Here is a 72,089-nt window from a genome sequence, read left to right as displayed (position 1 = left end):
AATTATGCCCAGTATAAATAGCAAAAAATTATTAGAAAAACAAAAAAAAGTAATGCGTTTCACTTTTGATACTGTTGTGGTTCACTTACGCCCAATGTGAACTGCAAACTGCTATGGATTGACAAAAAAGTAATGTGGTCTACTTTTAAAGTGTTTTCGGTTCACTTATATCCAAGCTAAATCACAAAAAATAGGAAAACAACTATAAAAGTAACGCGGCGGAGTTCCGGTAGCGTTACGGATCACTTACGTCTGAGGTGAAGCGCACTCCGCTTCCTTGTTTGGAAAGAACCATGTGTGCCAAAAGAAATTGTGCAGTTCGCTTGCCCCGTCTCATGGAGTGTGCTTTTCGGCCCGAAGCAGTGCATTCTTCTGTCTAATGCGGTTCATGCGTCGATTTTGGTGTCACGAAAAACAGAGTGTCCGTATTTCAGTAAATTCAAAACTGCTTTTAAGCCGTAAAGAACTAGAGAGAGTGTTCTGCATGAAAATGTTGTGTTTCACTAATATATTTCCAATGGCATATCATCTGCATCATTTTGACAAGCAGTTTGGAAAAAATCATGAAAAAACGATGGTGTCACTCGTCGGTCATCGCACCATTTTTAAAATTCATTTAAAACTGTGAGGAATCTCAACAAATGTCCAAAAAAATGGAAGTTGCGGCTATTACATGGCTTTAGAATGCCATATCACACGCCTCGTTTCGACAAACGGTTAAAAACTCCAACGAAAATCGTACCAAAAAAATTGAAGACTTCGAGAAATAGAATTCCGTGTTTGAGTAAATTTGAAATTACTTTTAAACTACAAGGAATTAGAGGGAGTGTTCTATATGAAAATGTTGTGGCTCAGCAATATCTTTCCACGTCATATCGTTTGCATTATTCTGATGAGCGGTTTAGAAAAAAACGCGATAATGCACTTGGTGCCACTCATCGGGCGCCCATCATTTTTGAAACTGCTCTTAAACCATCAGGAATCTCAAAAAGTGTTCAACGTGGCAAAGTTGGGCCTAATCCATAGATTTCCAACACCCTATCATATGCCTTGTTCCAACAAACGGTTTAAAACCTGAATAAATAATAATGTCAAAAAAAATGCATGTAGTTTTTCTGCGATGAAAAGTCCACTCATCTTGGTATCTAAGTACCCTTTACTTCACAATGTTGTGCACTCACGTTGAGCGTGCAGTTCGAAAGTGTTGTTAGAATATTATTATGCGCACAATGTCAGAATAGACGGGCTATATATATATATATATATATATATATATATATATATATATATATATATATATATATATTCATCACTCAGGGTGTAGAATAGTTTATTCTTCGCCCGAGATAATCTTACGATCAACTTTTAAAAAAATTACATTTAAAATACAAATAGTTCAATTTATATCGAATCACTATGTAAAATTTGACAAAAGAAAAACAAAAATATAGATCACAAGACCAGAAAAAAATGAATTTAGTGTATTTTCTGCACTATTTTTGTATGTTCGTAATTTTACGTGACATAAAATGTTTTTACGTTGATAATATTTTTTATGGTCTCTTTTACATGTAAAATAAGAAAAAAATTATGGAGCGTAAAATTACGGTGCATTGATATTAAAATAGAGGAGGATGAAGAATAACTATTCCTCACCTAGGGTGACGAATAGCACGATCCTATATATAGGTGGAAGAGGGAGGAGGGGCACTCAAGGAGGGGGGGGTACAACTCCTCCTCGAGTTAGAGCAATGAGGGAAGGACTCCTCTCCCATGCCCAATTCGGCCTAGCCCTTCCATATGGAAGTGGAGCCCCATGTGGGCCCCATGGGCCCCATTAGGGGTTTTCATCTCATGACGGCACTTCGCAACTTTCTTTCAGAAATAAAATCCTGGATTTTTGGGATGTCTCCGCAACAAATTCCGAGATCCCTTAAAAGTTTTGATATTCCGGACTTTTTGATATCATGTTATACCTTTTTGGAATTTCTGGAACCCTTCCGGGACCACCCAAAACACTTTAGGAACTCTCTAAAACTCTTTTGGTACTTAATTTCCCATTTCTCATTTCCCCGGTAATCAGGACTATACCCATTAAGAGCGTGACCCTATAGGTTCAGAAATAAGTGGACATGACCTGCAGTACTACAGGTTGGTCCTAAGACACACATGTATCACATACCATTCGACCAAACTGTGTGCGATGCACAAATCGCAAAAGGTAACAAAATATACCCTTGTGCTAGAAAACGAAACGCATGCGACGTCCCATCCATCGGGCGTGATGATGGTAGACCGTGTGTGATATTGGGCACATAGTTAGATGAAAAAATATGTGTGTGATATGTTGTCATAATGCGCACGGTTCAGATGTTCGAAGCGTGTGTGTTTATTGACAAACATTGTGTAGAAACGAATCGCCTACAATGACTAGGAGCATCACACACCATGTGTGGTGTGATTACTCGTGTGTGATGGTTTGAAAGTTCCATAGATGATTCTGTAGGGAAACACATGTGTCATAACACGTGACACCACATACGATTGTGTGCTCTAACACGTACACAATGTTATTAAAGTAATCGCGTGTGATACTAATAATGATCACACATGGTTGATGGGAAAAATGCTTGCTAGTAGCTCGTACCTAGAAACCAGCCCCAGTCAACCATTAATGGCATGCACCAACCCACAGACGCCCCAGTGCAGAAATTAATGGTGTTATACATGTGTCCCGCAAACTATAGTTTTTAAAGCATAGAATTAGATATGTCACACACAGGTGCAAAATACTAAGAGCCTCTGATGAGTCACGCAACACACATGGGTGTAAAGAAATGACTATGTGTTATGCCTCATTGCACATCACCACCTAGAATCACCAATGATGGTTGGTCACTGCACAAGGGCTCCACTTATTCTTGACACACTCCAGCCAAGATGTCGTGCGCAAGAGCGAGCCACATGGGTAAAATCTCCAATCTCCTAGCTAGGTTCTAGCTATAAATAACCACAACAATGGCCGGTGGCAGCAACTCACACTGATCCCCTTACTAGTTACAACCACACATACCATCATACCCCTAATGGATGACGGCATGATGGAGTTGGGATACGGTGGAATCAAGGTTGTCGGCGCGATGACTGGCTTGGCAGTGGACTACCATGCTACCTCTTCTGATGCCATCCAGTTTGAAAGGAGGCAGGAATAGCGATATGAGCAACCAAATTAGTCAGGGTCGTCTTGAAAGCGGCTAGGGATCGCCAGTGGGCGATATTGCAGGCTCGACATAGAATGTGGTAGAGGGTGCGAGCGGCAGAGCAGGAACTGCGACGATGCAAGGACAACTACGATAGTGGCCGTTACACAAGGTGCATGCTTATGTCCTAGATGGAGGAGGATGCATCGCTGCATTGATACATCTCCAATGTATCTACTTTTCCAAATACTTTTGCTCTTGTTTTGGACTCTAATTTGCATGATTTGAATGAAACTAACCCGGATTGGCGTTGTTTTCAGCAGAACTACTTTGGTGTTATTTTTGTGCATAAATAAAAGTTCTTGAAATTGGACGAAACTTTTTGCAATTTTTTTTTGGGAATTATAATAATTTATGGAGGAAAGACCCACTAGATGGGGTCCCTATGGACCACGAGCCAACAGGGCGCGGCCACCCCCTAGGCCGCGCTCTGTTGTGTGGTGTGTCCCACAAGGCTCCCCAACCCTATTTCCAATGCTATAAATTCACATAGTCGGAGAAAAATCGGATAGAAGTTTTCATCGTGATCTATGAGACGGAGCCGCCGCCACCTCCTGTTCTTCCTCGGGAGGGCTGATCTGGAGTCCGTTTGGGGCTCCGGAGAGGGGGATTCTTCGCCGTCATCGTCACCAACCCTTCTTCATCAACTATTCCATGATTCTCACCACTGGGAGTGAGTAATTCATTTGTAGGCTTACTGGTCGGTGATGGGTGTGGACGGAATTGATCATGTAATCGAGTTAATTTCATAGGGCTTGATCCCTAGTATCCACTATGTTCTAGGAGTGATGTTGCTATGACTTTGCTATGCTTAATGATTGTCACTAGGGCTCGAGTGCCATGATTTCAGATCTGAACCTATTATGTTTTCATGAATATAAGAGTGATTTGGATGCTACATTGCAATTTTTATGCACCTATTACGTGTCTTGATCCGCATACCCCAAGGTGACAATAATTGGGATTCTTTCTGGTGATTGCCATAGTTTGAGGAGTTCATCTATTTACCATGTGTTAATGCTTTGTTCCGGTTCTCTATTAAAAGGAAGCCTCAATATCCCTTAGTTTCCAATAGGACCCCGCTGCCACAGGAGGGTAGGACAAAATATGTCATGCAAGTTCTTATTACAAGCACATATGACTATATACGGAATACATGCCTACATTATATTGAAGAATTGGAGCTAGTTCTGTGTCGCTCTAGTGTGTAACTGTTACATGATTGATGTCATCCATATCTTTCCACTGTTGCACCAAGGCCTACGCTTTACATATATTGAATCTTACTAAAGTTACTATTGTTGTTGTCACTATCACTATTGTTACAGAGTTGCTCATATCACTGTTACTGCTACTACTATTATTTGCCATGCGGTTGAATTGACAACTCAACTATAATGCCTCTATATATTCTTTGGTTCCCTTTGTGTCAGATCAATAAATTAGGGTGAAATACTACTCGTGAAGACTGTCGTGATCCCCTATACTTGTGGGTTATCAAGACATTTTCCTGGCGCCATTGCTGAGAAGCATAGCTATATTTATTATCTTAACTTGAAGATATTGAATTGATACTATGAAGAATCTGAAAGATACTCGAACTAAGGTCGTCCCCTCTCGTACGAGAGGAGGTAAGGAACTGTCATCTAGCTCTGCTTTTGATTCACCTACTATTTTGAATCGACTTATTACACCACCGCATGTTGCTCGTTGTTATATATAGCTTGAACATGATGGTGCTACTTCTGAAATTAATGATGATACTACTACTATATTTGATGAAACTGAAACTGTGCCACTGAATGAATTACTTAATGCCCATATTGCTAGAGCTATAGAACTTTAAAATGTTGAAACTGATGAAGATTTTGAATCACCTACTACACCTTGCTCTCCCAATAAATATGAATTGCCTTATGTACCTAAAGGTTATGTTATGGAAGGGGAAGTAGCTAGGGACTTCTTGCTTGTGGAAATAGAGATGACTTGAAGAAGCTACAATCCAAACTAAAAGAAAAATCTATGATGGGGAAAATAAGATGTGATTGTAGCGACCCGACTCAAGACGAGTCAAGCCTCTGTGTATCTGTGCCATCCCTGGATCAGTATGCTGGCACACACAGTACATCAATGTATATATCAAAGTGCAATCACATGTAAATAGCGTAAGATTGATATATACCTTAATTATCTCAGCGGAAGCAGTCAAGGGAGTGGAGTCCCAATAAACACCAACGGCAAGTTGAGTGTAGACCGTAACCCTGAATCGTACTCTTACTCGTCGAAGAAAAATATCTGCAACATAAGACGTTGCAGCCGTGTAGGTCAGCATATTGAATATGCTAGCAAGTCACATAAGAGAGGGGTGAAAAGTAATCATCTATACTATATGCATATATGGCAGGTGGGGTTGTAAGTTTTTAGCGAAAAGCAAGTTTTCTCCTACATCAAGAGAGGGCTAAAAGCAAAAGGTTACTACTTTGTTGGTTGTTAACGAGATGGTTCCGCCAACCAGTTCTCGTACCCGAGTTGTCAATAATTACCCTCATCAAATATATATAATGGTGTTGAGAAATCCAGATAACTTCAGTTCCTTTGGCTCAAGTTGTCCATGACCGTGGACACGGCTAATCGATTAGGTTTGAGTACTCTGCAGAGTTTTGCACACGTTCCCCACAAGATTTGATCGCCTCCGAGTCTGTCCTCGCACTTCAGGGTGTTTGAAGACCGGATTATCAAAACATGGTCTTTCAACAGGTCCCTCTGAATCCCTGTCGGTGCCCATCCATTCCTACCGTTCGCCTACATCTGCTAGCACCGCCTGTCCAGAGTCGCCGCGTTGTCCAACCAAGCCAGAGCCCATAATGACTTGTGGCTGTGCAGGTAAGCCTTGGGTCTTGAAAATATCCGTCCGTCTCTTTGGGCCTGGGTGAAGCTTTCCGCAGGATGACATGGCCTCTCCAGCATCCCGGGCATCCACTGGGTTTTCCAGGGAGCCGATCAACCGTCCTTCACCCAGTGTTGCATTGCGTCCGAGGTCTTGAAAATCTTGTCTTAACCGGTCTTGATTATTATTTCAACCTCGCATCACTCGTGGTATACACTCAACCGATGACCCGTCTACTCAAGCATAGCATTAAGAAATTGTCGTCCCGGGGCCAAGTATCGGGGTTGTTGTGTTCCTACCACATGATACTACAACTTATACTAAAGTTTCCAAGTACCTAGGCAGCATGCAATTGGGCATAGGATGGTAGAACTACAATGCATAAAACATGGGTGATAGTATGATCAAAGTGACTTGCCTATGATGTTGACGAAGAAGAATTTCTCGAGAAAATAACTTGATAGACTACTCGTCACTCTCTGATGAAATCTATATAACAAACATATCATTCACATAAGCACTCATACTAGCAATCATTCTAGCAATCAAACAAAAGAGAGAGCGAATAGGAATCCGGAGAAACTTCAAATAAGACTAGGGAATCTTCTACTACGTCAAACACTAAATAGTTTCTGTCTAGCAAAAAATAATAACAAGGAACTAAGATAAAATAAAGTGTTTTTCACAAAACCTTTTAAAAGTATTCCCAAACGGAATTTGAAACAATGGTGAAAGCAATTGCACGTTACTACGGAACTAGCATTGATTTCATGAAAACAAATAAAAATAAAATAACAACTTGTTGCAAAACTACTGTTAACTAACATAAACAAAACAATGGAAATCTTTCTGAAATAATAAAGAAAGTATTTTAAAACAAAAGTAGAAAAAGAATTAGTCGAAATCCTAAAAGCGGTGAAACAGAAATTGTTTCACATGAAATAATGAGTTAAAATACTCAAACAACTCTGAAATTTTTACCACTGATACATAAGATCACTAGTGATCAGTACCGAAAGGAATCAAATTAAAAGCTATTTTTTAAACTCCTGGAATAGGCAAAACAAGGTTTAGACTAAATCTGCTCTAACTTATATTTAAAAATTTCAAATATAGACAAATTATATGTTTTTAAAAACTACAGGAAATTTGTGAGCTACTGGAAAAATAATCAATGTCATTGGACTTAGGGATAAAAAGTTGTGGCCAAAACAAAATTGAAAGTTTTTGTTTTTGTAATATAGACAGAAAATTACAAAACTACTAGTGCTAAAAGAGGGTATACGTGGCAAGTTTCTATTGGCTGTGGTGGTGTTTGTTTCAAAGCTACGGGCAAACGGCCGAAGGTTAGCAAAGTCGCCGGTTAAAACTTAAGTGACAAAATAACCCACTGGTTTTTCTTATTAGACCGAAGGGGTATCTAGTGATTTAATCCAGACCCTCTATCCACGATCTAACGTCAAAAAAAAGAGAAGACATGAAATACAGAGAGAGGAGGGAGCTACCTTGCTGGGCAGGGCTACTCCGGCAGGAAGGGCTGGCCGGCGAGGGAGGAGGGTAGCTCCGGGGGCGGTGGGGCTTCGGGGGAGGTGGCGGCGGGGTCCTCCTTCAAGAGGGAGGCGGCGGTGGAGCGAAGGGCTCGGGGGGGCTCCTCCAGGGCGAGGCCGGAGTGGTGCCGTACTTGCACCGGCGGCGGCTCGTGGCGGCGGCGGCTCGGGCGGCGGCGGCGGCGACTAGGGTTGGGAACGGGGTGGCCGAGGGGGTTGGGGTTTATATAGGCCATGGGGCGGGGTGGAAAAGGAAGGGAGAGGGGTCGAATCGGGGAAGGTATCCCGTGTACTGGGGAGGCTCGGTCTCGGCTTGGTTTTTTTTTGGCAGGAGGAAGAAGAAGGGTGCCGGGGTTGGAGAAGGCTTCGGTCGCGGTGGGCCCTTGGGCAGTGAGAGGAGGGAGGGAGAGTTAAGGAAAGAGAGGGAGCTGTAGGGAAAGAAATCGCTGGTGGGGAGGGCTCGGTCTAAGTTTCTTGCGCAGAGAAGAAGGAAGGAGAGGGGAGGGAGGTAGGAGAAACCGACGGGGAGAGAGGGGCTCGGGTGGGGGCCACGGGTAAGTGAGAGGAGGAGATGAGGGAAAGGGGCGGTCGGCCTGAATCAAGGGATTTCGATCCCTGAGGCTGGGAGGGAATCGGCCCAGTTAAATAAAACGCTCGGGGGCGATGGTTAAAGAAAAACAAAAGGTTTCCTAATTCTAAGTTTTTCCGAGACAGAAAATCAAAACCGAAAAAAAGGAAGGTAATCAAAATATTTATGTATGGTATGATATACCAAAAAAATCAGAAAAAGAATCTCTACCCGAATAACATTTTTTTAAAGCCAAAATAAAAACTTTTAAAAATGTTTTTTTCTTCAGAAATTCACTAAATTGCTTTATTTCTCTTTGCAAATATTTTTGCCAATAAACCTTGGGTTTTCTTGGCTCAAACATTTCAAAAATTTGCCCGCACTTTGGAGTTTTCTCCGCAAGAGAGTTTTCTCCGGGCTTTTCTCGCGCGAATGGAAATGCAAAAGAATTCAAATGCAAATATCTCCTTCAAATTATTTATAGTTGAAGAAGTCATGTCATCTTTTCTCTTTGCTTTTAAAAAAAATTGAATTTGAATTCACCAGAGAAGGGGAAAGTCATTTTATTCCCTCTCATTCAAAAGTTTCGAAAAGTTTCAAATTTCACACAAGTTTCAGTCACTCAGCAACAAACAAACAATCAATCTAATAATTATATTAACATTCCAAAATTTATAATTTTGGGATGTTACAGTGATCCTAAATTTGCTACTTCTCCTATATTTGTTACTGATAAGGATTATGAATTCTCTATAGACCCTGAGTTGATTCCTATAATCTTTAGCTAGCCCCCACTAGCTATTTCTCTCAACATGCAAGCATGCCACATCATGCCAAAACATGCATGAGAAAAGTCCAACCTCGTTATCATAGGTATCTCAACATGCAAGCATGACACTTCATCAATAAATATGCATGGAAAAAAGACTCATATCAACATGCAAACATACACATGAATTTTCATTCTATTACCTATTCATATTTCATAATAAAAATACAAATATATAGTAATCGAACATAGTAAATTATATATTTTTTCATATTTATCTTTTTATATTATTATTACAAATATTCATGTTTCATACAACGAATCACATTGAAATATGGTACAAACATTTTTCGCAACAATGTGCGGGGTATCAACTAGTAGAATCTCATCCTTTCCATGGTTATGAAACTGAAATAGTTGTTGGACATCTTACTAAATTGAATGATATTGTTGCTTTGTTTACTAATGGGGAAAGATACGTTACTATTACATCCTTAAGATTTTCCTTTCTCGCTAAAAGGCGAGGCTAAAGAATGGTTCCTTTCTCTTGCTCATGGTTGTGTGCGTAGTCCCCAGGATATGCTTTATTACTTCTGTGGAAAATATTTTCCTGCTCATAAGAAACAAGTTGCCTTACACGAGATATTTAACTTTGTGCAAATTGAAGAAGAGAATCTCCCTGAAGCTTGGGAAGGCTTCTCCAGTTACTTAGAGCTCTGCATGATCACCCCCATGTTTATTTGACATCTTATTGTGTGATCATGCTGGTATGCATATTTTGCTCATTTATGGGTATCCAATTGCTATTATTTGTCTTTCCATTTTATTTGGCCAATTGGATATACAAGAATGCCTAAGTACCTCTCTCTAGTTATCTATGTTTTCTTGTCTCAAATTCTATTCATGCTACAACACAAAAATTGAGCAAGCACTTTAGGGACACTTTGTGTGAGGAGCACAGATTCGTCTCGACAAGGGCTGACTTCCAAAACCACCTAGAGTGCATCTCAGTGTGACCAACCTCAATAACTCGGTGCCACTAAAGCCTTGGGTTGACCATGCTTTTCATTCTCGGTATCACCGATTGGTTCTTTTCGGCCTCACCGATTTTTATTATCTACTGACAGTTATGGAACTCAGTGGCACCAAAAACTCCAACTCAGTGTCACCGACAGCCATGGGGTATATATTATCCACGGACCCGGCGTTTGAAATCACTTCTTCAAACTTCGCCTCCCGCACCTCCTCGCTGTCGTGCCCTAGTCCTCAGGACATCGCCTTGTTTCTCCCATGCGACCTTGCCACCAGAATCCTTGCCGTCAATGGGAATCAACGATGCCATCGTCATCGTAGTGGATCCGTCACTGCACTAGGGTATGAATCCGACCCCTCCTTGTGCTCCCATGTCGGAATCATGCGCAAATAGGTTTAGATTATATATGTCCATGATAGAGATCATTCCATCCGAATGATACTTTTAGTAGATTAGAGAATGAAAGAAGATTTAGGGCTGACTATCCGCAAAACTGAATCTTGAAGCCACCGAGTCAGAAAAGTCGGTCCTACCGATTTTGGTTTTAGGGCTACTGAGAACAGTCTCGGTGAAACCGATTTTCCCTATTTGGTGAAATCGAGTTCCCCTTTTCGGTGAAACCGAAAAGGGTTGCCAAGTTTCTGTTAAAGGGAATGTCAGTCTCGATGACTCCAAACATTTTGTCTCGGTGGAACCAAAATCCCTTTTTTCTGAGAGTTAGACTTAAAAAATTTAGAGTTCAAAATTTGCAGAACTTCTGATTTTTGTGATGCTCATCCACTCGAGATCTTCTAACTCTTTTCACAGGTTCTACTTGTTTGCTTGGATGTTTGTCAGTATGTCAGGATTAGAGGATAATCAAAACAACTTTAGTGAGCCGAGTGATGACATGGATTCATGCACTAGTCGAGAGAGGACAGCTTCTGACCCAGGTACACCTAGCTCCAATGGTTTGCCCAAGGCAGCTACCAGGTCTAGGAAGAAGCTTAATTTACACGAGGAAGATGATGATTTTATCCGAGAGGAGATTATTTCCGTGAAGCAGAAGGAGAAGACCATGGTCAAGAGGACTGTGAGAAAAGAGTATGCCAGACCTGCTGATGTGAGAGCCCCAGAGGCTGCTCAGATTGGGATGAAGATCACCCTTGAAGGCACTTCTTCTAGGCTAGCTAAGAAGTCAGGTCAAAAAAGTGCCCGGAAGAGAGTAGTGGATGTTGTTGGAAGGCCAACTTCTATTTATGAAGATCCAGCAGAAGTTGTTGAGGAAGAGGAGGAAGAGATTCCAGCTGATGCCCCTCTTGCTAAGAAGAAGAAGCTCATGGCTGATGCTATGCCAAAGAAGTCTGCACATAAACCTTTAGTACCTGAGCCCAAGAACCCACTTGCTCCTAAGAGGACTACAAAGGATATACATGCAGCAGAGAAGAATAAAGGCTCTACATCCAGAGAGTTTGCTGCAGAGGAGGAATAAGATGCACCTGTGTTGATGAAACTGAGAGCTCACTTACCATTGCACAATGTTGCTCATCCTATTGCTGAAGACATGAAGAAGAGAAGGGATCAAGGTTTGAGGCAGTGGAGGACTGCAGACCCATATGTTGTGAGGAGAATAATTGTTGTTGATCCTTGTTTCCACACTAAGGAGCAACAATATTTCTATGGGATAGTGTTGCTAGACAAGAGTCTTGTAGTCAGTGACATGTGATATGTTGATTGGGATTACATCAAGGCCAATGAGGATTAGTTTCCTCATGTGAGAGAGAATTTCAGGCTAGTTGATATTGAAGATTTCATTGGCAGAGAGATGACTACCTGAGGCGATGAGATGATTATGCAATTTTATTCAACTTCTCATTTCTATACGGATGGAAGGATAGTATGGATGACGGAAGGTCACAGATATGAGGCCACAGTAGAAGAGTGGGCCACTATCATTGGTGCCCTATATGTACAAGAGGGAGACTTGCATGTGTACTCACAACTCAAGATGAATCACAACACAATGTCAAACATGTACAATCTAGTGCCCCATCGGTATGTGAAGACACATAAGTTTGGCTCTGACTATTTTCTGCAAGCAGGAATGCCTACAACAAACACCATTATGAGATACACCCTGATGCCCAAGTCAGGAGATAATAAGATGATCAGAGGTTATTCCATTAACAGCTGCACCACTTAGACACCTACACCCGGTTCAGAGTGATGGACTTGATAGTAGAGACTGCCAGGAGGACTGCTACAAATCAGAAGAGATCTTGTGGGTATGCACCTTATATTCAGATGCTCATCAATGCCAAGATTGGCAAGCATGCATATCAACTTGATCGTCCACACCCGCCACTTTAGGGAGAGTTCAAGGACAATGTGGTTGTGATGGACCCTACCCATCCCAGCTCAGCTACGGCGCGTCAGGTAGCAGAGGCAGAGGCAGCTAGAAATGCTCCAACACTAGCCCCACAGCTCAAAACTAGAAAGGAGCACATGTCTTTTCTTGTCAGCACCACCCAAGGGATGAGAAGAAAATTTCAGAGATTTTGTTGAACCAGAAGAGCCTTGAGAGGATTGTGGAGACTAAATTCCATGACCTGGATGTCAAAGTGGTGGAGTTGCCGCCTACCACAGTTCAGTAGCTCTAGCATGAAGTTGACTTTGTGTAGATTCCCCATTCCAACAGTGATGATGAAGAGTCGCCTCTTCCCACGACTACTCAGTTCAAGACCCAGTCTAGGTCAGCAGCTGTGCGAGCGACGGAAATGAGACGAACTTCATCAGCTCAATCTTCAGCACCTTCAGCTTTAGCTCCAGCTCCTGCACCTCTAGTGTCTACACCTCCGCCTCCAGGGACATCCGCAGAAGCCTTCGCCGACACCCTTTCGTGCACTCCATCGACTGCTACCGGAGGAGATCGAGCCTAGAGAGACTATTAGTTCTAGACCTTTGAACTTTTTGGTAACTTGTTGCCAAAGGCGGAGAAGTGTATAGATCAATTAGGGCTGAGAGAGAGAGAGAGAGAGCTTTGCCTTTTATTTGCTCTCGTTTTGGTTTTACAAAACTTTTGGTCTTTGGTTGACTTAATCTATCGTGTTTGATCATACGCTTTGATTGTTGATGCTACTATGTTATTACTTTGAGCTATCTACATGATGATAATTCACTCATTGTTTAGTGGTATGTGCATTACTATTTATTCATATCATTTATGCGCACCACCAAGATGTATGTGACATGGAAGAGTGACCCATGATCCTAATCGATTGTGCATTTGCATTCAAAGGCAAATTTAAAATAATGCACAAATTTAGGGGGGGCTCTTGCTTTTCACATACTTCTCAAAGCAACGATGATAATCATTGATTATATCTTTTGTCGAAGCTTTGATCTATATGTTGTCATCAATTACCAAAAAGGGGGATATTGAAAGCACAATTGATCCCTAAGGTGGTTTTGGTATTTAGTAATAATATATGTTGAACTAATGATCTTATCCAAATATATTTCAAAAAAATCAAAGAATCATTGGCTAAAGGATTGTGACGAGAAACCACTTGATGCAAGGAAAGGAATAGGATTGGCTCAAGCTTCAACCAAGAAGACTCTACATTTTACATTTGTGAGAAATCACTTTTGAGTCCATAGGAAAGCCAATACTATTAAAAGGGGGAGAGGTATTATGATGAATTGGTTTCTCAAGGGCTTAGAGATAGCCACCAAAAATGTTCAGTCATTCTCCCACAAAAATCTTTGTGCCAAACCAAAACAGCAAAATCGGTGCCACCAAGTTATCCCACTCTGCCCTAGCGATTCTCTCAATGACAGATACTTTGCCAAACCCTAATCTCTCGGTACCACCAACTTTTGTATTGGTGCCACCGAGATTGGTGACCAACTTGATTGTCCTCAATTCCAAGAATCGGGATTTCCGAGTTTTGGAATCGGTCTCACCAAGATTTGGAAACTGCTCTAGGTCATCGTATCGGTACCACCGAGATTCATATATTGGTCTCCCCGAGAATTCAAAAGTTGCAACATTTAGTGCAACTCGGTACCACCGAGATTCATTTCGGTGTCACCGAGTTGGGCAATAATGTTGTAACGGTTGGATTTGGGGGATTCCTATATATACCCCCACCTCCTCTCATTCGTAGAGGAAGCACTCAGAACACAAAGACACACACACACTTTCCAGATCCATTTTTCTGAGAGAGAGCCACCTACTCATGTGTTGAGATCAAGAGATTCCAATACATCCATTTGAAACTTGATCTCTAGTCTCCCCAAGTTTCTTTCCACCAAATCAATCTCTTCTAACCATGCCAAATCTGTGAGAGAGTGATTGAGTGTTGAGAAGACTATCTTTTGAAGCACAAGAGCAAGGAGTTCATCATTCTACCACATCTATTACCTTTTGGAGGGTGGTGCCTCCTATATTGGTCAGGTGTCCCTTGGGAGCCTCCTACTTCGTGTTGTGGAGTTGAATCAAGAAGTTTGTACGGGCAAGGAGATCGCCTACTTCATGAAGATCTACCGTGAGTGAGGCTAGTCCTATGTGGACGTAAGCCATGGTGGAACAGACAAGGCTGCTTCTTCATGGACCCATTGTGGGTGGAGCCCTCTCTCGACTCTCGCAGCCATTACCCTCCATGGGTTGAAGTCTGCACTAACGTGGACGTACGATAGCGCCACCTATCGGAACTGTTGGAAATATGCCTTAGAGGCAATAATAAGTTAGTTATTATTATATTTCCTTGTTCATGATAATCGTTTATTATCCATGCTATAATTATTGATTGGAAACTCAAATACATGTGTGGGTACATAAACAACACACTGTCCCTAGTGAGCCTCTAAGGACTAGCTCGTTGATGAAAGATGGTCAAGGTTTCCTAACCATAGTCATGAGTTGTCATTTTATAACGGGATCATATCATTAGGAGAATGATGTGATGGACAAGACCCAAACTATGAACGTAGCATGTGATCGTGTCAGTTTATTGCTACTGCTTTTTGCATGTCAAGTATTTGTTTCTATGACCATGAGATCATGCAACTCCCGGGAACCGGAGGAGTGCCTTGTGTGTATCAAACGTCACAACGTAATTAGGTGACTATAAAGGTGCTCTACAGGTATCTCCGAAGGTGTTTGTTGGGTTGGCGTGAATCGAGACTAGGATTTGTCACTCCGTATGACTAAGAGGTATCTCTAGGTACCACTAGGTAATACAACATCATAATGAGCTTGCAAGCAATGTTACTAAGGAGTTAGTCACGGGATCTTGTATTACGGAATGAGTAAAGAGACTTGCCGATCACGAGATTGAACTAGGTATGGAGATACCGACAATCAAATCTCACGCAAGGAACATACCAATGGACAAAGGGAACAATATATGGGATTGATTGAATCCTTGACATCGTGGTTCGACCGATAAAGATCTTCATAGAATACGTAGGAGCCAATATGGGCATCCAGGTCCCGCTATTGGTTATTAACTAGGGAGTGTCTCAGGTCATTTCTACATAGTTCTCGAACCCGCGCGGTCTGCACACTTAAGGTTTGGTGATGTTTCGGTATAGTTGAGTTCTGTATGTTGGTGACTGAAGGTTCTCCGGAGTCCCGGATGAGATCCCGAATGTCACGAGAAGTTCTGAAATAGTCCGGAAACGAATATTGATATATAGGAAGGAGGTATACGGGTTCCGGAAAGGTTTCACACATTACCGGTAAAGTACCGGGAGTGAAGAACGGATTTCGGGGGTTCACCGGGAGGGTCCACCCACCTCGGGGGGCCACATAGACCTAAGAGGTGGCGCACCAGCCCCTAGTGGTCTGGGCAGCCAGCCCCTATGGGCCTATGCATGCAAAGTGAGGAGGTGGAGAGGAGTCCAAATAGTTGGAGGACTCCTCCTAGCGCCTCCACCACCCCAATTGGAGGAGGACTCCTCCTCTTGGGTCGTCGGACAACCCTAGGGATTTTCCCTAGGGCGCCACCCCTTCCCTTCCCTCCGATATATACTGGAGAGGAGAGAGGGCAGCCGCACCCGAAAAGTCCATGGTGCGCAGCTGCACCCAAGAAGTTCATGGTGCAGCTCTCTCTCTCTCCCTCCTCTAGTTCGTTCCACCTCTAGATCGATTCGGTAGCGCACGGAGAAGCCCTGTCGGATCAGCTCCACCAGCACCGCCACCATGCCATCGTGCTGACGGAGAACTCAGCTACCTCTCTGCCCCCCTCTTGCTGGATCAAGAAGGCGGATAACGTCATCGAGCTGTATGTGTGCTGAACGCGGAGGTGCCGTTCGTTCGGCACTAGATCAGGATGGATTGTGGTGGGATCGCGGGACGGATCGTGGTGATATCGTGGGACGGATCGTAATTGGATCGTGAAGACGTTCGACTACATCAACCGCGTTTTATACGCTTCCGCTTAGCGATCTACAAGGGTTTGTGGATCCTATCTCTCCTCCCATAGATGCTCATTACCATGTGTGCGTAGGAAATTTTTTGTTTCCATGCAACGTACCCCAATAGTGGCATCATGAGATAGGTCTATGTGTAGATGATATCTCAAGTAGAACACAAAGGATTTTGTGGGCGTTGATATTCAAATTGCTACTCTCCTTATTCTTTTCTTGATTCAGCGGTATTGTGGAATGAAGCTGCCCAGACCAACCTTACTCGTCCGCGTATGAGAGAGTGGTTCCATCGACTGACATGCAACTTGTTGCATAAAGATGGCTGGCGGGTGTCTGCCTCTCCTACTTTAGTTGAATGGGATTCGACAAAGGCGTTCCTTGGAGAAGGTTAAATAGCAAGTTGTGTATCACCTTTGTGGTTTTGCGTAGGTAAGAATCGTTCTTGCTAGATACCCATAGCAGCCACGTAAAACATGCAAGAGCAAATTAGAGGACGCCTAACTTGTTTTTGCGGGGTATGTTGTGACATGAAATGGCCAAAGACATGGTGTGATATATTTGATGTATGAGATGATTATGTTGTAATAGTTAATATCGACTTGCATGTCGATGCTACGGCAACCTGCAGGAGCCATAGGGTTGTCTTTAAAAAAAATGGCGCTTAGTGATGATTTACTTTATTGCTAAATCAATAGCAATTGTAGTACAAGCATAGATGGTGCGACAACCTCGATGGCAGCACAATGATGGAGATCATGATGATTGAAATCATGGTGTTGTGCGAGTGACGATGGAGATCAAAAGCACAAGATCATATCCATGTCATGTCACTTATGATTTGCATGTGATGTTAATCCTTTTTATGCACCTTGTTTGCTTAGGACGACGGTAGCATCATAAGGTGATCCCTCACTAAAATTTCAAGATAAAATTGTGTTCTCCCCGAGTGTGCACCATTGCAAAAGTTCGTCGTTTCAAGACACCACGTGATGATCGGGTGTGATAGACTCTACGTTCACATACAATGGGTGTAAGACAGTTTTCAACACGCGGGACACTCGGGTTAAACTTGACGAGCCTAGCATGTACAGACATGACCTCGGAACACAAGAGACCGAAAAGTCAAACATGAGTAAAAGTCAAACATGAGTCATATAGTAGATATGATCAACATGGAGATGTTCACCATTGAAGCCAACTCATCTCACATAATGATCGGACTTGGGTTGGTGAATTTGAATCATGTGTTACTCGAATGACTAGAGGGATGTCAATTTGAGTGGGAGTTTTTAGTAATATGATTAACTAAACTCATTATCTTGAACAATAGTAAAAAAATTCTTTGCAAATTATGTTGTAGATGATTAGCTTGCGATGTAGCTCCCCTGTTTTTGATATGTTCCTAGAGAAAACTAAGTTCAAAGATGATGGTAGCAATTATGAGGACTGTCCTCGTTGTTGCATAGAAGGCTTATGTCCTTAATGCACCGCTCGGTGAGCTACCCCAGGCATCGTCTATAGATGTTGCAAACATCTGACACACATGTTTTGATGACTACGTGATATTTCAGTGCATGATGCTTTACGGCTTAGAATTGAGGCGCTCAAGACATTTTTGAACGTCGCACACCATATGAGATGTTCCAGGACCTGAAATTAGGATTTCAGGCTCGTGCCCATGCTGAAGAGGTATGACACCTCCCACAAGATTCTTTGCCTACAAAGTAAAGGAGAAAAGCTCAATCGTTGAGCATGTGCTTAGATTGTCTAGGTGCTATAATTACTTGAATCGAGTGGGAGTTGATCTTCCAAATGAGATAGTGATTGACATAGTTCTCCAAAGTTACTCGCACCAAGCTACTAAGCTTCGTGATGAACTATAGCATACCAGGGATGGAGAAGATGATCCTTGAGCTATTCGTGACGTTTGACACCACGAAGGTAGAAATCAAGAAGGAGCATCAAGTGTTGGTGGTTAGTAAAACCACTAGTTTCAAGAAGGGCAAGGGAAAGAAGGGAAACTTCGAGAATGACAAGTCAATTGTCACTCCAATTAAGAACCCAAGGTTGAACCCAAACCCGAGACTATGTGCTTCTATGATGAGGGGAATGGTCACTCAGGCGGAACTGCCCTAGAGACATGGTAGATAAGAAGGCTGGCAACGTCAATAGAAGTAAATTAGATATATGTGTTATTGATTTGTACTTTACTAGTACTCCTAGTAGCACATGGATATTAGATACCGGTTCAGTTGCTAAATGTTAGTAACTCAAATAAAAAGTTGCGGAATAGACGGAGACTAGCTAAAGGCGAGGTGACGATGTGTGTTGGAAGTGTTTCCAAAGTTGATGTGATCACCATCCCACACTCCTTCTACCTTCGGGATTAGTGTTAAACCTAAATGTTGTTTGGTGTTCGCGTTGAGCATGAACATGATACTCTGTTTATTTGAATAATACCTTCAATGGTCATGCGCCCAATATGAATGGTTTATTGAATCTTGATCGTAGTGATACACGTGTTCATAATATTGATGACCAAAAGATACAAAGTAGTAATGATAATACCACTTACTTGTGTCACTGCCACTTAAGTCATATTGGTATAAAATGAATGAAGAAGCTCCATGCTGGTGGATTTTTGGACTCACTCATTTTGAATCGTTTGAGACATGCATACCAAGCCTATTGGTGTAAACGCATGAAGAAACTCCATGCAGATGGATCTTTTGGACTCACTTGATTTTGAATCACTTGAGACATGCAAATCATGCCACATGGGCAAGATGACTAAAGGACTCGTTTTCGAGTGAGATAGAACGAGCAAATGAATTCTTGGAAATAATACATTCTGATGTATGCAGTCCAATGAGTGCTGAGGATATTGTTATGTTCTTACTTCACTGATGATTTGAGTAGATACATGTGTATTTGCTTGATGAATCACAAGTCTGAAATATTAAACAGTTCAAGCAGTTTTAGAGTGAAGTTGAAGATCATCGTGACAAGAGGATAATATGTCTACGATGTGACATGGAGATGAATATTTGAGTTGCGAGTTTGGTATACAATGTGGAAATTGTTTCGCAACTCATGCCACCTAGAACACCATAGTGTGATGGTGTCTCCCAACGTCATAGCTGCACCCTATTGGATATGGTGCATACTATGATGACTTTCATTGGATTACCACTATCTTTTTGGGGTTATGCATTAGAGACAACCACATTCACCTTATATAGGGCACCATTTAATTCCATTGAGATGACAACATATGAACTATGGTTTAGAGAAACCTAAGTTGTCGTTTCTTAAAAAGGTTGGGGTTGTGATGCTTATGTCAAAAGGCTTTAGCCTAATAAGCTCGAACCCAAAGTGGATAATGGCATCTTCATAGGATACCCAAAGGAATCAGTTGGGTATACCTCCTATCTTAGATCCGAAAGCAAAGTGTTTTGTTGATGAAAATGGTTCCTTCCTCGAGAAAGGGTTTCTCTCGAAAGAATTGAGTGGGAGGATGGTGGAACTTGATGAGGTTTTTGAACCGTCACTTTAACCAGAGAGTAGAAGGGCGTAGGAAATTGTTCCTGTGGCATCTACACCAGTTAAAGTGGAAGCTGATGATGGTGATCATGAAGCTCTGATCAAGATACTACCAAACCTCATAGGTCGATAAGGACACGTACTGCTCCAGAGTGGTACGGTAATCCTTTCTTGGAGGTCATGTTGCTGGACAACAATGAACCTACGAGCTATGGAGAAGCGATGGTGGGTTCGGATTCCAAAAAATGGTTGAAGGCCATGAAATCCGAGATAGGATGCATGTACGAAAACAAAGTGTTTGACTTTGGAAGAACTACTTGATGGTCGTAAGGCTATTAAGTACAAATGGATCTTTAAAAGAAAGACAAACAATGATGCTAAATCTCACCTTTAGAAAGCTCGACTTGTCGCAAAGAGGTTTCTAACAAGTTCAAGGAGTTGAATACGATGAGACTTTCTCACACTAGCGATGCTAAAGTATGTTTCAATTATGTTAGCAGTTGTTGCATTTTTTATTATGAAATATGGCAGATGGATGTCAAAACATTATTTCCTTGACAGTTTCCTTGAGGAAAGGTTGTATGTGATACAACCAGAAGGTTTTGTCGATCCTAAGGATGCTAACAAGTATGCAAGCTCCAGCAATCCTTCTATGGACTGGAGCAAGCATCTCAAAATTGGAATATACGCTTTGATGTGATGATCAAAGCTTTTGACTTTATACAAAGTTTACGAGAAACTTGTATTTCCAAGAAAGTGAGTGGGAGCACTATAGAATTTCTAATGAGTATATGTGTTGACATATTGTTGATCGGAAATAATGTAGGATTTCTGGAAAGAATATAGGATTGTTTGAAAGGAGTTTTTCAAAGGAAAACCTGGATTGAGCTACTTAAACATTGAGCATCAAGATCTATGGAGATAGATCAAGACGCTTGATAAAACTTTCAATGAATACATACCTTGACAAGTTTTGAAGGAGTTCAAAATAGATCAGTCAAAGAAGGAGTTCTTAACTGTGTTGTAAGATGTGAATTTGAGTAAGACTCAAATCTCAACCACGACAGAAGAAAGAGAAAGGACGAAAGTCGTCCCCTATGCCTTAGCCGTAGGCTCTATATTATGTCATGTTGTGTACCGCACCTGATGTCTGCCTTGCCATGAGTCTATCAAGGGGTACAAGAGTGATCTAGGAATGGATCACTGGACAGCGCTCAAAATTATCCTTAGTAACTTGAGGACTAAGGAAATGTTTCTTGATTATGGAGGTGATAAAAGAGTTCGTGGTAACGGGTTACGTCGATGCAAGCTTTGACACCAATCCGGATGACTCTGAGTAGCACATCGGATTCGTATAATGGAGCAGTCCTTGGGAATAGTTCCAAATGGAGCGTGGTAGCAGCATCTAAAGTATGACAGAGATTTGAAAAGCACACACGGAACTGAAAGGTTCATACCCATTGACTAAAACCTCTCTCAGAAGCAAAACATGATAAACCCCATAACTTATTGGGTAGATTATTGACTTCAGTGCAAGTGGGAGACTGTTGTAAATATGCCCTAGAGGCAATAATAAATTAGTTATTATTATATTTCCCTTTTCATGATAATCGTTTATTATCCAAGCAATCATTTTATTTATTGGAAACTCAAATACATGTGTGGGTACATAGACAACACACTGCCCCTAGTGAGCCTCTAAGGACTAGCTCGTTTATCAAAGATGGTCAAGGTTTCCTGACCATAGACATGAGTTATCATTTGATAACAGGATCACATCAATAGGAGAATGATGTGATGGACAAGACCCAAACTATGAACGTAGCATGTGATCGTGCCAGTTTATTGCTATTGTTTTCTGCATGTCAAGTATTTGTTTCTATGACCATGAGACCATGAAACTCCCAGGAACCGGAGGAGTGCCTTGTGTATCAAACGTCACAACGTAACTGGGTGACTATAAAGGTGCTATAGAGGTATCTCCGAAGGTGTCTGTTGGGTTGGCGCGAATCAAGACCGGGATTTATCACTCTGTATGATGGAGAGGTATCTCTAGGGGCCACTCGGTAATACAACATCATGATGAGCTTGCAAGCAATGCGGCTAAGGAGTTAGACACAGGATCTTGTATTACAGAACTAGTAAACAGACTTTACGGTAACGAGATTGAACTAGGTATGGAGATACCAACGATCAAATCTTGGGCAAGTAACATACCGATGGACAAAGGGAAAGTATACGAGATTGATTGAATCCTTGACATCGTGGTTCGACTGATAAAGATCTTCATAGAATATGTAGGAGCCAATATGCGCATCCAGGTACCGCTATTGGTTATTGACCGGGGAGTGTCTGAGGTCATGCCCACATAGTTCTCGAACCCACAGGGTGTACACACTTAAGGTTTGGTGATGTTTCGGTATAGTTGAGTTATGTATGTTGGTGACCGAAGGTTGTTCGAAGTCCCGGATGAGATCTTTGACGTCACGAGGAGTTCTGGAATGGTCTGGAAATGAAGATTGATATATAGGAAGGAGGTATACGGGTTCCGAAAAGGTTTCGGGCATTACCGGTAAAGTACTGGGAGTAACGAATGGGTTCTCGGGGTTGATCGGGAGGGGCCACCCACCCCGAAGGGCCACATAGGCCTAAGAGGTGGTGCACCAGCCCCTGGTTGGCTGGGCGTCCAGTCCCTATGGGTCTATGCACCCGAAGTGAGGAGGTGGAGAGGAGTCCGAATAGGAGGAGGACTCCTCCTAGCGCCACCACCACCCCAATTGGAGGAGGACTCCTCCTCTTAGGTCGTCGGCAACCCTACGGATTTTCCCTAGGGCACCACCCCTTCCCTTCCCTCCTATATATATTGGAGAGGAGAGAGGCCAGCTGCACCCAAAAAGGCCATGGCACGCAGCCGCACCCAAAAAGGCCATGGTGCAGCTCTCTCTCTCTGTCCCTCCTCTAGTTCGTTCCACCTCTAGATCAATTCGATAGCGCACGGCGTAGCCCTGTCGGATCAGCTCCACCAACACCGCCACCATGTCATCATTTTGACGAAGAACTCAGCTACCTCTCCACCCCTCTTGCTGTATCAAGAAGGCGGAGAACGTCATTGAGTTGTATGTGAGCTGAACGTGGAGGTGCCATCCATTCGGCAGTAGATCGGGACGGATCGTGATGGGATCGCAGGACAGATCGCGGGACGGATCGTGATTGGATCGCGAAGACGTTCGACTACATCAACCGCGTTATATATAATTCCACTTGGTGATCTACAAGGGTATGTGGATCCGATCTCATCTCTCCTAGATGCTCATCACCACGGCTAGATATTGTGCGTGCGTAAGAAATTTTTTGTTTCGCATGCAACATACCCCCAACATGAACTACGCCAAAAATTTCTGTGTCAACCTTTGCGTTTGATCTTCCTTCCCTACCCTCTATATTACATTTGCATGTCTTTACTTTCCGCCGCTATATTCTTAGAGGTGCATGTGTAGGGTGAATTTGACTAGTAATAATTGCTAAAACTGGCCCACAACTAAAATTTGAAAAGGCTAAGATTTATTTGGTCAAGTAGTCTAATCACCCTACCCCTCTAGACATACTTCGAATCCTACAAGGGCTGATATGGAGTCATTTTGGGGCTCCGGAGAGGGGGATCCTTCCCCATCGTCATCACCAACCCGTCTGTGTCAACTATTCCATGGTACTCACCACCAAGACTGAGGAATTCCTTTGTAGGCTTGCTGATCGGTGATGGTTGTGGATGGAATTGATCATGTAATCGAGATAATTTGATAGGGCTTGATCCCTAGTATCCACTATGTTCTGAGATTGATGTTGCTATCACTTTGCTATGCTTAATGCTTGTCACTATGGCCCGGGTGCCATGATTTCAGATCTGAACATATTATGTTTTCATGAAGATAAGAGTGATTTGGATCCTATCTTGCAAGTTTTATGCACCTATCACGTGTCTTGATCTGCATACCCCAAGGTGACAATAATTGGGATTCTTTTTGGTGATTGTCGTAGTTTGAAGAGTTCATGTATTCACCATGTGTTAATGCTTTTCTCCGATTGTCTATTAAAAGGATACCTTAGTATCCCTTATTTTTCAATAGGACCCCGCTGTCACGGGAGGGTAGGACAAAATATGTCATGCAAGTTCTTATCGCAAGCACGTATGACTACATACGGAATACATGCCTACATTATATTGATGAAAATTAGCTATTCATGTGTTGCTCTAGTGTGCAACTGTTACATGATTGATGTCATTCATATCTTTCCATCGATGCACCATGGCCTACGATTTACATATATTGAATCTTGATAAGTTACTATTGATGATGTCAATGTCACTTATGTTACAAAGTTGCTGCTATCACTGTTATTGCTACTACTATTATTTGTCGTGCTACTAAACCTTTGTTGCAGAGAGATATCTCGAGTGCGGTTGAATTGACAACTCAACTATCAATGCCGATAAATATTATTTGGCTTCCCTTGTATCGAATCAATAAATTAGGGTGAAATACTACCCGCGAAGACTGTCATGATCCCCTATACTTGTCGGTTATCATGTTTCCATATCGCCCATGCGAGACAAATAAATGGTTGTTCCATCAAGGAATATTTGGCTGATTCGAGTAGTTACGGGCCTCGTATTTATCGACCCACAATATATTTTCTAAAAGAGCATGGGCGATAGTGAGATGATGAACTAACAGAGTGTAACGTCCAAGATGTGGTTTCTAATCCCTACAAGGCTTTGCAATCTTGCAGGGGAAAGAAGCACACTTGGCCGCCCCAACATGTGACTTATGGGCATACACACAAGGTCATATATTGGTAACAAGATGGACATCACAACACATACAACTAGTCATTAATAGAAGAGATAATACAAGAATACAATAGAACATACAAATGACATACATAGCTATAACACCAATAAGAGGTCACATAACTCAACATTACATTACAAGCATATCATCTAGAAGGCACAATCCAACAAGTACGAATAAGAACCAAACACGCCTAAGAGACTAGAGAAATAAGAAACGTACACCCTGCTAATGTAGAAAATGTGCTTTAGAGGCAATAATAAATTGGTTATTATTATATTTCCTTGTTCATGATAATCGTTTATTATCCATGCTAGAATTGTATTGATTGGAAACTCAAATACATGTGGAGATACATATACAACACACTGTCCCTGGTAAGCCGCTAGTTGACTAGCTCGTTAATCAAAGATGGTCAAGGTTTCATGGCCATAGACAAGTGTTGTCACTTGATAACGGGATCACATCATTAGGATAATGATGTGATGGACAAGACACAAACTATGAACGTAGCATATGACCGTGTCGGTTTATTGCTACTGTTTTTTGCATATCAATGTATCTGTTCCTATGACAATGAGATCATGCAACTCCCAGACACCGAAGGAATACCTTGTGTGTATCAAACGTTGCAACATAACTGGGTGATTATAAAGGTGCTCTACAGGTATCTCCGAAGGTGTATGTTGGGTTGGCGTGAATCGAGACTGGGATTTGTAACTCCTTGTGACGGAGAGGTATCTCGGGGTCCACTCGATAACACAACATCACAATAAAGCCTTGCAAGCAATGTGACTAAGGAGTTTGTCACAGGATCTTGTATTACGAAACGAGTAAAGAGACTTGTCGGTAACGAGATTGAACTAGGTATGGAGATACCGACGATCAAATCTCGGGCAAGTAACATACCGAAGGACAAAGGGAACAACATACATGATTAATTGAATCCTTGACATAGAGGTTCAACCGATGAAGATCTTCGTAGAATTTGGGAGCCAATATGGGCATACAGGTCCCGCTATTGGTTATTGACTGGAGAGTGTCTCAGGTCATGTCTGCATAGTTCTCGAACCCGAGGGTCTGCATACTTAAGGTTCTGTGACGTTTCGTTATAGTTGAATTATTGATGTTGGTAACCGGAGGTTGTTTGGAGTCATGAATGAGATCCCGGACGTCACGAGAGTTTCCGGAATGGTCTGGAGACAAAGATTGATATATACGAAGTATCCATTTGGCTTCCAGAAGGTTTTCGGGCATTACCGGTAAAGTACCGGGAGTGACGAATGGGTTTCGGAGTTCTACTGAGAGGGGCCACCCACCCGGGAGAGAACCAAAGAGACCCAAGGGTGGCGCACCAGCCCTTAGTGGGTTGGTGGCCATCCCAAGGAAGCCTATTTCGGCCAAGGGAGAAAAAGGAAAGGAGGGTGTGCCAAAACCGAATTGGAAAGGAGGACTCCTTCCAAGTTGTGTTGGAGGAGGAGGAGGACTCCACCTCTTGGCTCGGCCGAACCCTAGTGCCTTGCCCTAGGGCACCACCCCTCCCCTCCCTCCTATATATAGTGGAGGTGAGAGAGGCTTTTGGCACCTCAAGCCAAGGCACAACCCTCCCTCCCTCCACCACTTTGTGACACTCCGTAGCTAGTTCGGTACGGTAGGGCGAAGCCTTGCCGGAGTAGCTCCACCACCATCACTGCCACGCCGTCGTGCCGTCAGAGAATTTAGCTACCTCTTCGTCTCTCTTGCTGGATCAATAAGGCGGAGATCGTCATCGAGCTGCACGTGTGCTGAATGCGGAGGTGCCGTCCGTTCGGCACTAGATCGGGATGGGTCGTGATGGGATCGCGAGACGGTTCGTGATGAGATCGCGGGACGGACTGCGATTTGAATCGCGGAGATGTTCGACTACATCAACCACGCTATATACTCTTTCGCTTAGAGATCTACAAGGGTATGTGGATCCGAACTTTCCTCTCGTAGATGACCATCACTATGGATAGGTATTGTGTGTGCGTAGGAATTTTTTTGTTTTCCATGCAACATTCCCCAACAGCTAATCCCAGGTTCTTGACCGGGATCACATCCTAACGATCGTTGTGAAGAAGAAATCCAAATAGAATGTACATTAATCTCACGCTAGAGCATAACTTTATTTGTACCCGCATGTGGCACTGTTGTGGTATCCATGGATCATTGAGACTCTGCAATAACATTAACAAAGATATCAAGACTAACAATACTTAATGAGTTGGAATGTGGTGAAATGGTGAGGTTGTAGCAAACACTAAGCATTTCTAACCATATGGTCCTACAGGTACTAGAACAAGATAATAGCACAACTAGAATGATCAATAAGTGATGTTGAACGCCAATCTAAGAACCACTCATAACCCCATAGTGTCCTCTTCTTGATCCCAAACTCATAAGAAAAGACAATCACACTACACATAGCATGACAAGTTTTAGTTATTAGTTGTAGTTTTCTACAATCGGATGTTATAAATTTTCAAATCGTCCTTAATCGCGGACATGACCTTCATATTTTTTCTTGCTTCCGCTAGAAGCACATATATGCTTCTTATGGAGGAACAAATTTTCAATTGTGCTTTCTTGGAAAGAGAAGAAGTGTGTGTGGTGGGGGGTGCTTCCGGCTCCGGGTTTTTCTTGTGCATTTTTTATTTTGTTTCTCGGGTAGTGAAACTCTACCGATCCTATTCTCGCGAGTGTGCGTCTAAAAAAGGGGACATCCTCATTTGAATTTCTTTCTTTCTATTTTAGTTTTTTATTTTGTTTCTTCTTTAAAATAATTCAAGATTTCAATAAAAGTACCAAAATTCCAAATAATTGGGAATTTTCAAACAAAATGTCCTAGAAATCATAAAATGTGTGAGAATTCAAAACAATGTTCATGTTTTTTAGAAGGTATTCGAGAAATCATACAAGTTCATGGATTGAACAAAGTGTTCATGGTTTTCAAAAAATTGTTCGCATATTCAAAAAATGTTCATAATTTTAAAAAAAAGTACAAACATCAAAAAATATTAATGGATTTTAAAAACAGTTCCACAAAATAAAAAAGAGTTTGTGAGATTCAAAAATTGGTACAAAATTAAAAAAAACTCCATCATATCATAAGAAGTTAATCCATTTCAAAATGGTCTTTGTCAAAAACATAATAAATATTCATTAACTGCAAAAAGTATTCCCAAATTTCAAAATTGTTCGTTATTCAAAAAATGTTCACGATTTGAAGAAATGTTCAGGAATTTATATAAAAATTGAACACTGTTCATGATTTCAAGATATGTTCCAATGTGAAAATATGTTCGAAACAATGAAGAATATAAATAAAGAAGAAAGAAATAGTAATAATAAATAAGGAAAACAGAAAATAAAAGAAATTTAAAATATATTTTAAAAACCAAAGAAAAAAAGGGAAACCCGGAAGAGAAGATCAAGATAAAATGAAGACACGGTTCAGGAAAAGTTGTAGAACTGTTTCCCAAAATGATGAGGAAGAAACCCAAATCGGGCCAGCGCAAACAGAGGATTGGGCGCTCATGGGGGTACGCACACTAACATCCCTGATTTAGTCCTGATTTGAAGATGAATAGTGTATTATTTCGGAAAAGTACATGTATTATTATAATTTAGCCCCTATTATCAAAAATTTGAGTCATTTGGCCCGCTTGATCTTTAATTCCTGGCTTCGCCACTCGGCGAGCGTTCCTTCGGAAGCCTCCGAATGATCACTTCTACGTGCTGCCCCATCCGTCATCACGGGTCGCGTTGTCATGTCTCGCGTTCTGAGTGTTCTTTTTAGAAAAAAATTCATGTGTTTTCAGCTTCTTAGGTGGGGTTTATTCTGGGTGTTTTCGGGGGTTTGATTTTTCATCGGTCTTTCTTAGGTTTTGGACGAATTTCAAAAAATTGCATGAAAAAACATGTTTTTTTATTCTTTCCTAAAAAGCAAGGTTTTTCTTACACGGCATGGATTTGCTTCCGCGAGAGGCACGGCCGTTCCTTTCGAAAAGAAAAAAAATGTGTTTTATTTTTTTCTTCCTCGAGAGGTACAGTTTTACTTTCGTGAGAGGTACAGATTATTTTTGCGAGAGGCACGGCCGTGTCTTTCAAAAACAAAAAAATAACAAAAAAAATATGTGTTTTTTGTTTTTTTTCGCGAGAGGTGCGATTTTGCTTCCGTGAGAGGCACGGTCGTAAAACTCGAAAACAAAAAAAAATATTTTCTGTTTTTTTATTTCACGAGAGACATGGACGTGCCTCTCGGAAACGGGAGCTACGACTGTGCCTCTCGAAAACGGAAAAAAACATGCTTTTTTTGCGAGAGGCACGGTTTTGCTTCTGCGAGAGGAACAGATTTGCTTTCGTGAGAGGCACGGTCGTGCCTCTAGGAAATGGAAATCTTTCGCGACAGCCACGGTTTTTCGGTCGGTTTTTTCATCCAGTTTTTTGTTGAAAAAATAAATCATAAAAACCTATTAACATGGGATCTAGCTTTAAAGATCTCAGCGTAGGGAGTCCAAAGATGAAAACAGTTCAAGATTTGAAAGCACGGCTTAAGAGATAAAACATTTTGAAAATAAAGGATCTAATAAAAAAAGAGAATACTCGCAGATTGAGACAAGTTATAGACATGCAATGCGTCACGTGTCGCAACCTGAAAAGATGTTAATGATCTTTGAGAGGTATACTCTTCAATTAGTGATTTTGTCTTTGGTTTGGGGTTTTGTTTTGGGATTGTCTTTTGTTAGTTGTCTTTTTTGAGACAATTTTGTTAGTTGTTAAGGCTAACATGCTAGCTCAACGAACATCCCTCACTGTTTTCATAAATGGAAAAGGAAAGCCCAACGTGGGAGTTAGTGACTATGGGCGGATCGTGTAAGTCGTGCGTAACGTGTCCCATGTCGACCAGACATGTACCTCGGGAGCTCCTACATGCCGCTCAATGCGGCAGAGAGCCCATGCATCGCACAGCGGGGCGCCCGGTTGGGCCGGCCCAGTTACGTTTCTTTTTTGTTCTTTTTTCTTTTCTTTTATTATGTGAAGAAAACACATTTTCTAAATTTGAAGAACAATTAAAAATGGTGAACAAATTTGGAAGCACGGATAATTTTAAAACACGAATAGTTTTTGAATCTTGATAACAAAATTTTGAAAACAAGAATAATTTAGAAAAACTCCAAACAAATTTGAAAGCGGGAACAACTTTTTATGCACAAACATTTTTTGAATTTTGAGCACAAATTTCGAAACCAAGAACAATTTTCAAAAAATGTGTACAATTTTGAAAACACGGACAATTTTACAAAACACGAACATCTTTTGAATCTTGAGATCAAAATTTTGAAAAGGAGAACAATTTTAAAAAAATCCAAACAAAATTTTAAATCACGATCATTTTTTGAATTTTGAGAACAAATTTTGAAACCATGAACAATTTTCAAAAAATGTGAACAAATTTGAAAACGCAGACAATTTTATAAAACACGAACATCTTTTGAATCTTGAGATCAAAATTTTGAAAAGGAGAACAATTTTGAAAAACTCCAAACAAAATTTTAAAGCACGATCATTTTTTGAATTTTGAGAACAAATTTTGAAACCATGAACAAATTTAAAAAAAGTGAGAAAATTTGGAAGCGCGAATAATTTTTCAAGGCATAAACATTTTTTGAATCTTGAGGACAAAATTTTGAAAAGGAGAACAATTTTTTAAAACCCCGAACATTTTTTAAAACGTGAACAAAATTTTAAAGCACGAAGATTTTCTGAATTTTGAGAACAAATTTTGAAACCAAGAGCATTTTTAAAAAACCTGAACAAATTTGGAAGCGTGAACAAATTGTTTCAGCATGAACATTTTTTGAATCTTGGGAACAAAATTTAGATAAGGAGAACAATTTTGAAAAACTTGAAACAAATTTGAAGCGCGAACACAATTTTCAAACGTGAATATTATTTGAGTTTTGAAAACAAAATTTCAAACCGAGAACAATTTTAAAAAACATGAACAGATTTGAAAGCACGAAAAAAATAAAGAACGAACATTTTATGAATTTTGAGAACAAATTTTGAAACTAAGACCAAATTTTAGAAACCCCAAAAAAATTTGGAAGCACGAACAGTTTTTGAATCTTAAGAAAGTTTTTTGAAACTGAAAACAAATTTGAGTTTGAGAAACTAATTTTGAAACCGAAAACATTTTCTGAAAAATACAGAACATTTTTTGAAGTCAAGAAGATTTTTTTGAAAATTCATTTTTTCTAAATTAAAACATTTTTTGAAACAGAAACCGAAAAAAGGAAAAGAAAAAAATAAATAAAAATGAAAAAGAAATAAACCGGTTCAGAAAACCCTTTAGGCCTTGTTCGGTTCCATAGATTTTCAAGGGGTTTGAAGGGGATTGGAAGGGATTAAATCCCCAACAAGTCAAAATCCACCTCAAACCCTTTCAATCCCCTTCAACCCCCTTGTGGTGGGGATTAACCGAACAAGCCCTTAGAAGTTTTCCAAAATTGAAAAAAATTATCTGAAAACCTCTAGAAGGAACTGCAACCCCTGCTAAGCGATCCCTCTCCTGCTCTGTGCGAAGCCCCGACACGGGTTGGCCTAGAGCGGCAAATAGGGTTTTCCATGTACCGCTCAACTCCCGCATGGTAAACAGGCCCGCCGATTTACTATATTTTCTGTCTTTGTTTTTAATTGCTCTTGAGATGATTCTAGAATGTGCATTAGATTTTTATATTTATTGGTTCTTACCAGCTTTTTGTTTTTTTTTTCTGTTTTTAAATTTCGTAATTTGTGATACTTTTTGAAATTTGGGCTTCTGTAAAATTAGGTAGTACTCCCTCCGTCCCAAAATAACTGCCTTAAGCTTAATACAATTTTGTATTAGAGCTAGTACAAAGTCAAGACAGTCATTTTGGGACGGAGGGAGTATTCTTTAACTCTGAAACTTTTCCTAATTTGTGAACAGTTTTTTAAAATTGGGCAACCTGTTAAAAGTTTCTAAACATTATTTATAATTCGGGAACATTTTACGAATATTTCCTTTATTTGGATTTTTTAGATTCAGTTTACTAAAACTCTGGAACAATTTAAAATTCCGTTTTTTCATTCAGAAAAGTTTTAAATTCGTGGATATGTTTAAAATGTTCAATTTCCAATCTTTTTATAATTTCGAAAAATAATAAATTAGTGTAAGTTTTACAGAATTTCGTTAACATATTAAAATTCCAGCAAAAATGAATAGTAAAGAGGGAACTACAAAAATAAATGATAAAAGAGAAAAAGGAAACTAAATAAACTCCGCCCACATCCGATAGGTGTAGGGGTGAGCGATTTGTCGCCCGGCACCTTGCAGCACGCGGACTAAAAGAGGTCTGGTCACTCCGGCCACTTGTGAAAGAATAAACTTACATTGTTTTATTTTCAACCAATGCCTGATAAATTGGGATTAAAATAAAGCTGCAATAATTTACTTTCTGCAACTTTGCTCTGCTAAAGCACATAAAATAATACAGCTGAAGACGAATTCTTCTTTAGGGAAATGTGAAGCAACCGTGTACAAATTTGAACAAGTGGCTCCAACCTGGCAAAGATGTGCAATTTGGAAAAAAACTATCATGCATTTAATTATATGTATTCCCTATTGCCCTCTATTATTATAAAAATAATAAACTTACACGTTCAAATGCGAAGGTAGGAGCATAGGACTGGACATACACTCCGGAGACTAGAACAAGGTAGACATGGAGAGAGATCCGCTATTACTCAATCCATTTTAATTTTCAAATCTATTTTATTATATGTTCTACTAAAAACGTAGTGATAAATCATTAAATAATAATATTTAAAGCGTATTTTGCATAATGTTATGTAATAAAAAGCTTGTTTGTGTGTTTTAAAAAGTGATCATGTAATAAAAAAAGTGTTCAAGTAACTTAGGAAATATTCATATAATCAAAAAGGGTGAATACGCTAAAAATATCTTAGAACTAAAAATAGTCCTAGTATATTTCAGAAAATGTCTGTGTAATTTTCAGAAATGTTCAAACATTTTTAATAAAAATCATTCACAGAATTGGTTTTAAAAATATTAATGTGTATTTATAAAATATTCATGAAATATTTATCATGTTAAAGAGTGTTCATGAATTTTTCCTAACGACGATACAAAAATAAAAATTGAAAAGAGGAAAGAAAAGGATTGGCTTTGTCAAGCGAATCAAGCAAGGGATGGTTGATCGAGGAGATTGCTTAACGTAGACTCTCGAGCAGTCTATCAAATTTAAAAAATTACAAAAAGGATAACCAGAAGAGGAATAAGAAAATGTGGAGTACATCTGAAAAATAAATAATACAGAAAAACCAGTTAAAACCCAGCAGAAAACCCCAAAAAAATAGCTCTAAACAGACTAGCCCAGTTCGCATGTCTTCCATCTGTTTGTCAACTTTCAGCGCCACCTAAATGGTTTCCATGCTACGTTGAATGATTTGACGATATCACAGTATCAAAGTAGAACGGTTTCAATTTGTGGGACTGGAAAGAACCTCATTCTTTGGTGCACACTAACCGATGAAGCTCAACCCTCTCTAGAACTAAGCTATTTTCGTGTTTTCTCATAAAAAATTAGTAGTTCAGTGAAAAAGATCAATCTTTCTTTCATCATTCCTAGCTTGCATCCGTTCTATGCATTTTTCATTGTTCATTCTGAGGTGGATTTGAACCACTCTCTCCGTTTGGATGTCGAGTCCAAAAGGCCTGGCGAAAAAGGATTTTCTATCCTATGTTCAATGTCAGCGAAAACGGGATTTTCCACTTCACACCCACACAATCGGGATTCGATGAAATAGCTATGTTTTTTTCTTATTTGATTCGGCCGCAGCCACTCCTACCTATTCGGTGTGGCCTGGTACGTGCCCAAGTAGCTCCTTTCCAGTTTAGGGAACGTTCATAGCAATTTTTTGTACTCCTTTTTAAATTTTAGTTTTGCACTTTGCGAACATATTTTTCAAATTCGTGAATTGTTTTTTGAAATCATGAGTATTTTTTGATTTCATGAAAAAAAATATGACATCGCAAACATTTTTCAAACACGTGAACATCTTCTTAATCATGAATATTTTTTGAATTGGTGAACATGTTTTAAATTCGTGAACAAGTGTTTGAAACTCATAAGAAATTATGAATCGGCACACGTCTTTTGAGTCCACTATCTTTATGGGAACAATTTTTGGAATTCGTGAATTTTTTGTTTGCTGATTTCTTTTTGAAATACATGAACATTTTTCAAAATTGATGGACATTTTCTAAAGGTGGATGCTACAAATAGTTTGGTTGATTTGAGGGAAAGTAAGCCGCCTCCACGTCTATTAGATGATCCCCATCATAACCGTCGTTTTTTTCTCTCGCGAATGCTACATCATACAACCGTAGCAAAGCAAGCACCCCTACATATTCAATATGAGCAGGCGGTCCATCGCTTGCCCCTGATGCAATAGATGGTGTGCTCTGCTAGTCGTCTCTTGCTCTGTTGCAGCTCGAGCAAGCGCTCCATTGTAGCTCAGCATTAGCAGCTTGTGGTCTGTGTGGCAGCTTATAGTGATCGTCGTCTCTGCGAGTTGATGCAACATCGACATGGGTGCTCACTGTTGCAACAATGGCAATAGTATAGGCAGCGGAGCCTAGCGTCTTGCAACTATGGCTCGCTTGTTGGACCTCACGATAGCTCGCACCGTCAGGCAGCTGACGACTCCATCGCATCATCACGCATTAGCCCGCACCAACGTGCATCCTACGTCTTTGTTGTAGCATCTCGTAGTAGCCTGCACCGTCATGCTATCAAAGACGTCATTGAATCATCTAGTGCCAACACGGGCGCCATGGGAGCACCTTCATTGCAGCACAGAAGGGGCGATAGTTTTGTAATGGTGGTGTACAAGTTGCACACCCTAGGCAATGTGATGGTCCATTAAGTTTTGGAGCAGCAGTTCAACGATGCTGGATGATAATCCATAAGTATAGGGGACCGCGACAGTCTTCGAGGATAGCATTTCACCCAAATTTATTGAATCGACACAAGGGGGTCCAAAGAATGTTTGTGAGCCTTAGCAGTTGAGTTGTCAATTCAATCACACCTAAAATATAATATCTGTGCAACAAATTATTTAGTAGCACAGTAGTTTGATAGTCCTGAGTTTCAGTAAGAGTAGCAATAGTAAGAAGAACAGTAACAATTGCAGTTTGTGATGATTGTAACAGCAACAACAATAGTAACTTTGCAAAGATCAATATGAAAAAAGCGTAGGCATTGGATCAACGATGGATATTTATGTTGGATGACATTCATCATGTGACAGTCACAACCTAGAGCGATACACAATAGCTTCAATATATCAATGTAATATAGGCATGTATTATGTATATAGTCATACATGCTTATATTAAGAACTTGCATGGCATCTATTGTCCTATCCTTCCGTGATAGTAGGGTCCAAAGGGAAACTAAGGAATATTAAGACATCTTTTTAAGAAAGAACCAAAATAAAGCATTAACACAAGGTAAATACATGAACTCCTCATACTACGGTCATCACTAGATATGATCCTAACTTCTCTCACTTTAGGGTCTATGGATCATAACACATAATAGGTGCATACAACTTGGAAGATAGGATCTAAAACAATCTCATGTTTATAGAAATAAAATAGGTTCAGATCTGAAATCATGGCGCTCGGGCCCTAGTGACAAACATTAAGCATAGCAAAGTCACAACAACACAAATATCAGAACATAGGGCATATTAGGGATCAAGTCCTAACAAATTGACTCGATTACTTGACAAATCTCATCCAAGCCCATCACCGTCTAGCAAACCTGCGAATGTATTACTCACTCCCGATGGTGAGCATCATGGCACTGTTGATGGAGAAGGGTTGTTGATGACGACGACGACGAATTCCCATTTCTGAAGCTTAAACTAACTCCAAATCAGCCCTCCCGACAAAGAACTGGAGGTGGCGGCAGCTCTGTCTCGTAAAACGCAATGAAAGTTTTTTCTCCCTTTTTCTCCATAATATGGTACTTATGGAGTTTGAATTCGGTCAACCAGAGGTTCCGAAGGGCCCACGAGCTAGCATGGCGCGCCCCAAGGGTGGTAGCGCCACTCGAGCTTGTTGCTCCGTGGTTGCCCCCTCGAGTAGTAATCTTCGCCATGGTAATCTTCGTAAATTTTCATCTCACTTCAAAAACTTTATTTTTTCATAAAAACAACACCATGGTAATTGTGCTGAAAACAACGTGAGTCCATATTAGTTTTATTCAAATAATGCAAATTAAAGTCCAAAACAAGACCATAAGTGTCTGAAAAATAGATACGTTTGAGACTTATTATTGGGATGTGTGCTGGAGGGAGAAGAAATAGAAGGGGAGACACTAGTGAAAGGGCATCGACGTGTGGGAGGCAAGGGATACGTGTTCCATCAGTCGGTTGATTATAAGGGTTTTTCTTTTCTAAGTCAAGAATATTCCTTGAATCAATGAACTTTATTGTAAAACATAATAATTTTCTCTTTTATGTGAATAATTTTTAATATTTCATAGACTTTTTTTGAATTTGCGAACAATTTCTAATACACGAACATTTTCTCAAAATCATAATCAGTTTTTAATCTTTATGATTTCTTGAACTTTTCCCTTTTTTTAAATTAGGAAGTATTTTAAAATGTTGAATTATTTTATATAATAGAAAGAACAGAAACGGAAGAAAAGAAAAGCAAGAAAATTCGTCCATACTGATTCCTTTTTTTCGTTGAGACAACCATACTCATTCCTATTAGGAATCGGCTACGAGCAACACAGTAGCGGGCTGCGTCGCTAAACGGCTTTGCTCGCTTCATGTCTGGTCGCTATGCTCTATCACTTTAGTCCGATTTTTCTCGTTTTCTGTTTTTTAATCTTTTCTTTGTTTATTTCGCTAGATTAATTTGATTTTCCTTTTTGCAACATTATTTTTCAGTTTTCTTTGTTTTTGCAATCCTTTTCTTCGGTTTTGCTTTTTCTTATTTATACTTTGTTTCTTTCTTTGATAATTTTTTTTCTTTTTCTTTCATTCTAAGTTATTTTCTTTTTTTTCTAATACACGTCTACTTTGTCATACACATTGTATATTTTTGTGTACGTATAACACATTTTTAAAACTAGATTATTATTTTTATATACATGTTTGAAATTTTAAACATAACATGTTTATATATATTTATTAAATACATGTGAAAAAAATATTCAATACATGTTGAAACATTTTTTGAATGATAGAAATACATCTTTTGAACTGTGCTAACAGTATTGTAAATTGTAAAAACATTTATTTGAAAATGCCACAAATACATTTTTGAAACTTGTGATTTTCAGAATGTATGAAACATTTTTTTGAACTATTACACACATTTTTTTACATGTTATACTTCGTAATTGTCACATAAACTTGTTTTGAAATGTGTACTTTTTAGTAGTCAATTTCTTTTTAATATACATGAGTAACATTTTTGTATCACGTGATTAAAAGAAATTATACTCATGATTAACATTTAGAAAAAATCATTTACGTTATATATTTTTTGTATACACCAGATATATTTTTTCATACAAGTTTAATATATTTCAAATACAAGATTAACATTTTTTAAGTACAGTATTAACATTTAGAAAAATATGTAAAGTGTTTTTCAATGATATAATATGACATTTCGTAATATAGTTTTTTAAATAAAACATAAATACTAATATGAACGTAAAACGAAAATAATCACGCATTACACCAGCCTTACGCGGCTTGTGGTTACTGGCCCGTCCAGTTAGGGGGTTCACTGCAGGCGAACTGTGCCTAGGCGTCGTAGGAAGCGGAACTTCCTATACGCTGCTTTATGCTGCAAAAAGTTACGCTTTGCACAGGCGGTTTTCAACTGGGCTGGCCTAACAAAAAACAGCATGCTGTAGCTGGAACTCGAACCTAGGACCTCATGCTATACACGACATGGTACTACCGTTTGAGCTAGCACTCATTCATCATTATGCAACAGCTCGAACCCTAACGAACCAACAAGCAGCGCAGAACTAAATTATCTATGCAACTCAAACAATTTCCAATTTCATGAAAAATATAAAACTGAAATATTTCCGAAAACCAAGAACATCATTTTTGGAACTGGAACATTTTTTGAAATTCAAAAAGGAAATATGAATACTCCTTAACAAATTTGAAAACATGAAACATTCTTTGAAATCTATGTGCAAAATTTGAACCGAGCGCAGAGTCGAACGTTTTTAAAGTTTTAAACGCAACATTAATTCCCAATTTTGAAATGCTTTTAGAACATGCACAGTTTTCAAACCGACCAAATTTGGAAGCGTGAATAATTTTTAAAAAGCACAAAAAAAAAATTCAGTCTTGAGAAAAAAATTGAAATATCCTGAAGAAATTTGGAAACACGAGCAATTTTTAAAGCACGAACATTTTTTGAATCTTGAGAATTTATTTTGAAATAGAGAACAATTTTGAAAACCCCGAACAAATTTGGAAGTGTGAACATTTTTTTAAAAAGTACGAACTTTTTTTAATCTTGAGAACAAGTTTTAAAAATCCTAACAATTTTGCAAAATCCAGAACAAATTTGGAAACGTGAATAATTTTTTAAAAGCACGAACATTTTTTAAATCTTGAGAACAAGTTTTAAAAATGAGAACCTTTTTGAAAAATCCTGAACAAATTTGGCAACGCGAACAATTTTTGAAAGCACGAGCATTTTTCTAATTTTGAGAGCAAAATTTTGAAAAACGAAAACATTTTGAAACAGAGAACAATTTTGAAACCCCGAACAAATTTGGAAGCATGAACAATTTTTTAAAAGCATGCACAGTTTTTAATCTTGAGAACAAGTTTCAAAAATGAGAAAAAAATTGAAAAATCTTGAACAAATTGGGAAACACGAATAATTTTTTAAAGTACGAATATTTTTTTAATCTCGAGAACAAAAAATTGAAACGGAGAACAATTTCGAAAACACCAAACAAACTTGGAAGTGTGAACAGTTTTTTAAAAGCACAAACATTTTTTGAATCTTGAGAACAAGTTTTAAAAATGAGATCCTTTTTGAAAAATCCTGAACAAATTTGGCAATGATAACAATTTTTTAAAGCACGAGGATTTTTCGAATTTTGAGAACAAAATTTGAAAAAACAAGAACATTTCCTAGAAAAATATTTCGAAAAATCAGGAACATGTTTTGAAAATCCAGAACATTTGTTTGAAAATCCAGAACATTTTTCTAAAAAGGAAAAATCTTTTTCGAATTTGAAGAACTATTTTCGAAAATCCTGAGTATTTTTTGATAATTCAGAACATTTTCTGAAAACCCAGAATATTTTTTTCAAAAAAAGCAGAAACGGTTGCTGAATTTGAAGAACATATTTTGAAAACCCATGACGTTTTCTGAAAAACCGAACATTTTTTTTAAATTTAGAACCTTATATGAAAATTAAGATATTTTTTTTGAAAAAAAAGCAGAAACAATTTCCGAATATAAAGAACATTTTTTGAAAACCCAGTACATTTTATTTATATTCGCAACATTTTTCTAATAAACAAAATATTTTTCGAACTTGAAGAACTATTTTTTAAAATCCCAAACATTTTTTGAAATTCTAGAACATTTTTTGAAAATCCTAAATATTTTTAAAACAAAAAAGAAACTGAAAAAAATGAATAAAAAAGAAAACACAAAAATAAAACCTGTTCAGGGAACCTTCTAGAAATTTCCCAAAATCGAAAAAAATCGACCGGGAAAGTCTAGAAGGTTCCCAAAACCGGGATCCCCGCAACGGTAATGGGACGACCAGGATCAGGTCGCTCCGTGTGCGAAGTCGCGACTTCTTGAGGTAAAGTGCGGCAAATAGCGTTTTCCGTAGGAAGTGGTGCAAAAAAATAGCATAGACGCACCCGCTCGCTCGATTGCTAGCGCACAGAGCGCCCAATAGGAGCTCCATAGCTCATCAAAGAAAATAAGAGCTCCATATAGGAGCTCATACTCGGCGGGGAGGAGAGTGGCGCTCGATACATCGACTATTGGGCGGTTCCATGAAGAGGCACCTCACAAAATGGTAATAAAATGGCGAGTACTCTACGTAGTTTGCGAACCCGCATGATCTGCACACTTAAGGTTCGGTGACGTTTCAGTATTATTGAGTTATGTGTGTTTGGTAACCGAAAGTTGTTCGGAGTCCCGGATGAGATCTCGGACGTCACGAAGAGCTCCAAAATGGTCCGGAGGTAATGATTGATATATAGGAAAGTTGCATTTGGCTTCTAGAAAGTTTTCGGTCATTACCGGTAAAGTACGGGGAGTGACGAATGGGTTCCGGGGTTTTACCGGGAGGGGCCACCCACCCGGCAGAGAACGTAATAGGACTAAAGGTGCTGCACCAGCCCTTAGTGGGCTGGTGCAGCCAACCCAAGATGGCCTATTTCGGCCAAGAAGCAAAGAGGAAAATTTCCCAAAGGAAGAGGGGGAATATTCCAAGTGGGAGGAGTCCTACTTGGAGTAGGATTGGAGGTGGACTCCTCCACCTCCTATTCGGCCGAACCAAAGGAGGAGGCTTTGGCTGCCTCCTCCCCTCCCTCCCTCCTATATATACTAGAGGATTTTGAGGGCATCCCTAACCCTAATAAGCTACGGCTGCCCTCTCTCTCTAGATCGTTTTCTCCTCTAGATTAGTTCTACAGAGCTTAGCGAAGCCCTGCTGGATTTGTTCACCACGCCGTCGTGCTGGAGAACTCATCTACCTCTCCACCCCTCTTACTGGATCAAGAAGGCAATGATCGTCATCAAGTTGTACGCGTGCTGAACGCGGATGTGATGTCCGTTCGGCATTAGATCGGCATGGATCGCGAGACGGATTGTGATTTGGATCACGAAGATGTTCCACTACATCAACCGCGTTATATACGTTTCCGCTTAGCGATCTACAAGGGTATGTGGATCCAATCTCTTCTTTTGTAGATGGTCATCACCATGGATAAATCTTATGTGCGTGTAGGAAATTTTTTGTTTCCCATGCGATGTTCCCCAACAGCTTGGAGGTTAACAAACTATTGGATGACTGCCATGACGTCGCCTTTGATAATGTGCCAACATTTCTTGAAGAAACATTCGATGAAGCCGTACGGCTCCGGGGCCTTGTGTAAGATCACAATTTGTCCTAAGTAGTTTTGGTGGTTGATGACGATGCCCCTGCGGACTAATCATGTGCGATAAACTTTTAGAGAATTATTAGGTGGCATGAGGCGATTATTCCCCCCTTAGTGATTGAAAGAGAATACAGTGCTTAGCTATCGATTTAGTGTTGGTGGACTTGAGTCATAGGTAATCCCATACTATCAAGAGGGGATCCACGTATGGAAATGTTGGGTAGAGCAAACTCTCACACACTTGCACCCCATCCGTTTCCCGGAGCAATGGAGCTTTCTTGATGTGCCTAGAAGTTTCATAAGCTCAAGTACTGTTGTGGGGAGCGGTAGTACCGCTCCAGCAGTACTACCGCCCACCAGAGCCGGTCTTTCTTCTGCTTATAATTTTCTTCTCGTATCCTCGAAGGCTTTTTCATTTTTTAGCAGAAGTACCGGCTCGAGGGAGTGGTACCGCCGCCCTCCCCTACTGCTCCCACTTCAACTTATTTATTTCTTATGGTGTCTTTGTTCCCCTTCATCAAAACTAAGTGGAAGTACCGCTTGGAGCTGGATGGTAGTACCGCTCAGGCGGAACTATCGCCCCTTTGGTCTTGCACCGCCCACCTGCATGGTACTACCTCTTAGCTCAGACTTTGGGCAGAATAACGGCTAGATTCCCCCACTATAAATAGAGGTATTTTTACCCAAATATACCTTAGCCTTTTCCTTCCAAGCTCCATTGTTGCTCCTAAGCTCAAACTTGCCTGTTCTCTCTCCCTAGCAATCGATTCTTCCGGGTGTTCGGTTCTTGAGAAAGGTGCACGTTTGTCTAAATTTGAACCTAGAGCTTAAGAGGGCATATTTGTTGGTTATGCTACAAAGTCTCATGCTTACCGTGTCCTCAACAAGTCCAATGGACTCATTGAGGAGACGTGTAATGTGGAGTTTGATGAAAATAATGGCTCCCAAGAGAAGCAAAGTGGTGTTTGTCATGTAGGTGATGAAATTCCTCCCGAAGCCATAAGAAGCATGGGTGTGGGACACTTCCTACCCACTGAGGAACCCCTTGTGGCCGAAGGAGAAGGACAATGTCGCACTGAAGTGGAACCATCACCGACGCAAGACCCACACGCTTCCGAAGAACAAAGTGAAGGCCCTAAACCTTGTGATCAAGATCAAGGAGAAGATCAACCACGTGATGGTGCTTCACCAAGTGATGTCCTTGACCAATCTCACACCTCCGAGCAAGCTCAAGATCAAGAGAATGCTCAAGATCAAGAACAAGCTCATGATCAAAGACCAAGCTCAAGGTTAAGAGAAAGCTCTCAAAGGCGGTAAAGGTCACAAAAAGTTTCCTCGTCAACTTACCTGTGAGGAGATTCGACAAAGATGTGCCGCCAAGGATGCCACCAAGCTCATAAAGAATTCACATGTGTTAGAGAATGTCCACCGCAGCTTAATGAGAGGGGTAACCACTCGCAGACAATTATCAAACTTTAGTATCCATCATTCATTTGTTTCTTGCATTGAACCCCTAAAGGTACAAGAAGCGCTCGAAGACATGGATTGGGTTGAAGCCATGCATGATGAACTCAACAACTTTGAGCAGAACAAAGTGTGGCGATTGGTGTCAATACGAAAGGAGAACCATAATGTTGGGGAACGTCGCATGGGAAACAAAAAATTTCCTACGCGCACGAAGACTTATCATGGTGATGTCCATCTACGAGAGGGGATGAGTGATCTACGTACCCTTGTAGATCGTACAGCAGAAGCGTTAGTGAACGCGGTTGATGTAGTGGAACATCCTCACGTCCCTCGATCCGCCCCGCGAACAATCCCGCGATCAGTCCCACGATCTAGTACCGAACGGACGGCACCTCCGCGTTCAGCACACGTACAGCTCGACGATGATCTCGGCCTTCTTGATCCAGCAAGAGAGACGGAGAGGTAGAAGAGTTCTCCGGCAGCGTGACGGCGCTCCGGAGGTTGGTGATGATCTTGTCTCAGCAGGGCTCCGCCCGAGCTCCGCAGAAACACGATCTAGAGGAAAAACTATGGAGGTATGTGGTCGGGCAGCCGTGAGAAAGTCGTCTCAAATCAGCCCTAAAACCTCCGTATATATAGGTGGGAGGGAGGGGAGGAGGCAGCCTCAAAACCTAAAGGTTTGGCCGAAATTGGAGGTGGAGGAGTCCTACTCCAATCCTACTTGGAGTAGGATTCCACCTTCCCACTTGGAAACTCTTTCCACCTTGTGTTTTTTCCTTCTCAAACCTTATGGCCCTTAGTGGGAACTTATTCCAGCCCACTAGGGGCTGGTTTATCTCTTCCCATAGCCCATGAGACCCCTTGGGGCGTGACACCCCTCCCGATGGTCCCCGGCACCCCTCCCGGCACTCCCGGTACACTACCGATGAGCCCGAAACTTTTCCGGTAATGCACGAAAACCTTCCGGTAACCAAATGAGGTCATCCTATATATCAATCTTCGTTTCCGGACCATTCCGGAAACCCTCGTGACGTCTGTGATCTCATCCGGGACTCCGAACAACATTCGGTAACCAACCATATAACTCAAATACACATAAAACAACGTCGAACCTTAAGTGTGCAGACCCTGCGGGTTCGAGAACTATGTAGACATGACCCGGGAGACTCCTCGGTCAATATCCAATAGCGGGACCTGGATGCCCATATTGGATCCTACATATTCTACGAAGATCTTATCGTTTGAACCTCAGTGCCAAGGATTCATATAATCCCGTATGTCATTCCCTTTGTCCTTCGGTATGTTACTTGCCCGAGATTCGATCGTCAGTATCCGCATACCTATTTCAATCTCGTTTACCGGCAAGTCTCTTTACTCGTTCTGTAATACAAGATCCCGCAACTTACACTAAGTTACATTGCTTGCAAGGCTTGTGTGTGATGTTGTATTACCGAGTGGGCCCCGAGATACCTCTCCGTCATACGGAGTGACAAATCCCAGTCTTGATCCATACTAACTCAACTAACACCTTCGGAGATACCTGTAGAGCATCTTTATAGTCACCCAGTTACGTTGCGACGTTTGATACACACAAAGCATTCCTCCGGTGTCAGTGAGTTATATGATCTCATGGTCATAGGAATAAATACTTGACACGCAGAAAACAGTAGCAACAAAATGACACGATCAACATGCTATGTCTATTAGTTTGGGTCTAGTCCATCACATGATTCTCCTAATGATGTGATCCCGTTATCAAGTGACAACACTTGCCTATGGCCAGGAAACCTTGACCATCTTTGATCAACGAGCTAGTCAACTAGAGGCTTACTAGGGACAGTGTTTTGTCTATGTATCCACACAAGTATTGTGTTTCCAATCAATACAATTATAGCATGGATAATAAACGATTATCATGAACTAAGAAATATAATAATAACTAAATTTATTATTGCCTCTAGGGCATATTTCCAACAGTCTCCCACTTGCACTAGAGTCAATAATCTAGTTCACATCACCATGTGATTCCAACGAATCCAACACCCATATAGTTATGGGGTCTGATCACGTCTTGCTCGTGAGAGAGGTTTTAGTCAACGGTTCTGAAACTTTCAGATCCGTGCGTTCTTTACAAATCTTTATGTCATCTTATAGATGCTGCTACTACATGCTATTCGGAAATGCTCCAAATATCTACTCTACTATACGAATCCGTTTCACTACTCATAGTTATCCGGATTAGTGTCAAAGCTTGCATTGACGTAACCCTTTACGACAAACTCTTTAACCACCTCCATAATCGAGAAAAATTCCTTAGTCCATTAGTTACTAAGGATAAATTTCGACCGCTGCTAGTGATTCAATCATGGATCACTCTCTGTACCTCTCAACATACTTTGAGTCAAGGCACACTTCAGGTGCGGTACACAGCATGGCATACTTTAGATTCTACGGCTAAGGCATAGAAGACGACCTTCGTCTATTCTCTTTATTCTGCCGTGGTCGGTTTTTGAGTCTTACTCAAATTCACACCTCACAACGCAACCAAGAACTCCTTCTTTGCTGGTCTATTTTGAACTCTTTCAAAAACTTGTCAAGGCATGCATCTTGTTGAAACTTCTATTAAGCGCTTTCGATCTATCTCCATAGATCTTTGATGCTCAACGTTCAAGTAGCATAATCCAGGTACTCCTTTGAAAACTTCTTTCAAACAACCTTGTATGCTTTACAGAAATTCTACATTACTTCTGATCCACAATATGTCAACCACATATACCTATCAGAAATTCTACAGTGCTCCCACTCACTTCTTTGGAAATACAAGTTTCTCATAAACCTTGTACACACCCAAAATCTTTGATCATCTCATCAAAGTGCTTATTCCAACTCCAAGATGCTTGCACCAGTCCATTGAAGGATCACTGGAGCTTGCATACTTGCTAGCATCTTTAGGATCGACAAAAACTTCTGGTTGTATCACATACAATGTTTGCTCAAGGAAACCGTCGAGGAAACAATGTTTTGACATCCTACGTGCAATATTTCATAAATAATGCATCAACAACTAACATAATTCTAACAGACCTTTAGCATCGCTACGAGTGAGAAAGTCTCATCATAGTCAACTGTTTGATCTTGTCGAAAACATCTTTGTGACAAGTCGAGCTTTTCTTAATAGTGACTTATCACCATCATCGTCTGTTTTCCTTTAAAGATCCATCTTTACTCAATAGTCCTATGACCATCAAGTAATTCTTCCAAAGTCTACACTTTGTTTTCATACATGGATCCTCTCTCGGATTTCATGGCTTCCAGCCATTTGTCGGAATCTGGGCCCACCATCGCTTTCTCCATAACTCGTAGGTTCATTGTTGCTCAACAACATGACCTCCAAGACAGGGTTACCGTACTACTCTCCAGCAGTACGCGACCTTGTCGACCTACGAGGTTTGTAGTAACTTGATTCGAAGCTCAATGATCACCATCATCATCTTCCACTTCAATTGGTGTAGGCGCCACAGGAACAACTTCCTGCGCCCTGCTACACACTGGTTGAAGTGATGGTTCAATAACCTCATCAAGTTCTACTACCCTCCCACTCAATTCTTTCGAGAGAAACCTTTCCTCGAGAAAGGATCCGTTTCTAGAAACAAACACTTTGCTTTCGGATCTGAGATAGGAGATGTACCCAACTGTTTTGGATACCCTATGAAGAAGCATTTATCCGCTTTGGGTTCGAGCTTATCAGACTGAAACTTTTTCACATAAGTGTCGAAACCCCAAACTTTCAGGAAACGACAGTTTAGATTTCTCTAAACCTCAGTCTATACTGTGTCATCTCAACGGAAATACGCGGTGCCCTATTTAAAGTGAGTGCGGTTGTCTCTAATGCAAAACCCATAAACGATAGTGGTAATTCGATAAGAGACATCATAGTATGCACCATACCAAATAGTGCGTGGCTATGACGTTCAGACACATCATCACACTATGATGTTCCAGGTGGCATGAACTGCGAAACAATTTCCACATTGTCTTAACTGCGTACCAAAAACCCGTAACTCAGATTTTCATTTCCATGATCATATCGTAGACAGTTTATCCTCTTGTTACGATGAACTTCACTCTGGAACGGAATTGAACTTTTCAACATTTCAGACTTGTGATTCATTAAGTAAATACTCTTGTATCTACTCAAATCGTCAGTGAAGTAAGAACATAATGATATCCACTGCGTGCCTCAGCACCCATTGGACTGCATACATCAAAATGTATCACTTCCAACAAGTTACTATCTTATTTCATCTCAATGAAAACAAGGCCTTGCTCATGTGGTATGATTTGCATGTCACTAGTGATTCGAAATCAGGTGAGTACAAAGATCCATCAGCATGGAGCCTCTTCATGCAATTTATACTAACATGACTCAAGCGGCAGTGCCACAAGTAAGTGGTACTATCATCATTAACTCGTATCTTTTGGCACCAATATCATGAACATGTGTAACACTACGATCGAGATTCAATAAACCATTGAAGGTGAATATTCAAGAAAATAGAGTAACCATTATTCTCCTTAAATGAATAATCGTATTGCAATAAACACGATACAATCATGTTCATGCTTAACGCAAGCACCAAATAACAATTATTTAGGTTTAACACCAATCCCGATGGTAGAGGGAGCGTGCGACGTTTGATCATATCAACCTTGGAAACACTTCCAACACGTATCGTCACCTCGCCTTTAGCTAGTCTCCGTTTATGCCGTAGCTTTCATTTCGTGTTACTAATCACTTAGCAACCGAACCGGTATCCAATACCCTCATGCTACTAGGAGTACTAGTAAAGTACACATCAACATCATGTATATCAAATACACTTCTTTCGACTTTTGCCAGCCTTCTTATCTACCAAGTATCTAGAGTTGCTCCGCCTCAGTGACTGTTCCCCTCATTACAGAAGCACTTAGTCTCGGGTTTGGGTTTAATCTTGGGTCTCTTCATTAGTGCAGCAACTGTTTTGCCGTTTCACGAAGTATCCCTTCTAGCCCTTGCCTTTCTTGAAACTTAGTGGTTTTACAAACCATCAACTATTGACGCTCCTTCTTGATTTCTACTTTCGCAGTGTCAAACATCACGAATCGCTCAAGGATCATTGTATCTATCCTTGATATGTTATAGTTCATCACGAAGCTCTCACAGCTTGGTGGCAGTGACTTTTGGAGAACCATCACTATGTCATCTGGAAGATTAACTCCCACTTGATTCAAGTGTTTGTCGTACTCAGACAATCTGAGCACACGCTCAACGATTGAGCTTTTCTCATTTACTTTGTGGACAAAGAATCTTGTTGGAGGTCTCGTACCTCTTAACAAGGGCACAAGCATGAAATCACAATTTCATCTCTTTAGAACATCACTTATGTTCCGTGACGTTTCAAAACGTCTTCGGCGCCTTGCTTCTGAGCCATTAAGTATTTTGCACTGAACTATCATGTAGTCATCAGAAACGTGTATGTCGGATGTTCACAGCATCCACAGACGACGCTCGAGGTGCAGCACACCAAGTGGTGCATTAAGGACATAAGCCTTCTGCGCAGCAACGAGGACAATCCTCTGCAAAGTTTGCTACTATCAACTTTCAACTAAATTTTCTCTAGGAACATATAAAAACAGTAGAGCTATAGCGCAAGCTACATCGTAATTCGCAAAGACCATTAGACTATGTTCATGACAATTAGTTCAATTAATCATATTACTTAAGAACTCCCACTCAAAAAGTACATCTCTCTAGTCATTTGAGTGGTACATGATCCAAATCCACTATCTCAAGTCCGATCATCACGTGAGTCGAGAATAGTTTCAGTGGTAAGCATCTCTATGCTAATCATATCAACTATACGATTCATGCTCGACCTTTCGGTCTCATGTGTTCCGAGGCCATGTCTGCACATGCTAGGCTCGTCAAGCTTAACCCGAGTGTTCTGCGTGTGCAACTGTTTTGCACCCGTTGTATGTGAACGTTGAGTCTATCACACCCGATCATCACGTGGTGTCTCGAAACGAAGAACTGTCGCAACGGTGCACAGTCGGGGAGAACACAATTTCGTCTTGAAATTTTAGTGAGAGATCACCTCATAATGCTACCGTCGTTCTAAGCAAAATAAGGTGCATAAAAGGATTAACATCACATGCAATTCATAAGTGACATGATATGGCCATCATCACGTGCTTCTTGATCTCCATCACCAAAGCACCGGCACGATCTTCTTGTCACCGGCACCACACCATGATCATCCATCAACGTGTTGCCATCGGGGTTGTCGTGCTACTTATGCTATTACTACTAAAGCTACATCCTAGCAAAATAGTAAACGCATCTGCAAGCACAAACGTTAGTATAAAGACAACCCTATGGCTCCTGCCGGTTGCCGTACCATCGACGTGCAAGTCGATATTTCTATTACAACATGATCATCTCATACATCCAATATATCACATCACATCGTTGGCCATATCACATCACAATCATACCCTGCAAAAACAAGTTAGACGTCCTCTAATTTTGTTGTTGCATGTTTTACGTGGTGACCGAGGGTATCTAGTAGGATCACATCTTACTTACGCAAACACCACAACGGAGATATATGAGTTGCTATTTAACCTCATCCAAGGACCTCCTCGGTCAAATCCGATTCAACTAAAGTTGGAGAAACAGTCACTTGCCAGTCATCTTTGAGCAAAGGGGGTTACTCGTAACGATGAAACCAGTCTCTCGTAAGCGTACGAGTAATGTCGGTCCAAGCCGCTTCAATCCAACAATACCGCGGAATCAAGAAAAGACTAAGGAGGGCAGCAAAACGCACATCACCGCCCACAAAAACTTTTGTGTTCTACTCGAGAAGACATCTACGCATGAACCTAGCTCATGATGCCACTGTTGGGGAACGTCGCATGGGAAACAAAAAATTTCCTACGCGCACGAAGACCTATCATGGTGATGTCCATCTACGAGAGGGGATGAGTGATCTACGTACCCTTGTAGATCGTACAGCAGAAGCGTTAGTGAACGCGGTTGATGTAGTGGAACGTCCTCACGTCCCTCGATCCGCCCCGCGAACAATCCCGCGATCAGTCCCATGATCTAGTACCGAACGGACGGCACCTCCGCGTTCAGCACACGTACAGCTCGACGATGATCTCGGCCTTCTTGATCCAGCAAGAGAGACGGAGAGGTAGAAGAGTTCTCCGGCAGCGTGACGGCGCTCCGGAGGTTGGTGATGATCTTGTCTCAGCAGGGCTCCGCCCGAGCTCCGCAGAAACACGATCTAGAGGAAAAACTATGGAGGTATGTGGTCGGGCAGCCGTGAGAAAGTCGTCTCAAATCAGCCCTAAAACCTCCGTATATATAGGTGGGAGGGGGGGGAGGAGGCAGCCTCAAAACCTAAAGGTTTGGCCGAAATTGGAGGTGGAGGAGTCCTACTCCAATCCTACTTGGAGTAGGATTCCACCTTCCCACTTGGAAACTCTTTCCACCTTGTGTTTTTTCCTTCTCAAACCTTATGGGCCTTAGTGGGAACTTATTCCAGCCCACTAGGGGCTGGTTTATCTCTTCCCATAGCCCATGAGACCCCTTGGGGCGTGACACCCCTCCCGATGGTCCCCGGCACCCCTCCCGGCACTCCTGGTACACTACCGATGAGCCCGAAACTTTTCCGGTAATGCACGAAAACCTTCCGGTAACCAAATGAGGTCATCCTATATATCAATCTTCGTTTCCGGACCATTCCGGAAACCCTCGTGACGTCTGTGATCTCATCCGGGACTCCGAACAACATTCGGTAACCAACCATATAACTCAAATACACATAAAACAACGTCGAACCTTAAGTGTGCAGACCCTGCGGGTTCGAGAACTATGTAGACATGACCCGGGAGACTCCTCGGTCAATATCCAATAGCGGGACCTGGATGCCCATATTGGATCCTACATATTCTACGAAGATCTTATCATTTGAACCTCAGTGCCAAGGATTCATATAATCCCGTATGTCATTCCCTTTGTCCTTCGGTATGTTACTTGCCCGAGATTCGATCGTCAGTATCCGCATACCTATTTCAATCTCGTTTACCGGCAAGTCTCTTTACTCGTTCCGTAATACAAGATCCCGCAACTTACACTAAGTTACATTGCTTGCAAGGCTTGTGTGTGATGTTGTATTACCGAGTGGGCCCCGAGATACCTCTCCGTCATACGGAGTGACAAATCCCAGTCTTGATCCATACTAACTCAACTAACACCTTCGGAGATACCTGTAGAGCATCTTTATAGTCACCCAGTTACGTTGCGACGTTTGATACACACAAAGCATTCCTCCGGTGTCAGTGAGTTATATGATCTCATGGTCATAGGAATAAATACTTGACACGCAGAAAACAGTAGCAACAAAATGACACGATCAACATGCTATGTCTATTAGTTTGGGTCTAGTCCATCACATGATTCTCCTAATGATGTGATCCCGTTATCAAGTGACAACACTTGCCTATGGCCAGGAAACCTTGACCATCTTTGATCAACGAGCTAGTCAACTAGAGGCTTACTAGGGACAGTGTTTTGTCTATGTATCCACACAAGTATTGTGTTTCCAATCAATACAATTATAGCATGGATAATAAACGATTATCATGAACTAAGAAATATAATAATAACTAAATTTATTATTGCCTCTAGGGCATATTTCCAACATAATGTCATTGGAACCAAGTGGATCTTTAAGAACAAGCAAGATGCAAACGACATTGTCATTCGTAACAAAGGCAAGATTGGTAGCACAAGGCTACTCCCAAGTCGAGGGCATCTATTCCCATGTTGCTTGCATTTGCTTCTCATCATAACTTCAAATTATATCAAATGGATGTGCAGGGTCGGTCCTGACTTTTCACGGGCCCGGGGAAAACCTAAAAAGTGGGCCTACTAGTAAAAAAATTCAATTATATCGATCCAATCTAATGAATTCTTAGCAACACAATTCCTAGGTGGAAATTTGTGCATAGCAACCTTTTGAGAATCATTGAACTTTTTTGCTAGCTTTTCCTTTTTATTTTCTCAGAATGAGACACATGCTTTTTAGGCGACATTTTTATAGAAAAGGAGCATGAACACCTGAATTGTTAGTGGAAAAAATGAAGAAATCGAACTATTTAATCCCAAGCATATCGGATCTTGTTAGGGTCTTTGTATCCTTAAATTAACAGCCTGTACAGGAAGAGAAGGGAGTCGCTAGACCCCCCCCCCCCCCCCCAAAAAAATACAAACATGAAGCAGAAAAGGACTCAGAAATTTGTAGAACTTTGTGAGATGTTGACCCAAGAAAATTCCAATTTGCAAGTGACAGAGGTATTGAAGTGTTGCTTGATGCGACCTGCTCGACGGGGGTATTTATAGGAAAATCCATAGAGAAGTGAGATGCAGAATTAATAATCGATCAAAGAAATCAGCTACAACGAAAATATCCATTAATTCCCTAGCCTTGATGTGTGCTTTGGGAGTAGGAGCGGGATGGTAAACGAGAAGACAGAGCATTAAGGGAGTCAATAGAGAAGAAATGACTACGGCGGCTGGATCAAAGAAAAGTTGGCTGCCTCCTCACGGTTCAAGTAACCTAGGAATTAAGGTTGCATGTTAGATACAGGTTACAAATGTCCATGAGAACATAATTGGCCAATCTATATGTTGCGGTTATGCCTTATCAAGAAAATGTTCCAACCTTCAATTTCAAATTCTAAGATGCCTTATCAAGAACAACAATTTAGGTTAAACGTGAGTTTTTTCACACTATAGTATAATATAACCTACATTTCAAATTCTAACATGCTTTTCCATACTAGCCCGTGCAGATGCACGGGTTGATGACTAGTATACCTAGTGTATATGCATGCATATAGTCGGCCCCCATCAGGCTGGGCCCTAGGGTGTCGCCCTTCTTGCCCCTACCCAGGGCCGGCCCTGTGGATGTGAGGAGTGTATTTATTAATGGTCCCCTTAATGAGTTGGTATATATCAAACAACCCCTAGGGTTCAGGCACTCTATGGCCTTAAACAAGCCCCATGTGCGTGGTATGAGCACCTTACCGAGGTGTTGCATGATCATGGGTTTGAAATTGGGAAAATTGACCCCACTCTTTTCACAAAGAAGGTCAAAGGGAGTTTGCTCATATGCCAACTATATGTTGATGATATTATCTTTGGTTCTCCTAACAAAGTTTTTAATGAAGAATTTGCCGCACTCATGAATAAAGAATTTGAAATGTCCATGATGGGAGAGTTGAAGTTCTTCCTTGAATTTGAAGTCAAGCAACGAAGTCAAGGAACCTTCATCGATCAAGCAAAATATACTCAAGACATGCTCAAGAGGTTCAAGTGGATGATCTCAAACCGGCCAAGGCAAACACTCCCATGCCTCTCAACTGCCATCTTGACCTAGATCCCAATGGTAAAGTTGTGGATCAAAAGGTATATCGCTCTATGATTGGATCTTTGCTTTACCTTTGTGCATCTAGATAGGATATTATGTTGAGTGTGGGAATTTGTGCATGATTTCAATCTGCACCTAAGGAAAGCCACTATGTGGTGGTCAAGCGAATCTTTTGATATTTGGTTCATACCCCAAACTTTGGCTTATGGTATCCTAAAGGTGCTTCATTTGATATAATAGGATATTCGAACTCGTATTGGGTGGGAGACCATGTGGAGAGGAAGTCAATTCCGAAGGTTGCCAATTCCTTGGTCGCTCTCTGGTAAGTTGGCCTTCAAAGAAACAAAACCGTGTTTCTCTCTCGTCCACCGAGGCCGAGTATGTAGTTGCTGCAAGTTGTTGTGCTCAGTTGCTATGGATGAGGCAAACTTTAAACGATTACGGTGTCACTTGTGACAAAGTGCCTCTTTATTGTGACAATGTAAGTTATATTTCAATCTCCAGCAACCCGGTTCAACATTGCAAGACGAAGCACATTAGTATTCGTCACCATTTCATCCGGGATCATATCAAGCATGTGGAAATTGATCTCATTTACCTTAACACTAATGATCAACTTGCATACATTTTCACGAAGCAATTGAATGAAGCAAGATTTCGCGAGTTAATACATGAGCTAAATATCATTGATTTGAGAAATGTGAATTGAAATTAGGCACACCACACCACTCTCATCATACTATCTTGTTTAGATGTAGGCATGGATTTAGGGGGAGCGTTGTTCTCTCAATGAACTCTCCCTCCCCTATTATGCATAAATAGATCAAAAATTTCACATTAGTCATCTTAAATGACACTTGTGATTCAAAGACGAGTTTTGATCATGGGCCCAGGGTTAAAATCTTCGCGATGTCATACCAACTAACTCAAACATAGGTGGCTTCGGCCACCGCCCCCTCCTAACGAGTTCTTTTTGTTGTTTATATGCAACGTCACTCCAAGATTCGTTTTAATTCTCATTTTGAACTCTTTTGCGTTGGAGTACCTTCTTCTTAACTTTCAAATGCTTGTGTGCCATCCTTCTCTCCACTTCGTAGTCTGATAGGTCTCATTTTGCTGGTTTTGTGGTTGTTCTTATGGTTGCCGGCGGTACTACCTCTCCCAGGCTAGTACTACCGCTCAAGCGGTACTACCGTGCACGGCGGAGGTACTACCGCCTCGAGGAGTCAGTGGGCTGTTCAAGTAATGGGAAGGGGGAGTTCTAACTCCCCCATACCCATTCACTTCCCCTCCTCGCGACTCTCTCTCTCTCTATCTGTGGCGACCAAGAGCACCATCGGTGGCCAGCTCCGGATCTACTTGTCCGTGCCGCCCTCCACTTTTTTGTCCGGTGGGATCACTGCCCCCATCTTTCTCGTGCCATGGACTCTGGTAGTACCCTCGATCCCCTATCTTTGTGATGTTATTTTCTTGAATCTTGATCTAGGGCAATGCATGAGGATTCCTTGTCTAGTTTGCTTTTTCATGGCATGAGTGATGTATGATGGATACTAGTTGTAGTAGATTAGGTAGAGCTATCGGAAAATTGGGGTATGGGGCTCCGGCACTGCCGTCCCCATTCCCGCGAAAGTTTTCTGCCTTTAGGGCGGTACTACCGCTCGTGCACGACCGGTGCTACTGTCGCGGCGAAAGTACCGCTCCTGCACCCGCGGTACTACCACCCTGGCATCAGCACCCAGTTTTTCTCTGCATCTCCCTATTTTTTTCTGGTTGCTTATTTGACTTATGCACTCCTTTTACACTTGTTTTTCCTCTCAATCTTCTTGTGAGTTCGAGGTGATGGTAGCTCTCCTCTAGTGCCTCATCGCATGAACCCTCGTCGTGGCCCCAAGCGCCGATGCACTTCTCAGGAGGTAGCAGTTGGTTCTAGTACTCAACCACAGAGGCAGTCCATGAAGAAGACTGTCAGCAAGAAGAAGGGTCCCAAAGAACCCCAAGATTTGTCCCAAGAAGAGCTTGCAGCACTTCGTAAGGAGGATCCCTATTGTCTTCCTGAGGATGAAGCTCATGCTGGGTGTCCGTTCTAGAACAAGACTTGGTCTCTCATTTATTCCAAGATCATCAAGACAAGGACCAATCTCTTTGTGGGTGCCAAGAGTATTAATATTGGGCATATGACCTTCAATACCCACACTCATATTTTGCTGAAGCTCATGCCCTCTCTCAGCAGTGGGGTCTTGGTCGTATCATTAGCTTCAACAAGGACTTTGACAATGAGACTGTCTCTCAATTAGATGCGAGTGTTCACTTTCACCAAAATGATGAAGAAAGATGCATGACCTGGATGACCGGTGGGCGTGTGCTGCACTCCAACTGGAAGACCTTTATGAACATTCCGGGCTATGCTGATCGAGGCCTGGATGAGCCCATTGGCCTGAGGTCACACACTGAGGGTGTTGCTGTCATTCACAAGTTAAAGCTTACTCGTCACTCCAGAAATGTGAAGACTGTCAAGGGTGATCGCACTGAACTCATTACTTTTCTGGACATCATGCACATGATTTTCCGCAACACTATGTTTCCTCGTGTTGGAAACAAGGACCAGGTGCATTCCTATCTTGTGAACCTATTACTTCGCCGCATTAACGAGCGAGGCCGCCAGTCCACTTTGGATGTTTCCCACATTATGTGGATGGAGCTGCGTTCAATAGTTTTTGACAAGAAGAAGGTGCCCATCTATGCTCCATATCTGTTCAAGCTGATTGAGGACACATGGGATGCTACCTTTCCTACTGAGCTTTTGGTGACTAACCACATGGTTCATCATGGTGTACTCAAGCTCCATGTAAAGGAAAATTGGGAGATTCCACCTACTATTCCTGAGATTGCTCCCACAAACTCGGATGAGGAGCTCGAGCCCGAGCCCGATTATGAGTTTGTTCCCACGTGTGAGAATGAATCGTGATGGGCATCCAAGATAAGGAAGAGATGAAAGATCTCTTCTACTTTCAGGTGAAGGGACAATATAAGGCACATGTTGATGAAAAGAAGGCTCGGAGTCGCGACAAACTGATTATGACGAAGATTGGCCTTGATGTCCAAAGCGGGTCAGAGGACAAGATCACTGATGAGGAGGACTGGATCAAGGAGCACTCTAAGTGGTCTAAGTCTGAGGAGGAGGTGTCTGCTAAGGAGGAGGGTTCTGCTACTAAGGAGGAGATGATGATGAAGAGGAGGACCAATCTCACCATCCTTTCTACTTCTTTTCGTCCTCTTTGCCCCTTTTTGGTGTCTCGATGCCAAAGGGGGAGAGATTGTTTAGGCTGGATTTGCCGAGTCACGAGCATCTTATCGTTTATTTTCTATCTTCTCTCGTGAACTCATTTTATTTGGTTGCTTTGATTTGTGTTACCAAGAATTATGTGAACTAAAGTATGGTTTAAGACATATGCTATCTTACCTATTATGTTATGTATACTTTAGTTGTTATGTGAATGCATATTTCCTATACTTGCATCCATGCTTAATTCTTTCCCTGTTTATGCAAGTATATGGTTGTGTCTATAAAATATAGGGGGAGTGTTGATCCTAGTGTGTGATTTTTGCATTCCAAAAGCATATTCAAATAGAGCACACATCTAGGGGGAGCGTGTCTATATTTTGTAGATATTGGGATTGCCTCAATCTCTCTTTTGTTATTTATGATATGGCAAATCCCGTATTGTCATCGACCCATCAAAAAGGGGGAGACTATAAGAGCACAATTTATCCTAAGTAGTTTTAGTGGTTGATGAAGATGCCCCTTGCGGACTAATCGTGTGTGATAAAATTTCAAATAATTATCAGGTGGCACGAGACGATTATTTTACCCTCAATGATTGAAAGAGAAGAAGGTGCTTAGCTATCGATTTAGTGTTGGTGGACTTGAGTCATAGGTAATTCCGTACTATCAAGAGGGGATCCGCGTATGGAAAGGTTGGGTGGAACAAACTCTCACACACTTGCACTCCATCCGTTTCCCGAAGCAATGGAGCTTTCCCGATGTGCCCAGAAGTTGCATACACGAAAGTACCGCTCCGGGGAGCAGCAATACCGCTCCAGCGGTACTGCCGCCCACCAGGGCTGGTCTCTCTTCTGCTTATAATTTTCTTCTCGTATCCTCAGGGGCTTTTCCATTTTTGAGAGAAAGTACCGCCTCGGGGGAGCGGTAGTACCATTCTAGCAGTACTGTCGCCCTCCCCTACCGCCCCCACATCCGCTTATTTATTTCTTCTCGTGTCTTTGTTCCCCTTCGTCAAAACTAAGCAGAAGAACCGCTTGGAGATGGACGGTAGTATCACTCAGGCGGAACGACCCTCCTATGGTTGTGTTATGTCGCCTTTGGTGGCCGATACTTCCATGCAAGCGGAAGTACCACCCACCTGCACGGTACTACCCCCCACTATAAATAGAGGTCTTCTTCCCCAAAGATACCTTACCTTTTTTCCTTCCAAGCTCCATTGTTGCTCCAAAGCTCAAACTTTCCCGTTCTCTCTCCCTAGCCATTGATTCTTGTTGATGCTCTATGGTTTGGAGGAGAAGGCCTTGCTCCACACTTCCACCAAGATAAAAGTTGGCCCCCATTAATCCCTCATAGATCTTGCTACTCTTGGGTGTTTGAGCACCCTAGACGGAAGAGGTCACATTGAAGCCATATTCCAGTGTGGTGAAGCTTTGTGGTTTCATTGGGACCCTCCAATTCAGTTGTGGAGATTGCCCCAACCTTGTTTGTAAAGGTTTAGTCGCCGTCTTCAAGGGCACCACTAGTGGAATCATGACATCTCGCATTGTGCGAGGGCATGAGGAGAATACGGTGGCCTTAGTGGCATCTTGGGGAGCATTGTGCCTCCACAATGCTCCAACGGAGATGCACTTCCCCTTAAAGGGAAGGAACTTCAGAAACATATCCTCGTCTTCATCGGTTCCACTTTTGGTTATCTCTTACATTTACTTGTATTAGCTACTTGCTTGTTACTCTTGTTGTTAGCATCATATAGGTTGATCACTTAATTGCATATCTAGACAACCTATTTCTTGCTAAACTTAATTTGTTAAAGAAAAGCTAAAAATTGTTAGTTGCCTATTCACCCCTCCTCTAGCCAACCATATCGATCCTTTCAGCTTGTCACCCGACATGGCGTCGATGGCCACCTTAACTCCCTCTCTGTGATGTCAGAATCGATTTCATGAAGGTTAGCGACTCCCACGTTCAGGTTCGCCCAGTTGAAATCTGCTTTCGTGGGTTGATCGCGCCCAAGGGTGCGAGCAAAATGATCTTGGATGATTCACTCCTTGGTTGCATGGTGTGTGACCCATCTGTTGCTCCTCTTTAGCCCGTGTATGTGATTTTTTCTACGTCTTGCATTGACTCTGAGGTGAAAAAGCTTCTTATTAGCATCACCCTCCTTGATATTTGCAATCCTAGCGCACTGCATTTTTGTTGCTCTCTCAACCGCCGCTAGGCCAATGACACATCGTTTGAGACAAGACCGGAGATCTCACTCGCCCTCAGAGAGGAGTCTGGAGTCTTGAGCCACGTCGAGACGAAGTATGACAAAGAGAGCCGTGTGTAGATGTAACTTTGCCTTGGAGAATATGCCCATACTCGTTTTGTGAGGTTTCCGCCAGTGCATTGCAGCTTGTGAAAAAGTGTATGGCAGGTCTATCTGGCCATCTCCGGCCCGGCCCGGACGGCCCGACCCGGCCCGGCCCGAGAAAACGGGGCCTGGGACGGCCTGGCCTGATCATTGGGCCGGGCCTGGGCCTGAAAATTAGGCCCTAGCAGTTATTGGGGCCGGGCCTGGGCTTCAAGAATAGAGCAAAAATCGGCCCGGCCGGCCCTCTCGCAGCAAACAATCAACAGCCCAAGTGCTACATGGCCCGAAGAAAACCCTAGACTCCACGAGACCACGACTCCACCAGGCTCCAGCGGTCCAGCGACTCCATCTCCATCCCTTCTATCCTTGCTCCCGTGCTACATGGCAGCGGCGGCCGCGGCCGATCCATCTCCAAGCTAGCCTGCATCGCCGGCCGTCCAACTACAGCGTCGACGGCCGTCTGTCTCTCCAGCGGTCCAGCCCCTCGCCTCTTTCTCGCCGGTCGTCGGTCGCCACATCTCGAGGCTCCAGCCACCGCGCCGGTCTGCTCGCCGGTCGCCACATCTCGAGGCTCCAGCCACCGCGCCCGTCGCCGGTCTGCTCGCCGGTCGCCAAATCTCGAGGCTCCAGCCACCGCGCCCGTCGCCGGTCTGCCCGCCGGTCGCCACATCTCCTCCACCAAGCCGGTCTCCTCCACCAAGCCGGTCTCCTCCACCAAGGTGATATAGATGATTTTGCTGCTGTACATAGAACAATGGTAGATGATTTTGCTGTTGTACTAGTTTATTGCTGGTATAGATGAATATAAGTGTGATATAGATGATTTAGCTGTTGTACATAGAACAATAGTAGGTGATTTTGCTGTTGTACTAGTTTATTGCTGCTATAGATGAATATAAGTGTGATATAGATGATTTAGCTGCTGTACATAGAACAATAGTAGGTGATTTTGCTGCTGTACTAGTTTACTGCTGGTACAGATGAATATAAGTGTGATATAGATGATTTAGCTGCTGTACATAGAACAACAGTAGGTGATTTTGATGTTGTACATGAAGGTAGTTTCTTGCTGGTGTACATGAATAGTTATAGTTGCTGCTGTTGATATAGATTTCTTGATGTTGATATAGATTTTTATTGTTGTTGATATAGATTTGACATGGATCCGCATGAACTAGAAGGCCTAGAGGGTGATGAACCAGATTATCATCCTGAAGAATTAGAAGGTCATGAGGGTGAGATGGAGCTGTTTATTGTACCTCCAAATCCTCCTCGCGTACGGCAGAAAACTGCAAGTTCAAAGGGGAAGAAGCCAACATCTAGTGGACGTTCAAAAAATGGACAATCTGCAGGACAACAACAACCTATAGCTGAAGCACAGCAGCAACCTACAACCAAAGAATTGTTTGGTTCAAAAAAATTAATCCACCATATGATGGAGCATCTATTGCCGATGAGGTCCATCTAGCTTTTCGTGAATGGAGGATTGAGAAGAAAGTGATGTGCATCACTCTTGATAATGCAACCTATAATGATAGAATGATTGTTTGCTTGCGAACCCACTTGTCTCAAGGTGCTTTACCTTTGTCTGGCAAATTCTTTCAAATCCGTTGTTGTGCACACATACTGAATTTGGTAGTTCAATCTGGTTTGACATTGATTGATCATGCTGTGGCCAAACTTAGAGATGGTATAATGTACCTAAAGGCTTCAGGTAATAGGCTGCACAAGTTTTATAATACTGCTACAACTATTTTCAACCTAGAAGAATCAAGGAAGTTGAAACCTGACATGCCCATTCGTTGGAATTCAACGTATACTATGCTTGGCTGCTGTTTGTACTTTAAAGAAGCGTTGCAGTGGTATTCTGAGAGGGATAGCATCTTCAAGGTGAATTTTTGGCCATCGGAGGAAGAATGGGCCAAGGTATCTCATATGTATCAGTTATTGGAGGTTTTCTTCAAGGTAACTACTGTTTTCTCGGGAACAAAATATCCAACAGCCAACTTGTACTTCATGAATGTTTATCTGGTTCATACTGCTATTACTGAGGCAACTGATGGTATAAATAGCTACATGGGTCCAATGTTGTTCGTTATGAGAGCAAAGTTCATGAAATATTGGTCTGACTATAGCGTATTTCTATCTTGTGCTGCTGTTCTTGATCCCCGTATTAAGTTCAAGTTCTTAGCTTATTCCTACTCCAAGTTGTATGAAGAGGATGATGCCAACCGTCGCATTGCTGATGTTAGAAGTACCTTGACTTCTTTATTTAATGAGTATGGAAGTGTTTTACCCGTTCATGACAACTTAGCCAAAACTAGTATGTCAAGCACTTGTGGACTTGGTGCCTTTTCTGACTATGATCAGTATGTGGAAAATACGAGCTCACATGAAGAGAAATCTGAATTGGAATTGTACTTGGCTGAACCTGTGAAGAGGTTGAATGAGAACACTGATATCTTGGATTACTGGAGCAAGTCTGCAGCTAGGTATCCGCAGCTAGCAAGATTGGCACGTGATATCCTTGTTGTTCCCGTGTCAAGTGTTGCATCAGAATCTGCTTTCAGCTTGAGTAAGAAGGTTATAACCCCGAGTCGCGCCTCACTTAAACCAAAGACGGTTGAGGCCTTGATGTGTTTGCAAGATTGGTATCGCTGCAAATTGAATAAAAAACATGGTATATAGTTTAACTTACTTTGTTTTCTTTCTTGATTCTATGTTTACTTGCAAAAGATTATTAACTCAATTTGTTGTTGTAATTGTAGATAATAAGAGAAAAGCAGAAATGGTTGAGCTAGATGATGATGAAAATTCTTCTTCCAATGAAGAAGAATGTAACATCCCTATTCGTTATTCATGTCAACTTCTCAAGTTCAACACGTACTTTAGAGCTTATAGCTAACCTGTTGTTTATTGCATTTTGTAGAGTTCTTGCTAGGGCAATGAGATGATTAGAAGAAGCAGAAGAGAAGGCATGTAAAGATGTAACCATCCAGGATCTAACATTTTTTAGAGTTCTATGAATTGCCCATCTGGCCTGTAACAATACATTTATGCACTTATGTTTCTACAAACTCAAAACTGGAATGTTTTGATACTATTTGATGCGAAGACAATGCACTTTACTGCTGTTTTGGTGTACATTTATGCACTTATGTTTCTACAAACTCAAAACTCGAATGTTTTGATACTATTTGATGCGAAGACAATGCACTTTACTGCTGTTTTGGTGCTGCTGTGCTGCTATCTTATTATGTTTATTTTTCTGGACATGTACTTTCATTACAATGTCAAGGGCCTTTGGGAGGGCTTAGGGCTTTCGGGCTTTCTGCGTTGGGAGGGCCTGGGCCTGAGAAACGTAGAATTTTCGTGGGCCTAGGAGGGCCTCGGCCTTATCTCCATGCCTTGGGCTTGTTGGGGCCTGGGCCGAGGCCCGGCCCGGCCCGGCCCATGGCCAGGGCTCCAAATGTTGGCAAGGCTCGTCCCATGACTTCGGATGATGTCATGGAATACCAGAATAGAAGGTCAATTTTTTTAAAAAAATTTGAGGCACTTCGGCCGCTTGGCCCCCTGGTATTCTGCGAGAAGAAGTGGGCAATGGTCGGACAACGAAGATGGAAGCTCGTGGAGGATGTGGGAGCTGAACTGCAAGTCCCATTCAGAGTTGCACAAGATAGAGTCTAGCTTGCATAAGGTGGGGTTCTATCGCTCGTTACTCCAAGTGAAGCGTTGATTCTGTAGGTGGGTACCTTTTAGCTCACAAGAGTCGAGGATGACCCAAAAGAGATTGATGCGACTTTGGTTCACATTTCTTCTGTTTTGTCTCGCGCTATGTTAATCTAATTAAAGTCACCCATGACGACCCAGCTGACCCCAGGGGTAGGTTTTTAGGAGATCAGCTCGTTGAAGAAGTCGTCTTTCCGGGAAGAGGTAGTCGATCCATAGACGATAGATATGCGGAAGGAGACGTCAGAATTAAGCACAACAACCATAGCCGAGAGACAAAATTCCGTGATGAGGTTGTGATTGATGCGGACAACACTGTCACCCCATAGGATGAGAATCCCTCCTCTGGTTTCGATGGCCATCCGTTGGGCTTGGGCGAAGCTTTGAAGTCGGTAGCCGCCCAATGATTAAAATAGACAGTAACAGGTTGGCCGAGCGCGAATTGTATTCTCTCTCGTGGAAGGCCTGTTTGGCAAACTGCACGTGCAACGCATACCCGATTAGAACCAGGGACCTCGACCATAAGTTAGAAATGCTACAACCACTTGGGACAACCCACAATGTGTGATGACTCATTTGTTTTCCCCCTCTATTCGTTTTTCACATCGCGATCGGTTTTCTCGTTTTTTCTTTTTTGAAACGGTTTGGTTGCTTTTTTATTTTTCTTATCTTTTTCTCTGTTTCTTTTTTGTTTCCTTTTTCCTTTTCAAATGCGTGAACTTTTCTCAATTTTGCAATTTGTTTTTAAAATCGATGAACTATTTTTAAATTTTTAATCCTTTTTTAGAATGAGTGATTGTTTTTCAAATTTGATGAACTTTTTTTCAAAATCGATGAACCTTTTCTGAATTCAATGATCTTCTTTTGAATCTCATGTTTTTTTTCGCAAAAACGATGTATTTTTTGAATTTGATGATTTTTTTTAAATCAATGAACTTTTCTTAAAATTTGGGATGATTTTTTTAAATTGATGAACTTTTTCGAAATTAATGAACTTTTTTTAAATTGGGGAACTTTCTTAAATTTGTGATCTTTTCTTCAAAATTGATGAATATTTTTTAAATTTACCAACTTTCGTTGAATCCGGTGAACTTTTTTGATTTTTGTGATCCTTTTTGTTGTTATTTTTTGCAACGAAAGTCAACTCGTGAACCGGCTAGGGAACCTGGTCAACTTCGTCAGAAAACCACGAATGGCGCCCAAGCAAGCGAACGAAAACACCAGTTAGCGAGCGAGCACAGATGCGTTTAATGGGCCCGACTCGTTAAGCACACGCGTAAGTGTAAGCCTCGCTAGTTGGCGCCGAAGGCGCTGAGTAGGAGTTCCCACAAACCGCACGCTTGCCCAAAAACGACAAACAACAAGCAACCAGAGCAACTAATTAGAGAGCACTCTTTCGAGAGCCCTCCAACGATCATTCCCACACATTGTTATTTAGCGCGTTCTCGGTCGACGCCACGTGTCGTGCCCTGAGCATTTCTTTTAGATTTTGTTTTTAATTTTTTTCGCACGTGTTTTCGGCTTTCTAGATTGATTTTTTTGGGGTTTTTTTGTGTTTCGGTTTTCCACCGATCTTTCTTAGTTTTTCTGACAAAAATCCAAATAAAATTGTGCAAAAAAAACGTGTTTTCTGTTTTTTTGTGAGAGGCACGACCGTGCCTCACGGAAAAAGAAAAACGTGTTTCATGTTTTTTTCGAGAGGCACAGTTTTGCTTCCGCAAGAGACATGGTCGTGCCTCTCGGAAACGAAAAAAACACGTTTTTTTTTTCGAGAGGCGCGGTTTTGCTTTTTCGAGAGGCGTGGTTTTGCTTTCGCGAGAGGCTCGACCGTGTCTCCTGAAAATGGAAAAAACAATGCGTTTTTTCGCGAGAGGCATGGGTTTGCTTTCATGAGAGGCACGGTTTTGCCTTTGCGAGAGGCACAGTTTTTGCTTTTACGAGAGGTACGACCGCGCCTCTCGGAAACAAAAAAAATGCATTTTTGTTTTTTTTCCACAATAGGCACGGTTTTGCCATCATGAGAGGCAGAGCCGTGCTTCTAGGAAATAAAAAAAACGCGTTTTTATTTTATTTTTCTATCGTAAGAGGCATGGTTTTCATCCGATTTTTTTGTGAAAAAAGTTCGTCAAAACCTATCAACATCTGATCTGGTTTTGACAATCTCAGGACGAAAAAACCCAACAATAAAAACGGTCCGATATTTAAACGCACGATTTATGAGATAAAACGTTTTAAAAATACGGACCTATATAAAAAAAAGAAAATTCTTAGGTTGCGACAAATGACACATAACAATGAGCCATTTGTCATAACCTAAAAAGACAGGAATGATCTTTGAAAAGAATACTCCTTAGTTAGTTATTTCGACAAACAGCAGGCTTTACCTAAAAACCCCGCAAAGATCAGGCTTTAACCAGCGACTAGTTCGTCTTCCCGACTCTATTTTTCAAGCCCTATAAAAACTCATTTTCAGTGTTGCTCAAAAACAAAATTCTTTTTTTCAATTACCCTAGAAAACATTTCTTTCCAGTCCTGTCGCAGTCGACTAAATCCTTCTATAGCGAGGGTCAGTCGACTAAATCATTAATCTGTGATTCCCCTGCTAACGGTGGCACTAATCAACGGCTTGCCGACAACGCCAAGCAACGGGAATGGATCATCGATAACAACGTGTCACGAAAGGGATCGGCATACTGGTTATACTCATATTTATACGGATAAGCAAAACTTATCAACTGATCGCACATTCAATGAATTAGGGATTCAGGACTGTTCTGTCTCAGTCCATGGCCACAGAAACCCATTCAGCAAGTGGAGGATACGCAAACGGAAGCTACAAACCGATCCTAACCAAGCATGTTCTGCCAGATTTCTAACAGAAACAAAGATAGAATTACTTTTAAGAGAGAATCATTGGACTACTATATCTATATGGGGCAGTGGCCTATCCTAAGCTAGCCCGCGAGACTACTGTTTCTGATGAGTCCAGTACCAGAATGTGTTAGCAAATGCTAATTATCATCACCCATGGAATAAAGATGGAAAATGATGGAAAAGGCTAGCTTTGACACTTTCGGCTAACTTTGTTGTGGTTTTCAGAGATAAGATCCCCATCCCCTTGCCATCCATTCTACTCCTCTCAATTATGGGGATACAACAAACCTCCTTGTGGGCCTACTGCATCAACTGTTACTGTCATGGTGAATACAAAAATCTAGCCTAGAGTTAACAGCTCACATGTCATGTCACATGCATCATGAGCCAATTAAAGCATCTGACAGTTGGATATTTGGGTTTGAGCCCACATGGAGCTGATTCAATTCAGTCTGAGGCAAACTACCATATGCATGGTAATCCAGTGGACATGGTCCATCAACACCTGAGGCTCACACAAACACAAGTTGCAGTGCTAGTAGTAGTAGCAGCATCAATTATGCTCACCATCTCCATTTTATCCACAGGGGAATCTTTGTGGAGGACATCGAAGCCCCAATAGAACAAAGATATGATATGAGTACCACCCATGCATGCTGTCAATCACGCAGCCAGAGGCACCAATGATGATGGTTTTGCTCCACTCCTACCCTGGGCGCCTGCACAGTGGCAGGGAGGGAGGGACGGGGAGTGATTACATCTTGCAGGGTTGTTTCTGCACAGAATCATCCTGCCCGGTTATGTGGAATTTGTGCTGGCATGTATGTTGGGAGGGTGTTTATGCACAGAATTAGCTGCCTGCCTGGAGCATGAGCAGCTAGCCTAGCATCCCCCACTCCCAACTTTCACCAGACGGCTCGCCCCCTTTCACTCCATTTCCACTATTATTGCCAATGGCAGATGCACTCAATAAATGGAATCATGCTGATTTTGGTGCCATTGCCAGCCAGATACCTGAATTTCTTTCCCACCTCGATCGCATCAAATGGAAGGGGCTGATGCCGCATGTGGTTGCGGCAGGGTGCATTAACCAGCTTGTGATCAGTGGGCGTGTCATGTACGTATACCGGTTTTAGGAGTTACGTACTAGGGCTGTCACATGCAAAGCCCTATCATGTGAGGTACCTGCTTTCTGCTCCCTTTGCCCTCAAATGATTTTATTTTTATGGTTGCCAATCTGTGGTATAAACTTTTCTCGTATTCGACGTTTCATATCATCTATTCTTAAATAGCTAGAACAAATACTTAAATTTCCTCTTCATGCAACAATGCCAAATCACAAAATCATGCATGTAGTCATAAGTTCCTTTTCCATTAATCTCTTCATACAAAACATATCCTCATGCATGAAATTTTTCTAGGTAATTAAGTAAGACATTTTTATAATTTTTTTGTATTAACATTAGTTTTCTAACATTTATTTTTATACTTTTTAACAAATTTTTCATAGCAACGCGCGGGCATCGTCTAGTTCTACTTGAATAGTTGATCATCACCGTTTTAATTTTCTCAACATGCAAATATGCCACCTCATCACCTCACTAATTATTTCTCTTAACATGAATGAAAATGCTATTTATTTTCTCTCTCAATATGCACATATCCAACTTACTCTCACTACACATGCACCTCATCAATCACACTAGTTATATTTCTCACAATTTCTCTCTTCTCTAAAAAAAATTGTATTTCTCTCAAGATGCATGAAAAATGCTACTTATATTATGTATATATTTACAACAACATAATAGTCAAATACAATATATTATGTCTATTTTATTTATTTAAATTTCATAAAAAAAGATTGCAACCAATGCATCCCCCCCAACGTGTGGGGTATCATCTAGTTATTACATATGCGATGGTGCATCGGATTATTGATAATCTCGGTGCTCTCATTTATAAGTTTCACATGCATTTTAATATAAAAAATGACCCTTAATTTGATCAACAAAATATGACCGGCAACAAAAAATATCAACAATATATGAGTTATATGCCACAGAAATTATACCATTGAAAAGTTCTTTTGGGTATGACTCTATTCATATATGGTTGTGTGCATCCTTGGATGCAGAGGCCGGGGTTTTCAACCATCTTTTTGAAAAAAAATGGCTCTAGTGATATTTTTTGTTGGACATTTAAGTAATATTTGGTTGACCAAATTAATGGCCAAAGTTGTAATAAAAACGTGTGATGCACTTATATATAAGCCCGAACAGAGGAAATATCACTTTTTTTAACAAACATCAATGTTGAAATTGCATGGGCAGTGTATGTTAGAGATAAATCATGAAAATTGGCTGGTCTAGAATGCCGCAGGCCTCTAAGAAAAACATAAAAGCCTGAATTTTGTGCAGCTAGTTGTCTTTACACCTCATTATTAAAAGGTATTCTTCGAGTTTCCAAAAAATATGAAATAATTTGTGGATATAGTTCGTTCTATATCATGTATTCTCACAGAAAAAGGAAATCATGAAGATATACTCTTGAGACATAAAAAATGATAGTTTTATGATTTATATAACTTGGTCCCAATTCATGCTCTCTTTTTTTCAGGTCATAAATGGTTCCACTTCTTTGATGCATGTTAGCATGTGCACATGATATAGCCTGAACTAAATGCATGGTTTATTGCTGTAAAAAAGCATGGTTTATTAAAAAAATGAAAAGGAAAATTAAATAAGGAAAGGGAATACAAATCGAGTTAGTGGCAACTAGTTGCCAAAATTACTTTCTGCAAAGGAGCTTGCATACTGATGAAGACATTGTTAACTGTATGCGTATGTCAAGATTCCAATTGTTAAAATGGGACCATCCAACGTATGGATTAGGACAATTACCACAACGAGAGCGGCAGGCATTTCAGCTTATGCTTTGATGCAAAGAAAGAAAAGTTAGGCTTATCTCCATTGGCTGAGGTCCAAGAGTTTGGATGTTAACATCGTTTTCCAGTAACCAGAAACCAGTGGATTATTGAGTGGTCACCAATTTTGACCAGTTATGGCCTTAGAGCAAGGAACATGTGTTCCTAAATAATGGTAGTAGTAGTACTACTTTGCAATAAGCCTTTCTGCAGTTTATTGGTCAGTTTTCCTAATCAGGAGCATTGATGTTAACCATCACTAGAGTCTAGAGATGGCAGGGCCAGTAAAATTGCTCATCTTGAAGGAAGTGCATGTCTAACTAGGACCTTACGTGAGCCCTTGGGTTAGATGATAACGTAGACAAAATGGGCTAAGCGTTAGGTCAAAATCAAGATCACACGTCTATTCCCGGAGCCTACAATGGTTAAGTCCTACAAAAGCTTATATTCGAGCAATTTTATCTTTGTTGACACCTAAATACTTCCTTTCTTCCAAAAAAAGTGTCTCAACTTTATACTAACACTAGTACTTATATAAAAGTTGAGACACTTAAGAGCATCTCTAGCAGACCCCGTATAATGCCCCGATCCACAAAATAACTGTTAAAATACGGGTCAATGCGAAAAAAGTTGCGTGATTAGACCACGCAAACGTGTTCGACCCGTAAATATTTTTGAGGAGCGCGGCAAAATTCCCATCCCAACCTGCGAAAACGCAGGTTCTCCCCCTCATCCCATCGGTGCCCTCTATATAGCGAGAGCGGTTCGCGGGTGGGACATTTGAGCCCGCGCTTTTCCCCCACCCACCGTTGTCGGGCTGCCGCCTACGATTCCGGCCATACCAGCCGCCGGGATCACGCCGGCAGGCCACCACACGCCCGGGATTGACCACTACCCTTTCCTGCTGCCTCGGCCGGCTAGAAAGTTGCAGATCGACGACTGTTTGTCATGCCTGTCGGATCTGGCATTTTCGGTCACCACTGGCTGCACAAGCCATGGATTGGTCAGGGAGCTCCCCGCATAGCCCCGACAAAGCGCCAGCACTGCATGTAGGTACTCGTTCGTCCTCAAATCGCCGTCGTTGGTTTGCCGACAAGGACTCGGCCGGCCGTCGCCCGGGCTCGGTGCTCGCGCAACGGCTCGCCGGCTTGCCGATGCCGCTCATGCGACGACTGCACAGAGACAGTGTTGCGACTAACATCTAGCACGCGGCAACACCTGGATGGGTATTCTTCAAATGCAATAACGACGGGGTATGTTCTTGTTTCCGTTCGGCTTTGTCAACTTAATTGGTTCAATTTCGGTAGTTTATTTAGATGTTCATGTGTGTAGGAAGGTGGATGCTCATTTAGGTATTGAGAAGAAGAATACATTGATTTATTGATAGGAAGAAACTTAATAGATGTTCATGCACTGCTTAGTATAATTGAGGCTAATGATGTGGCTGCATGTGCAGTTAGAAAAGAAATTAGAGGGAAAGCTACGTATAATTCTTTAGAATCAAAGCCGAAGAATGACAGAATGTAAGATCTAGAATCCGCAGATCAACAATGAATGCATGAAGAAGATGTTGGTCCAACTAGTGGGAGCAGTTATGGTAGTTGGGTATCCTCTAAAATGCCTAATTGTGATTCTTTTTTTTTCTTTCTATTTTAGTAAAGGTTTGGTAAATTATTATGTATCCAATGTCTTTGAAGAAAATAAAGAAGCAAAAAAATGTGTTTTCATGCTCGAAATTGAAATGCACACTAATGATTTACGGGTCGGCGGTGGACGATGGCCGAACAAACCTTGTAAACCGGACCCGTAAAAAGGATATTCGCAAAATATCCTTTTTTCGGATCTGATTTGCGGGGTCTGCTCGTTCGTCACCCACGTCGGTCCACAAAACTGTTTTTTCGTAAACTGTAAAGGACTTTTTCGGATCGATGATATACAAGGTCTGTTAGAGATGCTCTTATTTTGGGAGAGAGGAAGTAGTACTCATTTGCTCCTGATGAAAAGTACAACGAGGCAAGTGTGAATGTGTGCTTCTTTTCCAAAAGAAATCTGATTTTTTTTTTCCATGAAACATGTCTGAGCGCGTGATGTCCGTGCCAACTTCATCATGTTTGGACATATGAACAACTCTAAAAAAAATGATTAAACAGTGCATGAATAGTAAACTATCTCACGTCACCCGAAAATACATAAAACAAAATCAGTTTAATTTATTTTTTCTAGTGTTTTCTTTATCTTACTATTCACCCACATATGGTGATGCGCCGAAGAGGCAAAACACCGCGCCCGAAAACATTGTTGCTATAGTTGTTCTTTTTTTCTAAAAATTAATTGTTCAATCACTCCTGATTTTTACAACTTTTTGAAAGAATATTGTATTCCTTTCCGAGCAAAAGGTGCAAACTTCTATAGGTCCTAGCTATTTACTCTATTCGTTTTTAAATAAGTTTTTTTATTTTTTTTACTAAAGACAACATAGAAACCAAATGACTTGAATCTATATTTTAAATTATGTTTATATACATTTATATGTAGTTTATAGTGAAATCTTTAAAGAAAAGCTATATTAAAGAATGGATGGAGTGTGTGCTTTCTCTAATTAACAGTGTTCCCTCTAATTCATATTATTTGTCTTAGATTTATTGATATGTCTAACATTTTTATTAAATACATTTGTATGTAGATAAATTTAAGACTAATAATATAGATGGGAGGGAATAAAATATATTGGTGTATATCCCCTTTCCCTTTCCCCCCACCTCCGTGTGCACACGTAGCACTCAAGTAGATGTGCACGAAAACCATATATAGCAAACCCTACGCATTACATGTCCCTGAAATACGCGATAGCTACACCAAGTGTGCCACCACAAGCTTTTCTCCAAGATACGCGATGGATACAGATACTCCTAGTACTATTACCCTAGCCACTGACTGACAAATGGTTCAGACTATGGCGTAAACTACAAGCAGGATCATACGTACGCTGTCAGTCGCCCAGCAAATCATATATGTTCCACATAATTCCACGATATCATGTCATAAAAAATGTTTTTGTAAGGATAATCATGGCAGATATAACAATTTAAAGGCCGTCTCTCTTTCCCCATTTGGTCGTCACACGGATCGAAAATTTTGTACGCCACCCATCCAATTTTGTACGAGTAGACACCAAAGGAAAATCTTTTGCGGGAGGGAAGCATATATCTTCTGACACGGCTCTTGATCTGCATGGCATAGCTAGCTAGCTATGGAGTTAGTGTGAAAGACTAAATACCTAATGATGATACCGGTGATGCCATAGCCTCACTCTGGCCCATCAACATCACTAGATTAGATGCGCTTTTAGGGTTGGAGCTTTGAGGGAGGTCGCCATGATAAAGGCAGCGTGCACGTCGGTCCATGCATATCGACCCTCCAAGCATAAGCATGTGGATGGCGCTCAGTGTCCCAATGATTACCCAGCCACCGTTATACCCGATCCATTTTATATGTTCTTAGCTAAAGAGACCGCTAATTAAGGTAAAATTTAGCTCCAAGAAGCTTACACTAGTAGTAACACTGGTCTATTTTGCCAAATCTTTAGCGTTACGGCGACAGCCGTAAACGTCGACAAACTATTTTCGAGATTGTCACGAACTATATATTTTTCGAGAAGTAGAATGGTCTTAAAATCTGTTTGGAACTAACCAATGCCTATCACATGAGGTGCTTGGGAGTCAAAAGTAGATGGTGCTTTAACGGAAACGTACGTCGCTGATGAGGCGATCATAGTGGTAGGCTGGTAGTCCTTTATTGACATTTTTGAAGGTCAAAACGGCATTTCGTCCCGGATCCGTTTA

Source organism: Hordeum vulgare, chromosome 5H (assembly GCF_904849725.1).
Source record: "Hordeum vulgare subsp. vulgare chromosome 5H, MorexV3_pseudomolecules_assembly, whole genome shotgun sequence".
In the NCBI taxonomy this organism is placed as follows: Eukaryota; Viridiplantae; Streptophyta; class Magnoliopsida; order Poales; family Poaceae; genus Hordeum; species Hordeum vulgare.
This window is presented reverse-complemented; position numbering follows the sequence as displayed.